Source organism: Copidosoma floridanum, unplaced genomic scaffold (genome assembly GCF_036245765.1).
Source record: "Copidosoma floridanum isolate Cflo_tuat_1 unplaced genomic scaffold, Cflo_Japanese_pri ptg000001l, whole genome shotgun sequence".
Classification (NCBI taxonomy): domain Eukaryota; kingdom Metazoa; phylum Arthropoda; class Insecta; order Hymenoptera; family Encyrtidae; genus Copidosoma; species Copidosoma floridanum.
In genome coordinates, this window is record NW_028321878.1 from 9,088,873 (window position 1) to 9,154,527 (window position 65,655).

At 42.4% G+C, this 65,655-nt stretch overlaps 2 protein-coding genes across 2 annotated transcripts; one reads left to right on the top strand and one right to left on the bottom strand.

The window, feature by feature from the left end:
- The first annotated feature begins 6,888 nt into the window (after window positions 1-6,888).
- Window positions 6,889-9,756, top strand: Kdsr (3-ketodihydrosphingosine reductase). The gene is made up of 4 exons (XM_014353584.2): window positions 6,889-7,263; window positions 8,463-8,892; window positions 8,973-9,214; window positions 9,293-9,756. Exons 1-4 carry the CDS (start codon window positions 7,072-7,074, stop codon window positions 9,503-9,505), a joined length of 1,077 nt encoding a protein of 358 aa, XP_014209070.2. The 5' UTR covers window positions 6,889-7,071; the 3' UTR covers window positions 9,506-9,756.
- A 7,033-nt stretch (window positions 9,757-16,789) lies between these two features.
- On the bottom strand, window positions 16,790-38,289 carry LOC106639797 (zwei Ig domain protein zig-8). The gene is made up of 5 exons (XM_014353568.2): window positions 37,791-38,289; window positions 23,515-23,666; window positions 20,044-20,254; window positions 18,764-19,066; window positions 16,790-17,740 (listed from the first exon to the last, which is right to left on the bottom strand). Exons 1-5 carry the CDS (start codon window positions 37,858-37,860, stop codon window positions 17,541-17,543), a joined length of 936 nt encoding a protein of 311 aa, XP_014209054.2. The 5' UTR covers window positions 37,861-38,289; the 3' UTR covers window positions 16,790-17,540.
- Between the last annotated feature and the right edge of the window lie 27,366 nt (window positions 38,290-65,655).

A 65,655-nucleotide genomic window follows, 5' to 3' on the forward strand; every position in this document is an offset into this window, starting at 1 on the left:
ACCTCACATACTCACGTGCAAAGACGAACCACGTGATTTACTCTATTTACAGAGAGCTTCTTTTATATGAAAAAAAAACTCGCATATAATGATGCACACCGACTTTGCTCAATACGGTATACTCGTGTATAAAGTACTACCACGCTCACGTATAGGTATAGCTCGAGTTGGTGTACGGATGTACCTACGTGCGGATCACAAGGTAAAAAAAGATCGACAAAAGTAGCAGAAGCAACGATGACGATGACGATGGGGTGGTAGCAAGAGGAGATGGAGAGAAGAGACCCGATGCGGTAGTAGTGAACTGAAGGAGGAGGCGGTAAAGAGCCGCGGAGGGGCGGGGAATTGACGGCCTCGTTTCGACGCCTGCTGCATCCAGCTGGGAGCTTCTTATTTTTCCTCGCCCTTTCTTTCTTTTTTTGCGCGCACCGTTTGCCTCCCCTTCCATTTCTTCTTTTTTTTTTTTCTTTTTTTTTTTATTCTTGGCGACGCTCCCGAGTTTTTCCACGTTGCTCGATCTCGTGCAGGAACGAGGTTGGATGAAATCTTGAATGTGGAGGGCGTCTCTCGATCTCTGTAATGACGATGGGCTTAATGAAGTCCCTAATAGAGTCTGTTGGTTTGCACGTGATTTTCGTTGAAGTGGATTTTTTTCTCACACCATTTTCGGTGAATTTTAACTCACGACGCGATACAGTATATATAATCGGGGATCATTATTGGAAGGTCTTATCTTGGACGTACGCGTTGATACATTGATCAGTTTCTCTATAGATTTCAATCGGTTAATTTAAAGAGTTTGAGTTTTTGACAGATTAATTTTTTTCTCATTCACAGGCATGATACAGTCAGAATTTTATTTTTCAATTTTGCAAACATTTACATTTGTAAGCATACAAGTTTCAATTAGAACTTGATTCATCAGCCAATCTGTTTGTAGATAAATCATTTGGAGTTACTGTATCAGCGAGAACTGCCGAATGATCGATAGCTAAAAAAAATGCACCAAACAAAAATTAACAATTTGAAAACGTTCACGGGACGAACTTGACAAAAAATTTCGAGCCACTGCTGTATTTTAGTTCCCGTTTGTGCTAACGTTTATACTTTCTCTTAGGCGCTCGATATCTGTTAAAGTTGTTTCATGTCACACATTTAAGTTCAACATCAGGTTTACCTCTACCGTCTGTCTTTTTTGAGGGTACTCTTGTTGTGTAATGCCATGTGGTGGCTTGCGTGACTGAAACGGCGTATTTATACCGCCGTTGGGAGCTTACGAGGCGTAAGTAGATAAAGCCGCGTATGGTCAGACAGTCGTTGAGCTGGAAAATGAATGGCTCGATGATACTTTTATTTTTCTCATCGGATTGATAAGAAAACATGCGTGATCACGGCAGGGTGTCACCACTCTCGCGTGACCGGTCCCACACACTCACACACTCATGGTAAATGAGAAAAATAAATTACGCCAACGCTACCCTGCTCGGCTCTACGATCCCAACTTACCACTTGGTGTCACATTACAGCAACACGGGCAACAAAAATATACGCTCTGACTGGCGTATTTTCGGTGGACCACAGCCCACGCAGGGAGTGTCTCTTATTTCTATGTTCCTACACACACGCACGCATGTATATGTACTCGAAACATGGCAAATGTGTGTATAACTAGGCTGTTCATCCAGTGGTTGTTGCCGGAGAGAGCAGAGTAGCAGCTGCAGCGATTCTCTCTCGGTTTCCGCGTGTCTCCCGGGCTCCGCGCGTGCACCAGGGGGTTAACGTCCCCAGCTGACCCAGACTCTGAATCGATCTCCATTCGCGTTGCTCTCCGACCACCCCCTTCTCTTCTTAACCCCCTTTACCCTCTCCCGGGCCCCCATCCCCCTCGCATATTCACCTACTCACAGTACAACCGCCGCCGGCAGCAGCACTGCTGCCACCCTCTCTCTCTCTCTCTCTCTTGCGTGCATTTTTCCCTCTCCTTGTAGCACTAAAACACCGCTGCGAGAGAAGAGCAGGGGCTTATCGAGAAAAAGAGGGGAGGAGAACACACCACCCCCCGCGAGGGTGATGGCTGGGCAGTGCCACCGTGTAACCTCAAAAATCCGCGTACGTCATCGTTTGCGTCTTGTTCCACGGGTACTTACTTGTAATAGCTCTCACTGCACACTGTACGCTGTACAAAGTATATATAGATTCGAGCCCTATAGTCGTGATACTTATGCACATGCACCCTCACCAATGTATGTACAAATACGTCGTATATGAACGTCAAGGGAATACGTGGTTGTACGTGGCCTAAAGAAAGTTGAGAGCAAAGGTGCATAGTATACGTTTGGCTCGTTTTATATCGGATACTTTTATGACAGCTATTATGTATTACGATGACATTATAGTTGCTCGAGTTTCTTTGTATGTCGTAGGTGTACTGGAGTGAGGAAAGGAAGTCAGCAAAGTGTTGTTTTTATACAAAAAGTTACTACGTTGTTTTTGCAAGTGGCGCAAAAAACACGCGACCAAATAGATCGACCGAGAAATTTTTTGTACATTGAAAAACTTTCGAGGGATCCGACGATTGGAAAATCAGCGAAGCTATGCACTCCCGCTCTTCCACTCCCTACTTCTAGTTTTATTTACCCCAGGCATCTTGTTTACGCTTTACGAACTCCGAATGACTATTTACGACTCGAGAGGCAAGAAATTCCTTTTCCCTCCCGAGCGTTTTTATTTTTAATACAAAAAAGTGTGCGCTCGGGGAAGGGTTGGAAAACATGACGACAGGGGAGGGTAGCACTGGGCGGGGGTCAAGGGGGTAACGTCCGGGCAGTGCTGCCCTGTACAGCCCCGAAAATCCAAGCGTCATTCGATCCTCTCGTTTCTCCCCTCTTGCCGTTCTCTGTCTTCCGCTTTCTGTCATGAATTTATGTGTTTGTTTTTTTTAGGGCTGGTGAGTCATGCTCATCGAATTTTGAAAATATCTCTGAACATGGAGAAAAAATTTAATTTCACTTCAAACAAACTGTTTAAACTGTACTTTAAACTAATACAAAGTGTATATTGTTATAGTCTTCAAGGGTATTTATACCGTTTGGATATATGTATTTTGAAACGTCAAAATTTATTGGACTCAAATTTTGTGTACATCTTTGTTGGCATTTCACAACCTAACACTTTATAAAAGTACCAGAATTTTAAAATGCTATTTTATGCTAGGAGGAAGAAAAGAACAGTTTATATTTTTTTGTTATTTAAATGGTTTCATATTTAGATACATACCATAAAATTAATTTCGAAATAAAAAATATTATGTTGTGACTGCTTACTTGAGCGTTTACGCATTGCTTGAAATGATTCATATGGTCTCATTTGTCCTTAACACGGACATTTGTTACCCGTGACGCAGTTTCATAAGTATACATATTTGTCAAAAACTTTGGTGGCACTTTCATTCAACTCAGACAAAACTTGCTCAAACCCATGTCTTACCTTAGTCCCACAAGTGCCATATAAGCAATGAAGCATATCAAGTAAAAAAACAGTGAGAAATCGGTGATCCAAAATGTATAATAGTGAATAAGTAATAATCTAGTGTAAAGTTATTTTAAGTAACAATAATGACACTACGAAGTGTTGAAAGCAGATATTGAAAGAACTGCCGTAATCGTGGGATTACGTTTTGTTTTTGTAACGATGAAAATACGATGTTGTATTTTGAAACAGGTGATAATTTAACGGGTTCTAGAGAAAAAACTCTTCATCAACGAACGAGGGCTGAACACCCTTGAACAAATTACCCTTACGGAAAATATAAAAAAAAAAGCATACATCCAAATGATTTTTTTCTGTACAAAACATACACATCTAAATATTGAATGAACCACACGTACCGTTTTCCCTCCCTCTTTCGAGCCCGAAAAAAAATCTAGAACCCCTTTCAAGAAAAAAAGCTGCTATACTTGCGCATGCATGCCGCAACTGCAAGCTCGGCTCAAACAACCCACAGTCCTCGGTATAGGGCGCTTGCGCAACAACGAGGTATGCATACACGTGTATATATATATTATATACATCCGCGTATGCGAGGTACACAACCCGGCAGGAGAGAAAGCAGGGCGTGAGGAACGCGTGCATTCAACCCTCCGAGGTGAGTGAGAGTGGAAGGGGGAGGGGGAAGGGGGTGAACGAGGGGGCTATGGACCCCTGGCGCAGGTGCAGCAGAGAGCGACCTCACCCCGTCGTTGTGTGTGGCACACGCAGCCCCTGTACTCTGTACACGTACACGTATACATGTACAAGCACACCGGCTGCAAAAGGTCACGTACCCATCCGACCCCGAGAGCTGCCGTCGATCGTTCACCTCTTGTCCTGGGATCTTTTGCTCTGCATCCATCGCTCTCTCTCTCTCTCTCTCTCTCTCTCTCTCGTTATCGTGATCACTGGTTTGCTAGCTCTTCAGATAAGTAGTGCTTGGCTCTATCAAACTCATGATGTGCGTTATGCAATAAGATGTAGGTGAGAATGCTCCAATTGATGCACCAACACATTTGCCCCAAGTGACTCTACAAAAATGATTGACCGGTGCCAGGTTTACCATCAAAAAAACATCATGGAAAAAACCTTTACTGATAATAATCATCAATAAATATACAAAATTAAGGAAAAAAAAAAAAAAAAAAAAAAAAAAAAAAAAAAAAAAAAAAAAAAAAAAAAAAACAAAACGCACAGCAGCTCAAAGCGTATAATACATAACGAAGGTGTAGGCACGAAAAGCGATATATGCAGTACAGTTATACGGGGGAGAAGGAGGAAAACGCCCGGATGGAAGCAGAAGCAAGGGAAAAGGAGAATCGATGCGCGACGAAAAGCGAGAGAGATCGAAAGCACCCTCGGCTGTGTCTGCCGCGTATACTGGTTCGCCTTCGCCCCTCTGCTGCTGCGCCTCCCTTTTCCTCTCCACCCTGCCCCTACATCGTGCTTTTATTCCATTCTTCTTCGTTTCGGTCTGTCGGTGTTCGTCTTTTTTAAACTTGTCTCCCGGGGCAACGTTGGGAAATTATTCAACGCCCTCGCGGCTTTTGACGAAAAACTAACTCCACCGTGGGACTGTTTGTGCAGATTTGCACTATCGGCGTGTCTTGTCGAGGAAAAGTGACGTTTCACAGCGTCACCTCCTAATGTACCACTATGCAACGATGGACGCAAAGAAACAACCAGGGTGCAGGTGGCAGGGGAAAAGATTGTAAGTCTGTTTTTCCGCGATCCAAGAGGAATGGACATTATCATATATACGTAAAGTATAATGTAGCTTCTCTTGGTGACGAGGAAAACTTCGAAGATGGCTTTCGCCTCGTGGATACGCCCTTCCGCTGCAGCTTGTTCTGGTAATCTCTCAAGACGCGAATTTCGCAACAGCGAGAGAGGGACGAGGAAAGAATACGCGGGGCGATTCCTCCCCTCGCGCGGAAAACGTCGAGGGTGACAACGACGACGACGACGACGACGGCAAACTTCTCCCGAGAGACGGAGGCTTTCGTTTTGTCTGCAACTCGCCGAGGGGGAAAATGAATGTGTGCGCGCGCGTGTGCTACATGGGGTTGCTGCTTGTACGAGGTCCCAATGCTAATTTAGCCGGCCCGGGAATTTGCATATTATTATTATTTTTCTTATTGGGGTAATTTGAGCTGTGTCTCTTTGGAACGTTGTGCTTCGTTGGTTTTAGGTGGAATGGGGCAAAATGTTTATTCGTGCTTTGTTTTTGGTCTCGGTATTTATACATTTTTTGAGTGGATGAAAATGTTTTTTTTTTTTTTTTTTTTTTTTTTTTTTGTTCAATGGGAAGTCCAAATATAGCATTTCTTGTTCATGTATGTAAGTTGTATACATATTTTAGTGTGTTATGCAGTTGCACTTCGAGATTATATTTTATATTTTTTGAGTTTTTTTTTCAACGCTAGAGGACAAATTAGGTTATCACTTGTTTAACAATTTTATAATCACTGGATAACTTTAAATCATTTACTTTTATTCGCTGCTACTTATGATATTAATAATTTTAGTCTTTTTTATCTTATCACTTGTCGACGGACTTAAATTTTATTTTTATCCTTGAAAAAAATGATTAGACTAAATGAAAAAGCTTTTTCCGTTCAAGCCAATCAAGTTGTCAATGCCCGATAACCAAAAATAAATAACGTCTGAGGTTACGAAAACGTAAATGTAAATTTTATGTTTAATCTAATCACTCATTAGCGGGTCGTAAAAAATTTCATTGACTCATGAATTATTGGACATATCTTATTCAGGGATACAAATATATAATTAATGTTTAACTGAAATTATAAATACTATTAAAAATAAGAAAGTAATTAATAAAGAAATATAGAAAAGAGTAAGTAACAAAGAAAATAATTAACAACAAGAAAGTCATATCTTCTATCTGTCAAAACTTTTAGTTGATTGTTATTGATATAATTAGAAAGTGTGTAAATCTTTATGTCGATCTATAAAATAATTCCTTGTACGCTCATAGTCCTACACAAATAGATTTATTTTTTTTTTTGTTGTTGTTATTTTTAATACTTTTTACTGTAATTATTTTGAGCATAAATAATTTCTTGGTTTTAATTAGAACAAATAACTGAAATTTTAACATGAAAATGTGGACATTTAATTTCGTAGATGTTGGAAATAACTAGGTTTGTAGGTACTTAACAGAGGTCAGCACGAGATGGACTACTAAAGTTGTATCAACAGCTGGCTCGTTAGCAATGTACCTTACCTTTACAATTTTAGGATACTAAATCACCGATAGGAGGCGTTGTTTGCGCTTCATACTTGCAGATCGGCTAGACAAACAACAATGCACAATGCTCGTGAACCACATGTTCACATACAACTGTTCAACTTACTATTTTTCCGGGTAGCATTTTAAGTAGGATCATTAACGTTTAAAATGATACAATTACTGAGAACTGCGTTATTTTAGTGCGTGAATTTTAGTGCAGTGTTAGTAGTGATCGGAATACATTTAAGTTGATTGAAATACGGTGAAACGTAGTATAAGTAATCAAAATGGACTGGAACACAATAAATTATTATTTTTCTTCGCTAGTTATTCTCGTGTATGGTTGGTTGTCATTAATTATCTTGACGTTGAGTATAATTGTGTTTTCGTACGTTTATGAATCAATTCGAAGATACATGAAAAAGAAGATAAATGAAGAGTCACGGCAGAAAGGATTACTTTACAAAAAAAATGTCATTGTAAGCAGAAAAATTAAACAATACTTCATTGCAATAGATTTTTGTACATCTAACATGTTAATAAAAAACATGTTCTCGAAACATTGTAGCTCTTACATTTCTTTATATTTAAAATATAAAGTACAGTTGAGGTTATGTTGTATTCACTTTTTCCACGTTTATTATTTAAATGACGTGTAGTTCATATATTATTCTTTCGATAATTTAAAAAAATAAATTATATTAGATTTATGCCTATCCGATTAAGTACAATAGTAAATTATTTAAGAAAGTATTAATAGTGCAATTTTTCATTTTGTGATCAGAAACCTTAAAAAAATTGTTTTATGCTAGTTGAAAAAAAATCCAGGGATGTTAATTTTTTAGATGTAATTTAAAAATTAAAGCAGTGGGCTGTTATTTTAAGATTAAATTAAAAACTTGCTGGAGTTTAAAATAATTATAATCCCAAGCGAAAATTAAATTAGTAAATACTTGATAATAACTAATAAAAACCGGTAATAAGAAGTCATAAATTCTGTTATTATTATTATTATTATCATCATCATTATTATTATCATTATCATTATTATTATCATTATTATTGTTATTATTTTTTTTTTCTTCATAAGAGGCATGTTCGTAGGTAGGTATAAAAAAATAGAAACTGCTAATAATTATTATAAATTATAATTAACTGGAATTTATAGTTCACAATATGTATTATTTATTATTATTTTTAATTTTTTGAGCACTAATACAAGTTTTTACAAATAATTACTAATTGTTTATAAAAATTATTTATTGCTGTAATTGAATAAGAGAACAAAACTAAATTTTTCGATTCAATTTTTACAAAAAATGAAAAAAAATACAGCCAATAATATTCATTACAATGATAAATATTATTGTAGTATAAAATCAGGACTTTATTATTTGTTATCATAAGTTATTATTTGTTACTTTTCTTAGTAAAAAATTAAATTAATGAGATAATTTTTGCTAGGAAAAATCAAGGAAAAAAGCTACTCGAGATTCTGACAAAAATAAATAAACAAATGCGACATATTCGCCAAACACGGGCTCATTACTAGAGAGAAAAAAAAAAAAAAAAAAAAAAAAAAAAAAAAAAAAAAAAAGAATCCAAGCACATTGGGTCGCACACAATTTTTTCTCTTTGGCATCGCAATTATGTTCACAAGGACGAACTAAAATTCCAGGTGACGGGCGGCTCGAGCGGCATAGGCAAATGCGTGGCGATCCTCGCAGCCCAGGAAGGCGCCAACGTCATAATAATAGCCCGGAACTTGGAAAAACTGACGATGGCCCAATCGGAGATACTCGAGGCTTGCCGAGACAAGAAGACCCAACAGATCGAGGGTATATCTATGGACATCAGTCTCGACTACGGGCGCGTGTTCACAGCTATCGATGAACTGGAGAACAGGCTGGGACCCATTTACATGCTGGTCAACTGCGCGGGGACCGCCGTCTGCGGCAAGATCGAAGATACGACCTCGGATATGTTTAACCTGCTGCTTCAGCTGAACCTCGCAGGCAGCTACTACTGCACGAAAGCCGTGGTGCCGAAAATGAAACAGGCACGCGAGGGTAGGATCGTGCTCGTTGGCTCGCAAGCCTCTCTACTCGGTAACCCAAGCTACAATCTATAGCACTTGAATTTTTATATTTTTCAACTTTGGTGTAATTGTTGAATTTTTTTATTTCAGGAGTATTCGGATACACAGCTTATAGTGCCACCAAGTTTGCGATAAGAGGCTTGGCTGAGGCTCTGGCGATGGAGCTTACGCCTCACAACGTGTTCGTCACTCTGTCCTTGCCTCCGGATACCGATACCCCAGGCTTTGAAGTGGAAGAGGAAACCAAGCCCATGGAGACTAAGCTCATATCCAACGCCTGTGGTCTGATGCAGCCGGAAGACGTTGCCAAGAAATTATTCTACGACGCTTTGGTGAGTCGATATCGAATAAAACGACTTGAAGGAGTCGATCGCTCATTTAACACATACATATTTTTTTGTCCATTTCAGGATGGTAAATTCTTCTCGACCATAGGAATGGAAAGCTATCTGGTGACTACTGTGTGTGCTGGTATGTCGCCGTATAGTTCTCTGAGTGAGCTGGCCCTTCAGGTGCTGCTGATGGGGCCTTTCAGGATTGTCAGTGCCTTTCTCCTGTACTCCTTCCGAAAGATTGTTACCAAGTGCATGAATGACAGGGAGAACCAAAAAAAGTCCGAGTAGTCTTGACAATCGTCCAGCTAGCCGTGCATTTATTTTTACTTACCAAGCTTGGTTTCATCGGAGCATGAAAACCAATTCTCAGGAATTTTTCTACTGTTTTAAATATTATTTTATTTATAAAGATAATGACAAGTATAACTTTGACATTGTGATATTACATAATTTTTAATGATTATTGTGACCAAAAATATTTACGTGTGAATGTATGAGTAACTACTTGTTTGATTATTTTAAATAATAAGCAAAAATAAATAAACCTGTTTGAAACTACATCAATAAATATTTGTGAATAATGATACAATTTTCTTTAATTGATGATTGCACAGAAAATAAAAAAAAGTCACTATTTGAGCATAAGAAGGTATCGACAGTGTTGAATGAATGTTATTATATAGAATGGCAGGAAAAGCGACGCGGGTATGAAAATTACAAAAAAACCAATCAATCAACGGTTTGGTTTACTTTTATTTAGTATCCCGTAAGTTTATAGCATAATGTTCTTCGTCTCGTTATTAAAGCCGTATGATTCTTACACACATAATAGAAACAGGCGCGCTATTTCACGCTCCTTTGCCACAATTTTTTTCCTTTTTTTTTTTAATGTTTTTTTCTTTTTTTTAGTTCATCACACTTTTCTTCTCTTGTACAATACGCAGTAACTCAAAAACGCATTCAAAATACACGCACAACGCAAAACTTATCCTCAGAAAACACCCAATCTCACTTCTTTTTTTTTATTGTTATGTTTAAATAACGTCAATCTTCGCTCACTCGATCATCATTACACCCATGAAAAGCCACTGACGGAAAGTGTACTTAAGCTTTTCTCTTTTTTTTTTCCATTCATTCATTCGTTTTACAAAAATTTCACCATCATCGCGCAGTGAACGAAAATCCAAAGCGACAAATTCATCTCCCATCTCTTCTCCTCGCGAGTCTCGCGAAACATACGCACATGTTTCGCAAGGCCATCGAATTGTTGTTCCTTAAAAAGTGTAAAACCGGCTGGCCAAAAGTATACCCATGTGTAATATGTGTATAAGGAAAGGGGTCGGAGGGAGGAGGGGGACAAGGGTACAATGATTACCTTCTTCTCTCACTCGTGAATTTCAATAATGTACAGTCGACACGAAACCCGCAGAGTTTACCCACGCACTCTTGGAGTATTTATCATGTGTATATGCTAATAACGAAGTGAGTAATTTTTTTTCTACCCCTTCTCGGCCACACATCGCCCGCTCTATTACACCGCACTCATTCGTCATCCGCGTGTACGCAACGCACGCGCGCTCGATCAGTCGACACAATAATATATCAAACACTCGCTCCGTATCGATGCTCTCGTCGCCAAGTTCGCTGATTTTATGTCCGGCATCATCTCGTAGATTCGAAATAGCGGGAATCTACGGGACGAGGTTTCGTGGTACTATGATTTTTTTTTTTTTTTTTCGCACACGCGTGTACTCTTATTATCAGCGTTTGCTCGTTCGTTCGACAAGGATTCCACGTAGTTTTTCCACCCCTCGCTGCTCGGCATTTCGAGCAAAAATCACACCTCGCGCTCTCAAAAAAAAAAAAAAAAAAACCTTGGTGATTTTACACTCGTGGCTCTGTTTCCGATCGGTCCGTCGAACGCTCGAGCTTGCGGTTCGCATGATTTTGTTATCCTTCATCTCGAAAAGCATAATTTTCTTTTTGTTTTTTTTTTTGCGTTTACGCACTCGTCGTTCGCTCGCGTCGAGTCAACACGTCACTGTTTGTACAGCAAATCAAGTGTTCACCCCGTTACATAGTTTCATTGTGATGGTTTAACCAAACCTCCACGCCGAGCAAAAAGTAATGAGAAAACATTTGCAGGCCCTGGGCGTGCATGCGTGTAAAGTAACAGCTACCGGAACGTTGATGAAGAAAGAAATGAGAAAGGGGCGATGGGTGCACGCTCTTCATCCCACGCCACGTCGAACTGCACCGAACCAACTTTCAATTTCTTTTCTTTTCTTTTTTTTTTTTTTTCTACGTATACCCACTCTTTATCTTTACCGTCGCACGCCCCATTTTTTTCCCTCCCTGCAGACTCGAGACTTGCATTAAACACGACGACGTCTCGCCTCCGTCTGTCGCGAGATAGGCAGTGATTATACGCCACGGCTCTCTTGGCTTCGGTCTTTCTTCATCGCAAACGGAACGGCGCGCCGGGACGGACGGAGTTGAAAGCTGAAAAAATCTTTCTCTCGGAGGAAATAAACGACACGCGTCTTCCCGAGAACCTCACCAGCACCTGTTTTACGTGGATGTGTCTCTTTGATTTTTGACCGAGAGCCCCGAATCGCTTGCTTCGAGTTCGCGGGGATCCACTTGGAGTAAAATCATCAACGTAACACTTTGGTTCTCGGGAAAAGGCTGACTCTCGCATTACACCTCCCACGCGTATTACTTACGCGCCAGCAGGTGTAGTGAGTACGTGGTAAAATTTCTACGAGCATGCAAATGTGCGCTGAAAAGAGAAAGGGAAGAAGATGCAATTTTCGTAAGCTCTTCTTTGTCTCGCTTTTCATGCGCGTTATTTTTGTTACTCGCTGGTACAAACAATTTTTCGTAGGATGAGTGTATGAACGATTTGACGTTTCATCGAAGGGACGACGAGGACTAAATCGCGCTTAGAGTATACGGAATAAGAGATGCGGTATTTTTCTCTTTTTTTCTCCATCTGCTGTATAGTTCCAAGTCGTTCCTTCGAGTTTTCATTTCTCAACGCGAGCTCGCAATTTTGGCGCTTTTTACGCACGTTTATGAACAATACTTGCCTTCTCTTCCCCACATATTTAAACGGTGTCATTGAACCAACGCAGCTTACCGCGTCGAGTCAACAAAATCACCGTTTGTCATAACTATACATAGATTCACGTACGTCTGGCGTAAACAATACTTTTTTTTTTTTTTCGCGTTTATTCGAGTATTTGGACTTGGAATGAACGCTAAAATCATACATCTTATACGTATTATATACCCACAAACTCCTATGAACTATATCATCATCGACGCGCGTGTGATCCACCAGTGCTAACTTTGTTACTCATTTCGTGGATGCAAAGTAGTTTTATAATAATTGAAAGACGTCTCGAGTTAGGATTATGTTTTTTTTTTGTGCAGTGACATTTGGCATCTGGTTTTTAATAAATTTCATCTCAATCGGCGTGCAATTTTTTGTTTGTTAGTCTTTTTTATACTCTGACAGAATCTACAATTTAAATGTTTAAAAAGTTGACACAAATACGTCTCAACGAATTTTATAAAAATTGCATAAAAACGTCGACCTAACTAAATTTATCATCTACTGTGTTGGTGAGTCATTTTTTGGCCACTTTTGAGTAAGCATAATGATAATAGACTCGGTAAAAAATTTTTCGTCACGCTGATTACAAAAGGTGCTCGACTGTAAGCGCTACTTATGAAATTCAATAATCAAATTTCGAGTTAGCACAGGCGGTCAGACTGACGTTTTTAGTTAATCAACACATCATCGTTCTCGATTGATCAAAAAGTTACACCATAATATTTTTAGTTTGCTTGATTTTTTTACTTTTTTTTTTAATTTCCATTGAATAATGCAACACGTACGGCTTATTGTTATTGTATGTATAATTAACGCATGTATACTTAGACTATGTATTTACAATCACATGACTCGTAGTTTACTCGTCCCTGTGCTACCGCGAATCTCCATCGATTCATTTAATCGCCTGTTTCTCTCCTCCACCTTATCATTCGTATTCATTTCACATTTTTAAACAGGGCCTTTCTGAGTCTTCATCTAACAAACTACTTCCAAGCTTTTTTTTAGCTTCCTTTCGACTTATTGTTTAGCTCCACGGCCGTCATCAAGCAGAGCTGAAACCCGTTCAATAGATTTTTATTTTTCATCTTTTCTCAAGCAGCACTTTACTTCATGTACAATTCATGCAAAGTACACTCAGCTCTCGTATGTAGACATATAGTATGTAACGATGTAACAATTTGCACAACAAAAGTATATTTTTAAGCCAGCCTCGTCATTTTTGTAAATTATATTCATTTTCGTTTACCCAAGTGTAGCGTGTTGATTAGTAAATTTAACTGACTTGTTTCAATGTTACACGAATAAAACGTCATTTTATTTTGCACGAATTAGTCACTAAAACCGAATGAACTTCTGAATTGACTGTGCAATAATTTCTTGGTCTAAAGTGTAATTGTAAATTGCATCATGTTTGTCAAACCATCGAACGAGTTTCAATTCTCAGGCCAAGGAGCATCGGACGAATTATCACTTCTAATCCCGGTTTCACTTTCGCTTTCCCCTTCATCCCTTACAATCGCAATTATATATTTTTAGTCAATAATATCTACGTAAAATATCTTGCACGACTCAGGTGCACTCAATAAGAATAAATACGTAATTTTTTTCTTTTCCTCATGTCGTTAGAGATCCATCGACCACGATACGACGATTACGACAATCGTATCGCTATCGATGTCCAATTCTGCGAGTCGGAAGTCATTGAGGTGAGCTCGATTTGGATCCTTTTTCTTTTTTCGATAGTAAAATTGATTTCTCCTGAGGATAAATTTCACCGCAAATTTTCATATCCCCAAAACAAGGAATTTTTCAATTATCCCGCGTCACTCGTTAAAACGCTCTGCCCCAAAAATCCACCGAACCAAATCGAATAAAAAAGTCAGGCAGACAAATAACCCTTCACTCGAATCGCGCATCAGCAAAAAAAAAAAAAAAAAAAAAAGAAGAAGGAATCATTCCCTGTCGACCGGAAATTTCCGCATCACGTAGCCGATCGATCGCCTGCCCCCAGCGCTGGATTTCGGATAACACAGTGCTGGTGACACGAGAGAAGAGACATCCCTTTTTTTCTTTTCTCTTCTTCTCTAATTACAAAATCGATTGGCCCCAAGCTCTCCCTTTTTTCCCACCGAAAACAACAACTGTCTCGTCGATCGGCAGGAAACGGTGTTATCTCGATCTCACCTCACGAGGACTCGCTTTTTGCGTTTTTTTTTTTTCATCTTTTTAACTACTATAATTTTCACGACACCTTGATGGTGTAGTGTAATAAGGTAACGCAGGTATACGAGAAATTAAGGGCCTCGATGGCGCAGCAAAAGCTCGACACTTGGGATTGTTTTTTAAGTTGTGCACTTTTGGAAGAAAATGGAATTTTCTATAAATACAATCTATAAATTCTCTCGAAATATAAAAAGCATCGTCAATTGGTGGAGGCAGAAATAATTGAATAAAAAGAAAAGCAAAGTTTCCAAGACACGAGAGTCACGCTGTTTGCCCGAAAAATAGTACTAAAAGCACGTAAACCCATTGCGCTCGTTAACGTTCCGCGAAATCAGCGTGAAAACTAGACAGCATGAAATAGAAGGAGAAAAGCTCTTGGAACTCGATCATCCGTAAATCAACGCTCGTTACCTGGGAGAAATTAAAACAATTTGCCCAAGTATTGAGTCCTCGACCGCTCGTGAAAACGTGCACGCCCGGGCGAGAGCTCAAGTGAAACAAGTCAGCGTTCGGTCAGACGTGCGTTAGCTGGAATGAGGTAAAAAAAGGAGCTCTCCAGACGACCTGATTTTCGCTAGATTTTCACGACCACGCGTCATTGGTTGAATCAGCGAGGGGATTGCCGTCCGCAAACGAGCGCTCAAGCTGGTTCGAGTTTGACGATATTTCTCCTCTAATTGTCGCTGGCGCAAGCAATTAGGATCGAAAATAGACCATCGAACCCACCTGAATTCACACATGCTCGAGTATTCATTGAATTGCTCAAAAATTAATGACAAAGAAAAAAGAAAAAAAAAAGAAAAAAAAAAAAAAAAAAAAAAAGAAATACTCCAACGTAAGGGAACCCGCTGCTGTGCCATCGATAATCACAAGTTTTCGACTAACAACTATATGTACGTAAGTATGTATACGCTAACGGCCGGATCAGACTGTCTCGAGATGAAGACCGCGCTCTCCTCCAACCCAAAGCCCCTCCCTCCTTCTGCATCCCAAAACGCATCACGTACCACCCCCCGGTAAATCGGAAGAGAAAGAGCGAGAGGGTGTTGGAGGTCTCTGGATGCCCCTCTCCTCAAAAGTATCGATCGGACCCGTGAATTCGCGTTTCTCGTCACGGACAAGAGACGCGGGCGTGAAATTCAATTAGAAAGGAGAGAAACTCCGGGAAAAGGCGCCGACAGGAGAGGCAGGAGGAAAATTCACAAAGACGACAGACCCCGGTGATTTTCCCTCCAACCCCTTCCCTTCGACCCTCATCACTTATTTCGAAGCTCTACTGCACCCCCTCGCTCTTCTGGCTCGCAAAGAAAAAAAAAAAAAAAAAAAAAAAGAACAGACAACTTCTTTCTTTCCATCGGAGCTCTTTCTTATTATTCTCTGGCTCCTCTTTTTTTTTCTCAAAGAGCTATAAAAGTCCACCACCGACCAGCCTTTGCTGCTGCGGAAATCACACAGCCCAGGATACACACTCGCGCGCACGTACGCTTTTTTCTTACCACCCGCAGTTCTGAATTTTCGTCCTTTCTTTACTGTGCGTGGTACATCAGCCTTATTCGAGTGTCACGGAAGATTTCGATCTTCCCGAGACACTGCGTCGTTCAACGTTTGCGTGCACCGAAAAAAAAAGACACTGTTCCTTCCCCTTCGGCCCAGCTACGTGTGTGCTGTTGGCGAAATTTGGCTACAACGACCTCGACGACGAGAAAGCACATTGCACTGCCGTCATCTGCTTGGGGACTCTTTTTCTCATGACCGTCGTTGAGATGGATTTGTCCCCGCCTTTTTCTCCCCGCTAGTTACTTAATAAGTCCTCTGCGCGCAAATTTGATTCCAGGCCGCGTTCGTGCTCTGCCAAAATCTGGACCGCCCCGCTCAGAAACTCCGCTACCACGACAACTGGCCGGGAGCCAAAGTGGAACGACTGACTTATATTCGCCCCTCCCATTGCCCCGAGCCATATTTCACCAACATTATTTTTTCTCCTTCCGTGTGTTCGCTTTTTGCTTCTTCTCCTGCTCCTCGTCTCTCTTTCTTCGGCGACGATCTAAATCACTCGACACGTAGTCGAGCGCAAAGTGACTCTAAAAGAGTGAATTCGGTCCGCTTTCTGTCCTTTCTTTTTTTTCCTTTTTTTTTTTTTTTTATTTCCCAAACTTTCTTCGTGCCCCAAAAGAAAATACAACCAAGATTTTTGGGCCAAATAAGCCAGAGTTGGTGGTATTTTCTTCGCGCGCGGAGCGAATCAACACCTTTTATTCTCTCAAAATTCCAGAGTCGTCTCAAGTTGCACTCGCAGACGTGTACAAATACAATCGACACGATTTTTCATTTCAACGATGTATCGCTCGAATATGTATACATATCAAAAAGAAAAATCAGTTTGCCAAACGATAGTTGGAATTAGCTCGATGGTATTCGTATACATCACAAGATTAATCATTGCACGCGTCGACCAACTGCAAGCTCCAATTTAGCGTACTTTTAAATCATCGTGGAGTTCTCAGCGCAGTAATGACAGTCCTCCAGCGACTCCTTGTAAGTGTCATTGCGTGACAAAAATAATTTGCAGTACGCTTTTTTTTTTACTTCAATCGCATACCATGAATCGAGAATTCGTCCGAGCTTAATTCGCAACGATCGTGTGTCGAGAACCTGCGAGCACAGAGACAAGTCATTTTTCATTTTTTTTTATCTTACAAATTTTCTTTTTCGATGCACGCCCGACTTGTAGCCAAGACGACGAGCAAACAAACGACGCGTCATTTATTTCCCTCATCAGCTGCTTCTATCCGCCAAGGATACAGTTGTGGCCTCTTTGCACCCATCCTCATTCTCCATTATGTATATTATGTATAAGTTACGTTATTTCGTAAATAAATTAATTAATTAAAAAAAAAAATAGTAATAATAAATAAAAGGAGGAGGAGGAGGGAGAGGATAAGGGCTAATTGTTTTCACTTCTGTCTTCGTTCCTCTTCATCGGGTCCAGGCGACGCTCGTCGGCGGCAGATACGTCTGGGTGACGGCGACGGCGAAGCCCACGAGCAGCAGACCGCAAAACCGGCCTCGCTCGGACTCGCTTGCCGTGAGGCTTAGGGCACCAGCGAACCAGCACAGGAATCTACAGCAGCCCGGCACCGAGCTTATGCCCCGCTGTATCGCTGCCGGGTGCTCACCTGTACGGAAATGAGAAAAATAAAAAAAACGCGTCTTGGTCAATGTTAATCATATTGTTACTTTCTATTAGAGTATTTTAATTATTTATTTAGTTCAAAATCAATCAATTGAATATTTTAACAAATAAAAAATTTCACCTGCGTAATTAGTTGAGTCAAAATAGGACCAACTACTACAGTCACAATGATAAGTAGTTTCTTTTCGAGTCAGAGAAAATAAATTTTATTAGCTACCGTTTCGGGGAAGAAGTTTTTTTGCTAATTATTTTGTAGGAAATATGTTTTTCTTTCTAATCAAGTAATTATGTAAAATACGTTTAATCGGAAAAAAGGTTATGTCTATAAAAATAGCAGGAAAAAAAAATCTTTTTGACTAATTATCTTCTCAAGATATCACGATGTTGTAACTGCAAAAAGCAACGTATGGATGACGATCTGCATCGACAATATACATGATTCAATTTTCATGTCGACACGTCAATAAAAATCCCAGCTCCTTGTTAAACGCGTATCAAAACGAAATACACTCCTTGGCTTTATCGATTTTCCCAGAACGTGCCAAAAGTGGATACTACCTTTCCTTTCAAACGCGCTCGCACACGTATTATTCAAATATTTGAAAATTTTCAACGTGCTGTATACATTACGTTGGAGCAAAGATCATCTGCCTCTCGCGCGTGTATTTTCGCCGAGCATTATACGTTCTCCCGGAAGAGATATTCTTTTTCTTTTTATTTTCGCGAAATTCCTTTATGGCCGGAGAATCGTATTTTTTATTAAATTCTTATGTACCCAATGCCCCTGGTCTTATTCATACGCGAATATATACCATTAGTCATTATGCCCAAGATTTTCATTGTGCCTCGAATATTTCAAATTTTTAATGAATACAACGAGAAATTTAATTTTCGGATCGTTGCAAGTTTTTCGATGTCTCAGAATGCTTATCGCAAAAAATATAAAAAACATCCCATCGAGCGGAGAAATTTTGTTTTTTATGGTGAAAAAAAAAAAAAAGATTACCATTGAGCACGTGAAGCTGTACGCTCGTGCTGTCGAGATTGCTAGGCCGACAGGTGTAGTTGCCAGAGTCTGAGAGGACGGTGTTCTCGATCGTGAGGTTGCTCGCGGTATTGTTCGTGCCGTCGATTACCTTCGTTTGTATGGTCATGCGGTTGCGACGCTGATCAGGTAGCTGGCGCTCATGATGATACCAGAACACGGTAAAAGGTATCTCGAGCGAGTGCTTGATCACGCACTGCAGCACGACTTTACTGCCTGGATTCACGTGCAAGTCCTTGTCGCCAAGTATTTCGATTTTGGGCACTGGATCATGAAAATCTCATAATTAGTATCGTCTATTATAGGAGTAATTTCAAGGGAATAGGAAAAAAGACACTACGTTTTTGATGATGCTACGACGTAGCAAAACGTTATTGTAGAAATGGCGTCTGACCAAATACGGATGGTACTACTTATAGAGATTGTCAACACAATTAACTTTAAAAATTAAGTATGATGAGAAGTTATGATCGATGAATGAAATTCCGTTACCCGGATTCACATGCAAGCAATCGTCAAGAATTTCGATTTTTATCAGTAGATCATAAGAATCACAAATTTTGTAATTTGGTTGTTGTGGATAAGGCTTTGAAAACATCATCCTGTGTAATAGTAGTAATCAATAAAGTGAAAGGTGTAAAACGTTGGATATTATTGCAATGAAGCGAAAAATCTTTGTAGAACGTATGTCTGACCAAACACTGATTATACTACTGAACTTAAAATGTATGCCCCGTAAATTAATTATAAATTGTAACCATTTGTTATTACACATTTTATGAAAATTTCGCGAGGTTAAAAGCCTCACCATACAATATTGCAAGAAAAATTTCACACGATAGAAAATTTTAAGTAGTGTGAAAATATATTCTAACAGTGATTTTGTATACATCTCTATTTAAGGAAATCAAATACACAAAATTTTTTGCGCTCACGCATTCTACAACTCAATACATTGAATATCAATGTGAGTATATTTATCAGTACAAATCGTCGTATGCAAAAAGATTTTATCACTAAAATTTTATATCATCTCAATGAGTTGGAGTTTACAACATCTGTAAAAAAATTACGATCGAAAACCGAAAATTCATACACCTCTTTATCATGATGATTCTCGTGTATAACCCATAAAATGTGAACTGAAATAAAATCAAGCTACCAAAAAAAAATATGCATGATCGGTAGATAAAAAAATAAAAAGAACAAATTTCAAAAAATAAAATAAAAGTCGTACGCACCAACAACGGTCAGATTAACTGTGTGGCTGAGTTTGGGCTCCGTCGATATCTGGCACTCGTACTCTCCCTCGTCGCGCTCCTGGGCGTACTTGACCACGAGCGCCCACGTACTCGTCGAGTCGATGAAGCGCGACTCGAACCTGTCGTCCGCTATGAACACCGTTCTGTCCACTGCCAGTATGTGTGCGTCTCTCGTCCTCACCCATGACACCTGTACAACAATGGGACACCAAATTAGTGATGCCTTGGAAAAAAAAAAAAAAAACAACCTCGTGATTTGTGACAAAGCCCATTTTTCTCTATTTTTCGTACCATCTGTCGCACCGAGTACTTTCCATACAACAGAAGCCACTGGTGATATGTATTTTCATTACAGCTTTCGGCCATCTAACTCATTTTGAAAATCGTTGAGAACGACAATTTCACGCTTCCAGCGATGGGACATGGGACTTTCATGCTTCAAGTTTTTTATGACTACTCCACAGGAGTGTCTCATATTTTACCAGAAAAAACACAATTTCAAATAAAATCACCAAGTACTTAGTTTTTAAAACGAAGTATAATCCCTGTTCATTCTATGAAGTATCATATACTAAGTGTAAAAATGAATTTTGATGATTTTCGAATCATACAAGCGGTAGCTTTATTTGTATACATAAGCCATTTCAAGTATTTTAGTTTTATGTATCGAAAAAATACGCACGAAAACAAATGCAACGACATAGTTTTTCTTTCCATGGTGTTTCAAGTGCTAACAATTTTCTACCTGTTGAACCAAACGAAAAACACAAAGAAGGGCCAAGAAAGGGGTCCGGAAAGATGCCGACGTTTGAACCAAAGTGAGAGTAACAATGGGAATCACGTCGGCTGGAAGTGGACGGGTTTTATCGTTCAGATGCAAAATAAAAGAGGGCTTTCTAACAAACAAAAAAAAAAAAAAAAAAAAACCGAAGAAGAGAAGGCAAAAAACATGTTTTGGTTCAAACAATGAAAGAGCGAACAAGCGCAGGCAAATCAAGCCCACCGTGGCGTGCGCTACCTGACTTTTAACAAAGTATTTCAATAGCGATGATCGATCGAAAGAGCTTCGCGCGGTAAAAAAGCTTCGACGATGCAAATTTGAAAATATTTTTCCATCCGAGCTTTTCGCAATCAAAGGATCCGCTCGCGCTTGTCAAACTTTCCTTCGTTGCGTTCTTCCGATTTTCGTCGACGAAAAGGGAATTTCATTTAAAGTTCCATCTTTCGCTGTAAAGCTCGAAACAACGCCGGCGCGGAGTCACGAACGAAACTATTACCAAAATCAATACTCGATACGGCAAAGATGCCGTGTATCCCTGATACTCGGGCTCGAAATGAGAAATAACGCACTTTCGGGAAATGTAGAGAGTGGAAAAAGCCTTTGTGCACACCATGGAGCCCAAAGTTTGACGGGTCATGGATAGTTTGCAAGTTTAATTTGCATCAATCGCTTGTAAAGCGAAGGAAAGTTTCCGAGTTTGCCAATTTTATTCGGAAAATCACGATTTTACCTTTTTAAGTAACGAAGCTCTAAATTTATTGACTCCAAATTGTTTTTTTTTTTTTGTTCTCCTCCAAACTCGTGATTCCTCGCGTGTGTACCATCGACCGTTGGAAATTAATTGGACGTGCGGTAACTCTCGGAAATACCGGCCATTAGTTTGATTCCGTAATCCCGCGTCCGCAGCATTATCCACGGTCCATTCGTCACGACAGTTTTCGAAACTCTTGAAACACTTTTCATAATTACGATGCGTCGTCGCGTCCATTACGCGCCACAATTAACGTTCATATTCCGTGCCCATTCGTAAAATTAAATTCCTCATTTGGGTCGTTACGCCCATCAGGAGCGCACCCTCGATTATTCTTTTCCTCGTCGTTATTATTTTCCCCAAAAACCACTGTCCAACCGCAAAAAAACTCGTGTCGCCCAATGCAATAAATATAACTCAAAGGGGCAGGGGCGCGCACAAAGTTGACAAAACTGTGCTCTAATCAGTCTAAAAGCAATGGGAAAGAAAAAAAAAAAAAAAAGAAGAAGCTAGCACGACAGTGTCACACTCAGTAAGTTTCCAGGCAGTGGACGGGTGGAGCAGGTCCTCCTCTCAGCTCCAGAGCCGTGCTAATAAACTCGAGGAGGAAGTGCCGAGGCGCGCCGGAGTCGTTTACGCAAATGAACTGGGAAAAATTCGCTCTCGTTCTGTCTTTAACTTTGCGCTGCATTATGGCGCGCCTCGTAAACTCTGACAACGAATTCGAAGCCCGCGCCAGAAGCGATTCCGCGGAGTTTTATGACGGGCTTTCATAAAAAATAATTTCTGCAAAGTAAAGCAGGCGAGGGAAGTTGTTGGTGCTCGGAAAGGAGTTATTTGATGGCTCGTACTATACTTTTGGATTGGAAGTAGTGGGAACGATTCACGGGAATTTTTTAATGGGAATCAGGACCTCCTGTGAGATTAAGGAAAATATGTGTTTGGTCTTATTTTGGAAAGACGATATGGAAACAATGTTCTATAAAATCATCAAAGAAAAAAATAATACACGATTACTCGTTGACAAGATTTTTGTTGAAAGATAATAAAAATTCGTGGGATGTTTTTACGTGACTCGAGAAAATAGAAAACCAAAATTGTCCTACCTAAAAGATGTTGAGAAAAAAAAAAAAAAAAAAAAATTGTTTGTAAGAGGAAGACAAAAGCGCCTGACAAACAATAACTCTCGGCGTTGTTGTTTCGCGAAGATTGCGCGCCCCTCTACTCGGGATATTATTTTTCGTCATCAAACACGTAAGCTTTTTTTTGCCTCCCTCTTCTGTCTTTTGAAAAGCGCAAAGACATTTCGGGAAGCAAAAACAATACCAAACATGTACGTGACGTGGGATCTCGCGTTTACGGAAGCGTAATCAGATCGAAGTTTTTTCCCTCGTGGTGGACGAGATTTGGGGATTTTCCCTTTTTTCAAGCCCATGACGTTGTTTGTCAAAAATTTCATGCGTTTTTTTTATCTGATCAAATTTTTCCAGTGCTATCGGTGGCTTACGCTCGAAATATTTCATTTCACGCGTCAATATTTTTCTTGGAAATTAGCGACGCGCGGTAAATCGTCAGGAACTTGACAGACACAATCGGCTGAAAGCCATGGAATTCTTTATGAGTTTTCACAAGGACGACTACGACGTTTGTCGAACCGAATTTGAATAATTTTTACATCTGTACGCGAGAAAATAAATGAAAAGTGTCGAGCTACTGAAAAAGGTGATATTGAGCATGTGTTTGCATGATTATAGCAGTAAAATTCAGTATGAGAAAACGTTTTATCGACATTTTTTTTCACACTTATCGGTCCCCGAATCGTAAGAATCTTGTGATGGTAACTATAACACTTGAGGTTGAGTAAAAAAAATTAGGTCAAATCTACTCGAACGAGAGTGTAGCAAAGAGATTAACTTACCGATTTGTTACCGATCTGTCGGACCTTGCAGGGCAAATAGGCGAAAGTGCCGAGCTGGACGGTCACGTTGGTCACGTTTTGGGCGTCGATGTAGGGACCCGTATAGAGGCCGCCGTATCGTTTTACCAGCAAGTGAGATTTCGTGCTTACCCCTGCAACATGGATTAAAAACAAATTTGAACCAACATGAATGATTCACTTTCTATTTTAGTCAAAAATCACTCATTTTAATAAAAGAACACTAAACTTGAAAACAAAAATAATTTTTTTTTTCCATTTTCACGTAAAGCGATGCAGTTTTTCATGTAGGATAATTCGTGACATCAAAAGACAAAAGTACAGAGAGCAACAGGAATAGAGAAATGCGTGATTTCGAGCTTCTCTGGCAAAGCCCGATAGAGCATCCTGCGCGCGTACGAGTAGTCCAACAGGAGCTTTCCCAACGGACAAAGGACACAGGCACGTCGGAAGCCATACCTCACCCTCTTGTCCTCTTTCCTTCTGACATTCCGTCATAGCGTCGTCGTAGTCGTTGGAATTCCAATGCAAAGCAACGCATACGACCCACGGTATGCACCTAACACGACCACACATACGACAAGAAGTGTTTCTAATGCATCCAAGATTGAGAGTCCTTGCACCACGTGTACGCACACATGCTACTGTCCATTCGATAGTCTACACGTAAAATGATTTTCTTGTTCCATTTTCCTGTTTCGATGGGCGAGCTTGAAACAATCGATCGACCTTTCTAGTTCCCAATACATCGCATTGTCCGCAGCAAATCACATAAATCAACAGCTGTTCCTTTGTTCCACTGTGAGAGGGTCGTATACGGAGGTTATTTGCAAAAAGCCCACTCAAAGAGTGCCCGAGCAATGACAACCAACACCAAAGAGGGGAGCTTATAATAAGCATCCCGAGCCCGTTGCGAGTTTATGTACACATACGCACACTCAGCCAATCCATGCACGAGTGATCGCGTGCAGTCTGAAGTGCCCACGAGAATGTACTCGTATACCATGCAGGGAACTCTTTGCGTGCACGCTCTGAATCGCGTCGAGCGGTCGTCTCTCGTGGGCACAATTTGTCCACTGTTGAGTTTTCAAAACACGCTGTTTACGCGGATGGTAAACACACACTTGGCCTCTCTTTTGTAAAGTGGACTGTGAATTTAGCTGCACGGCTGAAAAGGCACACGAACGCGCGATTTTCAAATATGTACAATTAGCTGACATTACGAGGAATTTCAATTAGCTCTGGTTATCGTAGTTCTTATGAACCAAAGGTGTTGGTGCTCCCTCCTCGTATCTACGAGTATAAGTTGTATTTATAAAATTGATGAACAGAGGTAGAGAGAGCCACGTAGTCGAGCATCTAATTAGCTCTTGTTAGCGAGGGATTGGCAAACACGTGTCTGGCGTAGACTTAAATACCACGTGTGTGTACACGAGGTTAAGGAAATAGAGCAATCAGCTCGCGTCTGACTAATCACTGAGCCGTACTACTTGAGGAGAAATACAATTACTCTACTGAAAATTTTTGTTTGTTGGTTTGTTTCCCCTACTTTGCGCTACAAATAATGACACTGTGGGCTGCATTGAAAACAGGGAAACGGGAAAAAGTAGACGATGTGTTAGCAAGCAAAGCAAAAAGTTTTCCCCTGCGAGTGCGGTTATTAAAAGGCGCGGAAATAACAAGTTGGCCCCGCGGAGTAATGACATTTAGATGTTCCATTTCTGATAGAGCAAGTTAACGAGTCCGGCGGAATCCCGAACTACGCGTGGATTCCATTTCAAAAGTCCCACAAAGGAAGAGGGGGATCCAATAAAACAGCTCGGACTCGCGAGCAGTGCGTGAACTCGTCGAGGGGCAAAGAGTCGGCTAATTAAAAAGAGAAACTTATAATTCCCTCAAAGCCACAATAGAAAAGTTGGACGAAACGCCGAGAAAAAGGAGGAGGGGGGGGGGAACAAAATGGTCGTTGAAAGAAAAAGGAAGGCCGAGTTGGTTGCGAGGGGAGAGATAATCTGGCGGAGAAAAAGTTTTCATTGCAGTTTCACAAGATATTATGTTGTACGCGAACGGAGAACGATGAGCCACCGAGATTTTTCAACTCGACGCCGACTTGTACATTAACGCTGGAATAAACCCCCCCCCTTCCATATTTCTGCATTTGATTATTCAGAAAAAAAACCTCGTCTATTTTAAGCACGGAGTGTTGGTAGAGTCCACGCTAGGGGAAAAAAAATTAATGACCTCGCACCCTGTGCTCTCGGGCCCATGACTGCGAAAAAAAAAAAAAAAAAAAAATAAAAACAGAACAACTTGGAGAGAGCCTCGTAAAAAGAGTTGCAAGTACCACTAGAGTCTCTAACTGGTAAACAGAGGTAGCTAAAAACACGGTGAAACCAAATGAAAGAGAAACTCGACAGACAGTCGTTGTTGTTGGAAGAGGTGGGGGGGGGGCGTTAATTGACATTAGCCCGTTCCAAGCACGTAAAATCGCTCTCGTAGCGACGACGAGTTTCCCTACACAAATCCATAGCACCGAGGGAAGGGGATATAATTGCGAGTCTCGGGGGGTAATTGAAGCGCTCAGGCCATTCGAGCCCTCTCGCGCGGGTACGCGTTTTCGTGTTATTAATATCAAAAGGATAAATCAAGCGATGCCGCGTATTTCTTGCGATCTGCCGGGAACACTTGATTTGTACGTACATTCGAGGGTTGACCGACCGATATATGCGCATCTCTCTTTCGCTAATCGAGTGAGAGCTCAATCACGCCTGGCGGTGCCGATTTGTGCACGATTGATCGCCCATTCCTTTGAGTGCGAGGAGATTTCCTGGAAGCGTACGTTGTATTTATCTGTCCACATTTGATGTGTCGGCGACCGATGGCAAACGACTGACTTTCTTGCATTGTTCTCCCCCTTTTGATGATCAATATTTTGTTTCTCACATCCGATTGTTATTACCATCAGTGCCAATACCATTGGGGTGGGATGCGGCGTCGAGTGGCCTTCGGAAGCCTCTCTTTGACCTCAGAGCTGGTCCTAATTAGGCCCTTGAAATCATCGCTCCGATAGCTCGTCGATTGCTCTCAATAGCCATTCTCGAAGAGCATCCGTACACCCGTAGTAGCTCGATCGCGAGGATCACTACGAGCTCTCTAAATTAATGAGTAGCGAGTAAAAAGGGTATCTCTTGCTTTTGCAATTGAGGACACGCACTCGAGCAGACTTTCCTCTCGATCGCTCGACCCCGAGATGATTCGACGACCCCCCAGGGTATGATGTCTTCCGAGATCTAAAGATAGAGAGAACAGCACTCACCCTGTTTTTTACTCCCTCGTTTCGCTACAACGACTACAAGACCAACAACAAAAAAGATAGATAATCCACGCGTCGAGCGACGAGGTTGCAGGTGAGAGCTCGGGAGAAGCGCAAATCCCGAGCTTCCAACCGCCCCTCAAAATTCAAGTGTAAGCTTTGCGCCTGTCGGCATGGCTCAGCCTACATGGCCGGCAGCTGAATTTCACGAAACGGCGCCTCGGTGTGTTATTTATTTGCTTGAGTTTGCTCTTTCGAGGAGGGTGTAGGTGAACGGTTGATATTTCAATGCGCGATGGCTCTTTTGAACCGATTTAAATGAACGGTGGTGTTGGATGGAAAAGTGAGCGGAAAATAATGCAGAGTTTGTTTACATCCGGTAAATCCATTCGTCGCTTCGTATCACTCTCGGGGTTTACGTGCAATTTTCCATCTCTTCGACTCCTCGAGTGTGTGTGCACACGTGCGCGCGAGTGTTTATTTGCACTTACGAGGAAATCGGAGAATACATGAGAAACCGGTTCTTCCGTGGATAGGAAGCGAATCCAGGTTTCTTTTATTTTTTCAATCCCAACCCTCTTGATGGGGGGTTTATTTACATGCAGATGCGTGACGTTCGGCTGGAGGATTGTTTTATCCTCCCTTTCGCGAAGAAAGGAAGTTACCGCGAAAAAGTTTCAGCTAGACGAGAGAGAGAGGAGTGGTACGTGTTGCGAGGGTTCGTTTTACGGGGGCATCAAAAATTTGCTGGTTAAAAAGTTCAGAACGACTTTTATTATGAGAAATCTTATAATACTCACTTGGCAGGTGAATCGGAAGTTTTGCGTTTAAAAGTGCCCGAGTGGAAAAGTTCGCATCATTCGGGCGTTAAAATTTTCGAGTGAAACTCTTGGCCTTGTAAAAAAAATCCCGCTGTCCCTGAAAATTCACGAAAAAAAAAATATATATATATATATTTCCCACGGACATCGAACCAATTAACTTTCTCCCTTTCGAAATTCACTTCGATACCGAGCGACCCATAAAACTCCCCCGCACTTTGACTCCTTCGACCGACTGAACTTGCCGGCGTTTGAGTTGCAAAGTAAGTACACACGCCCCCTAATGAGGCACCGGAAACCCCCGGCGCACACTCGGCTCCGAGTAATGGAAAAACTTTTCGACCTCCGGTGAATTTTGAAAGACCCGATTAATTTATGGCCCTCCACGTTCACGCATCGAGGGTCGGGAAATTTTTTAACCCACCCCGAGCTTATTAAATGTTTTTGGGGCGCCGCTTGGCCTTTCGATGAATTCGATTAGTTTTTCCGGGCTCCCGACTCGTGTACACCAAACTTTCCGGACAGCTGCCAATTAGCCGCCCGAGCGCGCTATTCGAGGACGTGGTTCCCACTTGGCGTTACCAAGAACTTACTTTCTTCTGAAAAAAATTTTAGTGGCTCTCTTTGACACCTCGAGAAAATAAGAGTCCGTCGAGGTGCGTCAGTAGGGAATTACAATGTACGACCGAAAGAAGCTCTCGCATCTTTGATCAGATGCGGGTACGCGGTGGTACGCGATCGCGTGAATGAAAATTCGATCATAGAGCAAAAGTGGCGCTCGTTACCCCAACAGAGAGACAAGCGGGTCAAAGAGTAAGATGGAGGCGATACCAGTGTCGTCGCTCATTTTTAGCGCACGTGCGGGAACCTTATCGGTTAGATGGTCTGGCTCTGATGCCATCGTTTTGTTGACAAGCGAGGGGAGACCTGCCGGCTGTTGGTTTTAGAGGGATATTCCTACACGCCGTGGGTTGTGTTGACTCTGATGTAATTGATTCTGATAAAAAGTGACGCAGCACGAACTTTGAAAAATAAACTCGAAACGCAGTGTAAATCATCACTGAAATTCGGTTTATCATACATGTACTCGGGCTTCGACCCGTTGCTAATTTAAATTAAGTTAATAAATACATAAATATTTTAATTAATTGGAAATTATTACAGTGACCAAAATACTGGCTCGTTTCGTCGCTGCGTTCGTATTAGCAACGAATTTAGCCAAGCGAAGCGAAATTTTGCGCACCTACTTTTTGGTTAACGCATCCCTTGGAAAAAATTATGAACGCGGGCAGATATTAAATAAAAAAGTCAAATGCAACGAGTTAGAGCAAAGTGCGGGATCCCTCGCGAAACCGCGTAATTGGAAATTAATCTAATTCGCGCGGAAAAAAGAAAATTAAGGGCATCCTACGTCCACGGATGTGTACCGTTAATTAAAACCAAATCAATCCTGGGAACTAATTCCGGACGAGCGACCGTGGGAAGAAATCGAAAAAAAAAAATTCCCTTCGCGCGTTCTATTATTAAAATGAAGGGGAGCGGAGCCGTCGATGAGATTAATCTGTGCCACCGCTGGCGTCTCGAGGAAAAAATATTAGAAATCGATCGCGTTCGCTACGGGCACGCGAGCTCGTCTATTTTCCCCGTCAAAAAAACAACAACGTTCCGGCCACTCTTTTATTTCCCCTTTGAGTGAATTTCTCCCTTCGCCTGGAGAGACGACGAGTACTGAAAATAGACTCCATATGCATCGGATGGCCGCTGCGACGGAAGTTTTTCCGCACTGCTCAACTATCGGACGGGCAGTCATTACCGGGACTCTGTTGTTGCTAATAGGAGCTGCGGAGCGTGTACGACCCAGCCGGTATAACACGTTTCGCGAGCCCCGGGGGTGGTGCGTTATTATTTTGTAGTGGAACAAAAGCTGAACTGTGGGGTGCCTTTACAGGAAGGAAATAAAAGGGGGAAAAGAGGTCAAAAAGCCGATCAGCGCTGCCGACGATGGAGGCCCGAATAATCCTATCGGACCCCACGCTCGCCTCTTTTTTTCTACTCGATGCTCTTTGCGCGTACGAATAAACGCTTTTTGTGCAAGTCGATAAGTCCCCCTCTCTGGAGATAGGATGGACCGTGTACACACTCTTTGGTGCCGTTGTTGGTGATATCTCTGTTTTTTTTCCTCCCTTTCTCTCTCTCTCTCATCGAGGCAGGGCTGTTTTGTTCGCGAGGGCTTTGTTTCGCGAGTCGCCGATAGCGCGCGTCTTTATCTCTTCCGTCGGCCGGGGGCTGGGTGTATCTTCGATAAATGCGTTTTTTTTTTCAACCCGCGTCATCCAACGGCTCGGAGTTACTTGGATTTATTTTTTGCTTTTTTCCGTTTTCGCGCTGCGTCACTGATGTGTGTGACAATTTTTTTTTTTTTCTTCCTTTTTTTGCTGCGTCCAATACGAGTGGACGGAAATAGAAATAGCACACAGGGACTCTTTTTTTCTTTTTTCTACTTCCTTTCGCTCGTGGACTCTTGTTCTTCTTTGGAAAAGTAATTTTCAGTTTTTCAGGTTAATGGAAGGAGTTCCGAATTTCACGGCCTTTCTCCCCTCTCGCATCCGAGTTTCGTGTACTTTTGACTTTTTTTTTTTCTTTACTACATATATTTTTTTTTTCCTTTATAAGTAAAGGAGAGAGAAAACTCTGAATGCTGTGATATTTTAATTTTGCTATTTTTGAAAGGAGTGCATGTATCTTATATGTATAGAATATTTGAATGAACTATGCGCATATTAAAACATAATTAATGTATCTTAGACGAAACTTGACACTCTCATGAAATGGCTGACCAAATACTCACGTTTCTACTTGGAAAAAAAGTGAGACATAAGTGAAATATAGAGTGAAAAACTAAGAAAACCGCATCAAATTTGTATGTCTGACCAAACATTGATGTTTCTACTTCCAAAAAAGTACGTAAAATATTGGAGTCCCAAATTTCTTGCGCTCAAGTTTCATGTACTTCATCCTCCATTTTTCAAAATATATCTGAAGCATATTTCATTTTTTATTAGGAGAGCAGAGGGAAAACTCTGAACCATATTATTCTTGATGAAATTGCTTTCGTTTGGTATGAGTAGAGTATTCATACAAACAATTTGTAAATCAAAGAGGAGTTGACATAATTCATATGAAACACTAAAAAACCAACGTTAAATTCGTAAGTCTGACTAAATTTGCACGTTTCTACTTCGAAAAAACTGGCAAATAAGTAAAACATAGCAGGAGTTTCGAATTTCATGATCTTGCGTGTATCCGAGTTTCGTATACTTTATAACTTTTTGAGAAATAAATTTGGGACGTATTTGTTGTATAATTAGAGAAAAGAAGAATGTACGAGTCGGAGCGTAATTGATAGGTTACATGCGAAATACTGAAAAATCCACATGAAATTAGCATGTCTGACCAAACACGTATATTACTACTTGGAAGAAAAATGACTTTCAAACGAAATACGTCCCACTGCGCATTTAATAAGCAATATCGTACCAACTGATCCATCCTAATAGCAAGACTTTTACGACGACGAATGGCGAACAAAATAGTAAAGCAAGGCTCAATAAGATAAGAGCTAAAGGAAAAAAAAAAAAAAAAGTACACGTATTGCGTCGTAAGGAAGCAAAAGTGGCTCGCAATAATACTCGAACAAACGAATTCAAATTAAAATCGCCTTCGAGCCTGCTCCCTTTCTCGACTTCGACATCCCATCTCTCCCTCGCTTTTCTCCCTCTCAACGCCAATACACTGCGCAGGGGAGAGGTCGCGCGGTCCTATCCTTTTCATTCGCTCCATCAAGCCGACTTTCCGGCTCTCCATTATACGACAGCTTGCTTTCTTATTTTTGCTCTTTCGCCTCCTCTTCCGTTGTCTACGTATCTGTACGCGTATACACGAGCCATACAAAAACGAAATGGAGTTAAAAGAGCCGGCAGGCAATACTCGGAACTCGGAGGAAGAAAGCAAGAAATAGAAGATCAAGCCCCGAGCGTCGTAAAACTCCCGGGCCTTTTGTACTCCTCGGTTATGTTATTATTTCTTTCCAGCTGGACTCTACAACACCCGTTTCCTTTTTTTCTTCGCAAAGCCGGGGCTGGATCCAGAGCCACGCAGGGGAAATAAAAACACTGTTTTGAAGTCACCGGAGCTTGCGTGGGCTCTCGTGATTTATGGCGTGATTATGCCCCTGAGAGCCGAGCTGGGGGAGGGGGTGCAATTATTTTCACTCCAGCTGCCCCCCCCCCCTCCTCCTCCAACGGCAGACGATTAAGCTCGCTGGCTATAGGGGGATAAAGAGCGGGAAGGAGATTTCCATTTGAGCTCGAGAAAGTCAAGAAATATTATTATTAAGCTCGCTGCCCCGAGCTTTTTTCGTTTGCGTCACGACGACGCTTTTATGGAACTTTCTTTTGATGCATCGCCTCCTCGCGAACGGGGGGGTCAAATTAGCAGTTTCGAGCAGAACGCCGTTTAGGGAAAAACACGGAGCTTACGCGGGCGCTTTGGACGTGGATAAGGTCGAAGGATTACAAGATCCGGAAAAACAGGTGCGTGGCAACATCAACGAGCTGTTTCGTGGGCACACATGTCGACACTGTACAATGGGCCATTGATGAGAGTGATTTGCATGAAGATCCGGGGTAGGAGGTGCGTTTGAATAGCAGAGATAAACACACGCCTACACACTCTTCCGTTAATCGATTCCAGTGTCCCCCTGACATTAATTACCCAATAAAGTATGCCGCACGTAACTGATCTTTCTCCCTGACGGGGACCTGCGGCTAGCAAACGGCTCGTTCCACGATGGAGTGCTTCTTTTTCTTTTTTTTCTTTTTTTTTTTTTTTTCATCGTTTAACCAAGGAGGGGTGTTCTTTTGCATTCCCTGGCGTAATTAATTGGCGGTGAAAAGTGATGCGAGGTTCGTGGGAGCGCGACAGTGAGGCAATTTATGTTTATGGCGCTATTAAGCGCAGGAGGCTGCTGTGGTGACGGAGTTTCTGTTTCGCTTTCTTCGTGCAACGCGTGGAAGGGGTGTTGATTCAAATGAGGAGCGTAGCGTTCGAGCTGCATCTCGCAGTGGTACACGATTAGCATTTTCTTTTTTTTTTTTAATCTTTGCTTTGTCTCACTTGCAAGTTGATGTTTTGGTAATTGGATTATTTCTCAAGAACTTAATCACGCGGTTGATATGCTTTATTGTAATTTAAAAAAAATGGCTTTAACCAAATTGTTTGAACCCACGTTGATGCACGGTTATGTTAATTTTGTGCTACACGGTACTGAGATTAATTTCGAATCAGCAGGGATCAATGATTATTCGAAGCCCGGATCACTTTGTTAATGACATTCTAATCGCGTTAGGGCGCGATTAGCAATTTGGAGAATGGATCGAAGTCGGAGAGCCCCGGACAAGACAAACACTATCAATTTGTTAAAGCGCACCTCTAAATTATTTCGATCGATCCGTCCTTCTCCATTTTCCCGGCGTCTAGGGTTACTCGCCCTCGCGGATTGGCGCCCATTGATCCTCCCTCTGATTGGTTGCTATCCAAATACCGAGCGAGTGTTCGAGACGTGTCACCACGACTTGCGTGGATCGTTAATTTTTAGCTGCAGTATCGAATTATACGGTAAAAGTCACATGATTATCGGGCTATAGAATATATGGAACGAAATGAAGAACTCAAAAATTGTGAGGAGAGAAATAAAAAAGGTTCACGCTTGCCCCCAAATCCACTTGTCAAAATTGAATCAGCTGCTCGTCCAATTGTATTTTATAAATCAACCATCACACCCGCGTTCCGAACAAATTTATTCCATGTCAGGAGATTTGCATACCAATCAGCCGAATAAATAACAAAACTGCGAGAGCGTCAAAAAACCGAAAAATAAACGAAATCGAAAAACTAAAATGAGAACCTCCTCAAAAAAAAAAAAAAAAAAATCAAAAAAAAAAATAAGACGACCCCGCAAAGCGGAAGAGGGACACTTTTTCGCTTCCCCTTTGTGTTGGAAGACAGAAACAAAACGAAAACTGGGAAAAGAAGGGCACAGCGCAAAAAAAGATATCGCTTTACGGGCGCAGTCACCCGCTAAAAGCCCGCGCGTACGTATACAAAAAACAAAAACAGACGCGACCAACAGCTCCACTGTGTCTCTGCGTGGCGATTTCGCGGTCGGCTGAGCCTCTTATTTTCCTTGCCGGGGCCCGTTGGTCTACCACGCTGTGTCCTTGTTTTTTCACCCCCCAGAGTGCCGATGCCCTTTTTTCCCTTGCCCTCGAACTCCTTTGTCTCCAAGATAATTCTTCTGGCACGCTCTCCCCTGCGTTTGCTTTTACTTTCACGCGGAGCTCCTTCTCTCCTTTGTCATACCCCTGGCTTTTTTTTTGAGAGCGCGTTGTTTGCATCGTACGTACGGCGCAAGCGTGTTTTTCTCCACCGCGAATTATTACACGGGAAATTAAGCTTGCGAGGGAGCGTTGGTTTTTATCACCGCTGCGTCTTTACTTTTAATTTCTCTCCGGGCCACCGTAATCTGTACTCTTGTCTCGTGAAATTAAGTATTGGTGTTAAAGAAAAGATACAGTTAGTTGGAAAAACCCCGGTGCAGAATTCAACGAGGCGTACAAATTTTTAGTTTCGCCCTCGAGAAACAAACCCCACGAAGCGAGCGAATGAAACTCCGGGTCGTGTTTCTTTCCGTGGCTTGTTCTTGCACAAAACAAGTAGGAGAAAGAGACCGATGTCGCCGCGCCTCGAGATCCAGCAGCCACCGATGCTATTCTCATTCGGCGCGGTTTGCAGCAGCCCGACCGGGCCGAAGAAACCAATGAATTTCAAATGAGGAAACAAATCTCGAAGAGCCCTCGTCAAAGGAAACCGACGCGGCCCCCTCGCTCCACTTTCTTCGTTTGATATTTATCGATTCTCGCTTTTAATTGTTTGCTCCCGCGCTCCTTGGGTGCGATTGAAAATTCCATTTCGCGCGAAAGGCGAGAAGAGCGACCATATACCCTTCCTCTCTGAAAAGAACTTGATTACGCACGGTGGGCGTGTATACACCACGAGGGAGCCAATCATCCAGAAAACATCACCAATGGCAGCGACTCAAAAAGCTCGCCACACGGGTTGAATAATAAAGCAGAGACGAAATCTTTGGCACGTCACCTGGACAAAGCAGACTGACTGGAAAGCATCCCAACGATTATTCGACTTCCCGGAAAGTGGGAGTGCAACTGGAGTCCGAGGACATTTAATAGTCAACTCATGTACAAAAATGGCAATTAATTCGGGGTGCGTGAGACAAAGCTCTTTTTTTTCACTTTGAGTTGACACAACAAACGATTCTCTTTTCCTCCGTTCCTCCGAACAACCTCCACACGCCCACGGTCCGAATAATACAGAAAGTCAGCCTATGCACACCCTCATCCGAGGTGAGACGACAAAACGAGTGGGAGTGTACTTAACAATGCGCGCTCCATGCTGTCCATCAGCCCCGGTAAAGTGTTTCGGGCAGGGAGAAAAGAAGCACTCGGTCATCTCGAGTTTAACGCGCTAAACGCCCTACTACCACTCTCAGCTTCTGATCTTCGAATCCCTGCAGGGGGGGGGGGGAGAAAAAAAGGAAAGAAATCAGGATGAGAGGAGAGAATAGAAGCGAGACCAAGAGGATCTCTGGAGTCTCAAGGACGGGGCTCTCAGGTGGGATGTATAGCGTCCGCGCGTACTTGGCTTCGACTACTACCCTCGATCATTCGTATGTATGTATACACCCCCTACCCCGTGTACCCTCAATTTGATCAACGTTTCACCGTGTAATTGGCTGCTTTGGTGCCTCGTACGATACACCCGCGTTCCGATCGGGCGAAAGCTCGACGCTTGTTTTCCTTGTGATTTACCCGCCCTGGATTGCCGCTCGTGTTAAACACACCCAAGCCTCACGGATATTCAAACACGCGGGCCGTGCGGTGGGGGGGGGGGATTGGTAGAGGGAAAAACTTCCGATGCTGTAGCTACGTGGAACCATGGCATACGCCCAAGTGGGTCTTGGGCTCTCCTTCTCCCTCCCCGGGTGCGAGTGGTCCTCTTTTTTTTTTCTCCACCCCGTACGTACATACCCACGTTTATCCGCTTCTTTCGGCGCTTCCACGAGCTTTTTTGTCTATGTACACTCCCTGCCCGAGTTTTTCAGCCGTTCGTACTTTGTTTATCGATTTTTCTTACTCCTACCCCGTCTTACGTACCTCCCCCCTCCCCGTTTTGCGTGATCGAGATGTGTGTTTATACGCGTAGAGCTGTTTGCATGGAGGCGTATTGTACGTGCGTGTATACGTGAGTACGAAAAATCACCAGCGATTACGACGTAACGGCTCGAAAAGAGAGAGAGAGAGAGAGAGGGGGGGGGCGGGGGAAAGTAGTGGTACACCGTGGACTGGGTGTAAGTACGGCAATTTCATGGCGATTGTGTTAACGAGGCCATAACCGCGCTTAAATTATTTCGCGATGGAGCTCCCAGCGTCCGAATGTGCTCTCGTTCTACGGCCCCTCGGATTATTCGTGGCCAGTCGTTTTGTATCGTTTCCTCCTCGCTTTCCCTCCCTCGGAGAGGCCCCTCGCCTCGTTTCATTACCCTCCGAATGGGGGGTTCGAGGGGATATTACTCCGATAGTGTTATTTTATTGCACCTCTTCCAAACGAGACAGCGATCTCGAAACTGTATTACTGTACTGCATCTCGCTCGAGTTAAGATTCACTTACTCCCTCGAATCAAAAACAAAGCCGTGAAACCAAGTTCCCGAACGACATCTCGTTAGTTTATTCGTTCGACGATCGTTCCACGTGGATCTAATCAATTAAAAGTCCATCCATAACTCGCGATGTCACCGGCGTTTCGGTCTAACGAGCTGCGATCATTAAAAATTCAGTAAACGACTTTCAGCGGCTCGCAGCGCGGAGTAATGGCAATCGGCCCGCCAATCAGATAGAGCGTCGGCCATTAAAACAAAAAGTCGGAGGGAGAGAAAGTCAGCCCGTCTGGTACCCTTTTTTTTTTTTTTTTTTTTTTTTTGCTATATTCCTCTGGATAAAAAAAAGGGGGGGTTGTCGTCCCTTCTAGCAGAGACAAATGGATAAAAGGGACTCCCAGAGTATGGTCACGACAGACGGAATGAACTGTACTCCACACGCGTCATCAAACTGGCTGTATGTTTACGCGGAAGATCGATCGTAGCGAGAGATCAGAGGAGGAGAAAAAATGCTCGAGGGGCCAGTTGTCGGTGGCCACGAGAGAGAAACAAACCTCGCAGGGTAAGCAGGTTACACTTGTATAGGTACAGTGGTGGCGGGGATTTGGATTTATCAAGCCCACGGGTTGTATCTGCCGGAGACTACGCCCCGCGTTTACTGTATACTATCCACGTTCCAGGTCCTTCGGTCTTGCCTCTGTATGGATCGGCTCCACATCGAATACACTGCGATGATACACAATCAACTGTTCTCTCGGTGAATCCATCAGATCGATTTAGAATGGAAAGAGAAAACTCACAGAGATCGATTTTTCGAAACATCGCTCCGCCCACCGTAGTCGGTGATTCGTGCATTCATAATCGATGTTTTAATAAAACTCGCGCGCTTTTACATAAAAATCATCGGAGAACCGGGTGGTCGACGTTCCTTTCCTCACCTCGTGAAATTTAAACGATCGGTTCGGGTTTCCCGTCACGTATCGAGTTACGAAAGGATACAAAATGCACGAAAACCAACAACAACACTGCCTGACTTTTAATCTTCGGATGAAAATTGAAGCTGGGAGGCAACCGCCCTACAATCGACTCCAATTTTGGTTTTTTATTCCGAGATGACCAAGTGGCGTGTACCTTGTGTTTTCAACCAGATACATTAAAGTACCAGTATAACGAGCACGGTTTATTTTTAATGTCACTGGTGATGATGATGATCCGGACGTATCATTGCATGCAAATGGAAAAAAAAGAAAAAAAACCGGAGCACTTGAACCTCTCAACGGGGCAAAAACCCAGTGACCGAGTTCGATAGAGGGACAGAAAGAGAGAGCTTACCGGTGATGCCGAGCAGTACCCAGCACACGAGGCAGAGCACGTAGTAGTTGACGCAGGAGGACGTCCTCATGCTGCAGCGAGCGCTGCTGCTGGCATGCCTCGGCCGTCTTTGTTGGGAGCCCTCCTCCTCCTTGTCCTCCTAGTGTCTATTTCCTCGACGATGGCTGTTGCCCACTACTGCCCTTGTCTCCAGCAACTTTTGCACGCCACTTTGGCCATTCGTCACACAATTCGGACCGATTTACTATTTATTCAATCATTTGAGCGTTATCCTTTTTTTTTTTTTTTTTTTTTTTCACACAGATCACTAGCAAAGAGGGCTCGTCAACCGTCACATAAATAATCAACAACAACAGCAGCAGTAACCATATCGTAGAGGCACAAACTGAAGATCAGAGCACCATGATTTTTCTTCTCCTTTCCAAAAGATGGTTGTGAAAAAAAAAAAAAAAAAAGAAATAATAATTGTAATGAAAATAAAGAAAGGGCAATCAGCAGCAGCAGCAGCTCGGTAAATCAAATAAAAGCCAAAAAAGTAACAAACAAACAACCGAGACAAAGGGGGCCCAGCGACGGGTAGGTAGGTAGGCGTTTGCCGCCGCGCACACGCAGACAGAGGAAGAGAGAGAGAGGGAGAACCGAACAGAATTGAAGGCGCCGCAGAGCGAGTGAGAGGACCCTATGTACACTCTCGGGGGGGAAGGGGGAGGGTCCCTCGCGAGGAGCCCCGTGCTGCAGCTTGTTTAAACCCGCGGAGACACGGTAGCAGCAGCAGCAGCGGCGGCGGCGGCGGACCTAGCGATACTGAGCACTCGGCGTCTCCCTCTCTGCTTCGTCCCTTGGAGCCTCCACCACTGGGCACCCACACGCCCGCGACAGAGTACATCAGCGAGCAGAGCAAGAGAATCGCTGGTATCGCGCGTGTGCCGGAGAAAGAGGCCAAATGGGAGGGTAGTCGTTGGCACGACCCGGGCGAAGCAGCAGCTCGGGCTGTACCGAAAAGCCTGCCGGGCTTCAGTGTACCACACGTATGGCAACGGTGGTGGTGGTGGTGGTGGTGGAGGCGCTGCCCGCGCAGACGGTGCAGAGAAAGAGGGAAGACGCGGCCGCCCCCGGGACTCGCGCAAGCGTGCTCACAATCTCGCGCACCCTTTCTCCCGCTCTACTATCTGCTACGGGACTGCACCTACGTGCACCTATATATCTGTACATATTTCCCCCCGCTGACGCTTATTTTCTCTAGGATTATTGCCGGGGGTTGTTGTTATTGTTGCTTTTTTTTTGTTTGCCTCTTCGAGCGGTGGATTTGATTTTACCCCCTGATCCCCAACAATCTCTTTCCCTCGCTCTACCAAGGACCTCTTCGGGGGAGACCTGATCTCTACCAGCCGAGAGCACAAAGTAAATACAGTAGCGGACAGCTCTGGTTCGACGCCCGACCTCGTATTGTACGGTCATTTGTTTGTCAAAAGGGAGGGATGGGAGGGGGAAAAAAAAGGAGCAGATAGACCGGTGAGGGACTCTCGGAGTTAGGGGTTTTCCTCCGTACAGGGCGAAGAAATTGCCGGGAAAAGTCAGTGGACGACAATCGTACGTACACGTGTAACGTCGTGCAGTACTCAAAAGCTGACGAGTCCGTTGCTTCTTCGAGCTGATTCCCGTCGATTCATTACAAGGGGGACATGATGCTAGACGAGATTTGAAGTAGCGGCCGGTTGATCAAGGCTCCGATTGATTTATTGCTCTTATCTCACTTCTGCTCCCCCCGTTTCGATTGATCTGTTTGATTAGAAGCCTCAGTGCTGTTTTTATTTCTCCTTTCGGCTTCTTTTACCGGGGGAAAAGCCGATGATGGGAAATAGGACGATCGTCATTAGAGCGAGCTTGTGATTATTACTTGTCCTCTCGGTGGCTACCGGTATTGGGGAGGGTTTCGGAATTTTTAGATGTATATTTTTTTTGTTTTACCAAAGGTTTTCCCGCAGAGAACGCGGGGAGGAACAAAAAGGAGCACATAATGACCCTCGCTCTGTCAGAGGCAGGCGCACGGAGGAGGGTAATAATCGGGGCTGCCGTTCGCGACGAGCGAAAGTTTGTGTCGGGCGGAGGCAAAGTTTTCTCTTTTTGCGGTGAAAGGCGGGCCAATGCACCGCGAATATTCTCTTCACGGGGTGTACAAGGAGCGAAATGTCTCTCGAGAAAATGCGGGGGGACAAGAGAGAAACGCCAGCTTGAATTCAGATTTCGCGAAAATCTCTGGTCTCTGTGATGCACCGGGGGAAGGAGGAGTAGAGCAACGGAAGGAGGAGCAGCTCTGCTGCGGAAAAAGTCGCGCGAGTGGCGGCAGCGTTCATCGATCCCCCTGATTCTCGTCGCGCGCTCCTGAAAATTTCTCCAAAGAACCGGGCACCCTTGCTCTTTCGTGCATCGCCGCCGGTACAAGTCATCCAGCCCCCCTTATATCGCCCAAGAAGTTTACTTGCGCATCTATTGCCGGGAACGCCCAAGTTTTCGGGCCCAACTTTGGAACTTCAAAACGAGACTTCACCGCGGAAGCTCGAGCAACCCGCTCTGGTTGGGATTTATTAATAGGCGAAACTTCGGGGGTCCGTGTAGTACACTACTCGAGCCGCTTTTTCGGGAATGACGCTTGTAATTGGAATTTCTCAGCGGGGGAGGCTCAGCGTTGATGCGCTACGGAGATCGATTGTCCCCGTGCGGATTAAAAATTTCTCTTTGCAAGTCCGTTTTTGGATTTTTGGGTACGGCTGCCCCAAAAAATTTAACAACTCGACCTTTTTCCCGATGGTACACATTGTAAATAGTCAACTTGTGAGGTTGTATTGAAGAAAAAGGGAACTAGTTCCCCTTTAACTACTCTGATTGTCCACCACTATCGGGTTCTCGTACAAAGACAAAGTTGTTCATCAAATTCGAGCTCAATGGTATGGGAAACTTTATCATTCAAAGTTGATTAAACGCAAAACGTGAAATAGTAGAACCACCCCCGTTGAAGGATCAAATTTTGTTGTGCAACAAATGTAAAGCGTTTGTTTGTAGACAAACTTTGTGCTCTAACGAAAACGTCCTGAGGAATGATTGTGCCGATAAACTATGTTTTAGGTGTAAATTATAATCAGCTGATTCTCCGGAATGGAAGAATAATAAATTTTTGCACCAAGCTTTGGTGAACAGCCACAAATCTCATTTTCCGTTAGCATCGCGATCGAAGTATTCGCAACTCGCGAGCACACAAAAGTAAGTATCCGTTGCAGCACTTTCATCAGTTGCAAGTTGATAAATGAAGGTCCCGGAGAGAAAGGTATGCAAATCGGTCAGCAAAATAGTTAGCAGCGCTAGCGATACTTCAGAGCGGCGGCCTAGCTCCGCGCGGTTTGATCGCTCGCCGGAATAATCGATCGAGCCGAGAGAGACAGCGGTGAAAAGGTTGCAAAGTGTCACTCGAGCGCCAGAGAAAAGAGAGGAGAGGCAAGCGACGAGGATTAATGGATTTATCGGTGGGTGTGTACGCGCCCTCTCTGCGGTCCGTAGGATATCCCTCTGCGCACAAAAGGTGAAAGCCCGCGTTTTCTCCTGCCAGTGTGTGTCTGTGTGTGGGTAGCGTGTCAATGATCCCCCCCCCCCTTTTTTTTTTCAATCCAACGACTGTTGGCCTTTTGTGTCTCTGCATGTACTCGCTCGCCTCTTTTCAGCCAACACCACTCGGCAGTGAATCGTTAAATTAATCGACGAGCTTGGAAGACCGCAGCTCGTGCCTCGAAATAAAGGTTATACGCGTATGTTCACCTATAGGTGAAAAAAAAAAAAAAAAAAAAAAAAAAAAATGAAAGAAAGAAAAGAAAATCTGCTCAATTCTCACGAGTGCTGCAGGACATTATTGCGGAGAAATCGTTGCGCGCGGCCCTTTGATCCGAAAGATTTTGTAGCAAGGGGTGGAGGAATTTTATTTCATGGCTATTGTTTTCGTCGAGCGAGAAGCGGGAAGATATTCCTTTGACGCTTTTTACGTGACTACAAGCGAGGGATTGAATTTTGCGGATAATGCTTTTTTCCTCTATCGCAATAGTTCACCAGTGTTACGATGTTTCACGTTTAAAAGGCGCGTATTTTTTATTTTTCAATCCATTCTTGGCGCAGTTTTTTTGAGAGATCGTTGGTGTTAATCGTTGAATAGCATTCATTGTTTTCAAATTATCTAATTAAATTGTTGTAAGTATACTCACTTTGTCTTTCATGTAGCACCAATGATCGTAAACTTTGGCCATCTTTGGTATGGGTTGTATATAAATATTTTACAGTATACGGGAGTTGCAATTGAATCAACGAATCAGATACTGAACGAAAGAAGAAGAAGCCACAAATTTGGAGTAGATTCTTCTTGTAAAGAAACTGTACCTTTAGATGTATTAATTTGAAACTTTAAACTGTACTCGGAGGAGATATACAACTTTCAAGATTCCCTAATTGGGTACTCCTCACTTGTTAACTACGTGATACTCACCGACCTGAATGTTTCTTTTACAATTTTAATTAACTCGTGTAATTTCGAATTTCGAGTCTTTACCCATGATTAATTTTCAATCATCCATTGATTGACCTAATTAGTGTTTCAGTTTATTAAAATTACACATTATTAGTGCGCTCAAATACTTTGCCAACCATGTGATGCGATTGTTTTGAGTATTTTCAAGGAATTTACGAAATTTAAGTGATCAAATGAAAAATTAATCATGACGATGGTAAAACTGTCCTGGACTATGGACATCAACGTAAACATTGCTTTTATTCATAATCTCGTGGAATTAATTTAATGTTGCTACAAGGTACGCATCCTTCATACTACCCAATTATCCACATCAAACAATTTGATACGAAATATTTTTGATGAAATACTCCAAAATCACGTGACATCCCGTCATTGGTGATTCACGTGGATGTAATTATTTCGCTTTGAGTGCAAAATACACTGTTGGAGCAACTTTAATTCAAACTACGTCAATTTCCCCTGACACCTGTAACAAACGAAATTTATGCAGGCGCTATCTTCTCCTCTTTTGACCCATTTAGATGCTTTGAACACAGCAGTATATTATACATAAATGAATAAGCTAAACGCAGAAAATTACGATTAAATTTAAAAACGAAGCTCGAACTCATCTACAAAAAATACGTATTTAATTTATCCGTCAAAGTGATGTTTTCAATGAACAATGAGGTGAAGTTATCTGCAAGCCTGATTGATCTATTAAACAAACGCTGGGACAATCCCTTCCGATTTCAAGCCCTAGAAATCCAATAGCGATTGAGCTTCGTACCCATGCAAGCGCGTCTCTCGCTCGACTGCGTATCTGGGGAAATTCAAAGGGACACTCGAGCGCTCGAGATTTTATCGCCCCACTCACGCTCGAAATATCCTTTCGGTCCCGCGCGCTACAAACACGCGGACAAACAAATACATACGCGCACGCTGATTTTCGAGGGCGTTTACTCTCACGGCTTCGGTGTGGTTGCTCGAAACTCGCTTCTCTCTTTCCACGGCTGTCCGAGTGTGTGTCTGTACGGATAAACTTGGCAACGGATCCCGTTCGCTGAGAGAGAAAGAGAGCGGAGTAAAAGTCTTCGTTGCAATTTATCTTTCACACGGAAGAGATAGAAATTAGCACCCTTGCTGAGCAAAGATTTTAATAGCGGGGTATTTGCGATAGAACTCCAAGTTGAGGTTTACGGTTTGTTAGGTATACATATATATCCCTCTTTTTCCAGGTCTCCGTGACTTTTGAGTATCTCGAGACCTGAGCGTCCGTATGAATTTTCATACTTTGAGATCGAGATTATTTATCCCCGCAATAGATGAAGTATATACTCTCGTGCAATGGTCGGAATTGATTTTACCCAATGCCCTGTGACGGGCGCGTCATATCTTTCGTGGCAAGATTCTAGGATGATGTCGTATACCGGTAGATGAAAAATAATAGAATAGAATCGAGAATCTCGATATTTATTGCCTTAGTTTTACGACGCAAGTGCCGAGCATCTCTCACACGCGTACCAAGAGCGAGTCAATTTCAAAGCGAGCAAAGACTCTGCTGGCGTAGATGGATAAGCAGAGGGTACTATTTTTTTTTCAATTGGCTCTTGAATCCGAACTGAAAAAAAGCGTTTGTGTTTCGATGAAAAAGCATGGATTTTTTTTTTTAAGCTGGAAGGAGAAGCTCTGTAGATAATACTTTTATAATCCACCCATTTGAATTCACGTTTGATGTACGGCGCATCAGATACGCCAGAGTTTTGCGTTACGAGACGATGTAGTATCGTGTGGTGCGCCCAGCCATACGAGGAGGGATTTGGAACGTAATGAGGGCTTAGCGAGTGATTTAGTTCGTCCATTAAATTCTGATGTTTCGCGTGAGTGGTTGAAATATAAATAGGTACACGTGTTTACGGGACGTAATCATGGAAATTGAGCGCTTGCATATTTTATATCTGAGTGGAAGCTACCGTACGTATTAAGTTGGAAACTGGAGTATCCGGTTATTGGTTTTTTTTTCGTATCTTAAGCCCAACCTACCAACACCCACCTTTTGACAAAGTGTCACTGGAATCACTTCCCTGGTAGATTGGTCTCTTTCGGGATGAAGAGGACTACGATAAGCTTTGATCGACTAAAATCTTGTACGTGATTAAAAGTAATGATGATTGAAACTTTTTTTCTCTGATGGCTCAGAGGCGCTCCAAAAATGTACGAGGAATTGAGCTTATGATAGAGCCACAACAACAATTTTTCAAACGGCAGCCTACTTCATTAATCGTACATACCTTTTTTTAATGATAAATCGAGCCCAAGATTATAAGAAGTAGTCAGGCACGAAGAATTGAAAAAAAATCTAAATGATTATTTTCATGTTATTAAAAAAAAAAAAAAAAAAAAAAGGAAATTACGCCGATATAAATAAAATGGGTAGTAAAGAGACAATCATTAATAATGTATATTCTCTCCTTTCCACTTTCCACAGAGACAATCATTAAATCTTAAGTAGTACTGACCTACGTTTGGTCAGCCATGAACAGTTCTAATTTATTTTGGATTTGAAACGATTATCTCGAGAAGTTGACCAAGTCTAACATTTTTTCCAAAAATTTCAACTTCTTTTATCTGTATAAGGTGAATAATAGAGTTACAGTCTTTGAATTCAAATGCCACAAGTAGTAGTAGCTTACGTTTTGGTCAGCCACTGCCATGGCCTATCTTGAAGCCTCGGACTCAAGTCCTGTTTTCTAACGCGTCACATGGATATTATTTGGTCAGAAAGGCAAAAAAGTATTACATTTGGCAGAAAATAAATGTCTTAACAAATAAAGAAAAAAAAAAAAAAATTGCGAATCTCCAATCCCTCACTCTGACATATATAAACACGAAATTCAGCTTTATTCATTCCATGTTATAAGCGTTTGCTCGGGCAGTGTAACATTTTCCAATATAATCAGAATACGAACATCGTATGGCGAAAAAGCTTTCTCACCCCTCGCCAAACTCTCGTAAATTAACAGTAGGTACATACTAGCCACGCGCGTCCGACACATTATTCGCTCGAGTCGTGGAGTAGCAAATAAACTAGCTCACGCCCGTACACGTATCGGAAGAGCCACGAGCTCACGCGTGCACGGTATTATACAGCTTTTATACAGTTGTACAGGGAACGTATAACTCTTACACGCGCGAGGTAGCATATGCACGGTCATGCACGTGCGTTAATATCACCCGTCCCCTTTTGCCCTTGAAAATAAATAACTTTGTAGGGAACTACAAGTAGCCTTTCAATCGCTCGCTAAACCCATGCGTTGCCCGTACACGTCCCTAAAACCGATGTATAAGCCTAATTTCACATTCCAGCCCAACAATGGTCGAGCGTGTTTATAGGGCTCTCGATTTTATGTACTGAAAAACATATTCCGAGGAGAATTTAACGGCAGTTCTCCCAGTACGCTGGAATTACGCACGTGTTTATGTGCCGATGCGTGGTAAAGAGCGCCCCACGCGAGTTTATGCATTAATCGAGGCGTGTATTGTTGGCTGGAATGAAGTGGTGTTATTTTGAGCTCGTGCGTTTTGGAAATTCGCTCCAGCCGAACGAGGAAACGATAATATAATTGGACAAGCTGTGCGACGTAGCAAAAATTTTGCTGAAACAAAATTGTTTTGTTTATTTACGTTTACGAGTTTTATTTATAAATAGTATTAAATTTTTGCACTTTATTAAGTTATACGTGCGTCTTGGTTGATATGCCTTTTTGTTTCAACTTTATTAAAGGGGTTTAATAATATTTCAGATGTCTTCTCATACAGTGTCTGTTACTACTTAAAAAAACAATGATGCACTGTTTATCAGCTCATTCGAATATATGTCGTCCGTTTAATTGATATTGACAATGAACTCTTTTCTTTAGTATATAATAAGAATATCGTGTAAAAAATCAACGACACTATACTTTTGCACAACTTTCACGTAGATGGCTCGGTTATGCGAATGAATAATATTGCTTCCCGGAGCAATACTGACAAAACTGAAACTTTACAGTACAGCAGTGCACTGCCTATAGTCTCTCTGGGTACGGACTATGCTTATCAAACAATTTTCGTGATTCCCACAGGCTGACTTTGCAGTCACTTCACAGGTGAAGCTAAGACAACTCGATTTTTTGTTCCTTTCAATAAAAAATGGCACCTACATAGTAAAACACTCTTTTATCCATCCTTTTAAATCTCAGCTCCCCATCGCAATTTCGGAACCAACTAAACTTTGTGCTTGATGAGATTCGCGGGCGTAGCGTCAGCATCAGCCTCGCAGATCGCGGCCTCCCTTTTTACACACCCACCCTGTAGTCTGCACACACCCCGAAACTATAGACCAGCCCTTTGCTGTACACAGCGTTTGGTACAACCTCAGCTCGTTACAGCCCCGACAGACTGCTGTAGGCAAGGGAAACAGTTTTGCATACACGCGCTGGTTGGCCACAACGCGTGCACACGCCTTTATATTACCACGGCAGTGCTCGTACCTATGCAACCTGCACGAATGTACCCACGAGGCAGTGGGAGCCCGGGATTGAGCCACCAGCTTCCCGAAACTTACTTGCCCGCCACTTTGCGCTCCGCCTGCTCCGTTGCCACCGTTTACTGGCTCTACCACCTGCATTTGCATTTTATCATAGCCAAGGGCCAGGGAGCGAGTGAAGCTTCTATGGCCATGCTCGGTTGTTCATCCTTGACAAGTGAAGCTGTAAACGCGCGTAAAGCTCAGAGATGAGTTTTACGGTGATGTCGTTGTACCGTGAATAGAGGGATTGTTGACCTGCAGCCTGTCGGGGAGGGAGTTATCGATGGGATCGAGAAATAAGTGTACGTAAAGAAATCGGGGCTAGGCAGAGCTCCGTGGTAGGTGTATACATCGGATTATCGAGCAGATTCGAGGGTTTGCTTGGCCACACGCGGAAAAAAATGGGTACCGGAGGAGCATTCGCAAGTTGAATATCGCGCCCTCCGGAGCTCCTGTTTATTTCTTGACTCCTCTTCTCTCCTATAGCCTCCATTTCCTCCTCTGAGACTTTTTTCCATCGCGTGTGGGAGTGTTACCTTTTTTTTTTTTTTTTTCTTCTTCCCTCCCTTTATAACTACGCGTCGGTGATGTGACCTCTTTCGCCTCGGGGTGATTTTTTTTCGCACTTCAACGTCGTCGTCGTAATATCTGATGAAAAGAGTCTTTTTTAGCGCTCACGCGGTACTCCGTAGTTTAACGAGTTATCGATAAATCACGTTCGGTGGCTGAAAAGGTTTTTTTTTTTTTTTTTTTTTTTTATTTATTTTATCGGTACGTGTTATCGTTCACTTTACTCTTATTCGTCGAGTCGATGATGATGATAATGTGTGAGGGTGTGTTTTTTTTTAAACTTTTACGGCTCTGTTAGTAATTTTTTTTTTTTTTTTTTTAATTTTCAATTAGTGATGCATTTTGTTTCTATGGATATAAATTTTATCTTGATGATGCTAATGAATTTTCGGGCTGGTTTCAACGAACGAGGTCCCGATGAAATTTTAATTTCACCATCGGGTGCGAGCTGATTGCCGAGCAATGAACCTTTGTTTTTTATTTCGACGCAATTTTGACGGGGACAGCACGCGCACGGATGTGATTCAGTGTATGATTCAAACTTAAATTTTCGTGCGATAACAATCAGTCCCGACGCAATCGATATGCTAATTGAGTTTTCGTCAATCGATACTTTGAAAACACGCACGCACGCGTGAATATTCATGCGTTCGTTTTGCGAGTGAAACTCATTACGTGTAAAAATGAATCATTTCAAAAAACAAAATTTGAGTATCGATCGCACACCCGCATCATCGGCATTGTACTGCAAAACGCGGATATGAAAGTTCCTACAGAATTTCAATCGACGCGCGACGGCCGCGTAAAAAAGTCCTAACTAAAAGCACCTTTCCTCGATCGAAGCTGCTCGTAAACGACGTTAACATTGCGGCTGGATGGAAAACACACCAGAGGCTCCATCGATCGAAATTCCAGCCACCTCAGCTTATCGCAGCCACACTTTCTCGTGCGAGCGCATTACAACTACATCGGTATACACCGTTTTCCCGGTACCTTCGTCACCGGCAAAGCTCCGCTAATTGTGTTTCACGCCAGCTTTCGGGTGGACCGCACCGTTACCGTGGGATTATTATTCGGCCTTACTTCGTACTCCTCTTTCGGTGGAACCTCTGCACATCGAGTTTTCGGACCGGCTGGCCAGCTCGGGGCCTCGTTATGACCGGAGACGGCTTTTAATGCTGGCTCGGCTTCGTTAGGGTTTCCTGTAGGTGCCTAGGCACAAGCATAATAATCACTTTGAGGTACCGGTTTTTTTAGCGAAACAGCAATACGCAGAGGAGGTGCCCGTTTGACATTCATTCGGGGAGTCAAATACTAGGGGATGCTGTTATACTGGTGGGGAAGAGCTACTGTCGGGATTGTGTGCACAAGTGAATTGCTCGTAAGTAGAATTGCTGTTACAGGCACGATCTGAAATTGACAGTGGCAGGGTGGAGTCTTGGGGAGGAAGCGAGTGGGAAGGGGGTCGAGGAGATCTCAATGGACAAACTTATAAGCTGCCTGTGATGCAACAGCAGCACCCTTTGGAATTCAAATTTACCGAGTACGCGAGCTCGTGAGCTGTAAGTTTAACACGAGGAGGCCGCACAAAGGGCCAGAGAGTGCATTATGCAAAGTGCGCGCTCTGATTCTCCGCGTTGCGCATCTCGCGTACGAGCATTGATTATTATTATTATTTTTTTTTTCTTCTTCCTCTGTATACTCGCGTGTAAATTTTACTCGCTACAGCATAATCGTGACCCTCGCAGAGCGTCGTTACACGTACACGCGGCCGTAAATGTTGCGTCAAAGTTTTATCGGTACTCCGGCGGGCGAGTATTAATAAAATCAAAACCTCCTCTGCCCATCGGTCACACGAGCGGTGAAGAATCACGGTGGCTCTCGAAGTTTCGTTCTTTTTTGGGCGAGCGCTATTACGGGCTCCGTTAGCTCGACGACCCACGAAGATAGTGCATTAACGTTTCCCGCACCTTCCTGATAGGTACTTACGCGCGGAGATGCAGAGAGAGAGAGAGAGACAACATAACAGGTGTGTGTCTTTTCTTGCCCCCTTTGGACACCCCGAAATGCTCTCCCGCACAGGAGCAGGACACCACAACCCCCGTAACTCTACCCCTTTATATTCGCCCACGAGGAAGTATAATGCCATACACGGGAGCGCAAGAGCCGTTTGCAGGGCTACGCGTAATCGCGTTTCGCTCTTTCGGCGTACCGCCGACGCTACCACCGTACGACCGGCGTGCTCTCTATCTCTTTCTGGCCTACAGCTAGTGGCAGCAGTCCGGGTAAATGGCCGGGACCGCGAGGCTATACGATGCGCTCGAGAGGGCTGGCTTGCTTTTATGCCTCGTGTGCGTGGCGTCGAGCTTTCGGGGTGCATAGATTGTGTATGTAAATTTGCAGTTCGTTTGTGGTTTTTGATTTTCTTTTTTTTTTCCTTTTGTTTTTTTTTTTTTTCATCAGAGAAAATAAGCTGCTCTACGAGGTACTGTTGAGTGACTCATAGGGTTTCATGTTATTGGGATGAACTAGTGATAAGCTTTGGTTGGGAAGGAGAAAATGTGAATAGATTCATACATTTGTTTGAAAGTAAAAAGTTCCATCAGAAATTTTTAGCGTTCATTTTTTATAACTGAAATGATTTTTGTAACACCAACTTACGACAGTTGTACAGATTTTATGTTAAAATTTCCATCAGAGCTTTAGGCTCATTGGTTTGGTTACTACTAGTTGAGCTTTTTAAAGTTTTTTTTGTGTATACGAAATAACGATGGTAAACAACATTCACTGGGCCAATGTCAATCTCTGTGAATATACGCAATAGAAAAAAAAGGGAAATCAAGAAAAAATATTGAAACTCATTAGGTAGAGGCAACAGTAGAGGCGTGATAAGCCAAATCTATGTATTTACAAAGTAATTGTGTTCTATGTAACAGTGCGAGACCGAACGAGCGCACGAGTTTTCGAAATCCAATTACTCTCGACGAAATTGCGCGAGTGGCCGTCGTATAAACGCGCTTACGTACGTATATAATGCGAGGAGAAAGAGTCGGAAGCAGCTCAAGGGGGACGAAAAACACTAGAGAAAATTAAATGCGCCGCGAAAGGGGCTCGCTCGCGCGGCTTATTGCGTTTGCACGACTCTTCCTGTACAGCCGTGCCCTGGCGCTAGTTGATATTTCACTCTCGTTCGCGTCTCTCTCGCCCTTTCTCCCTGCGTTATCTGAGAAATTGGATTCATTTATCATTCGCGCTTTCGTCATTGCTCGCGCGCCAACGTTCTGTTGCCGCACAATACAGCTCGGAAAATCAACATTTCAATGAGCCACTCCTCTAATAGCGAGAGAATCACGGCATATTAACGGGGAGAATTTGAAGTTGGGGTGCCTTCATGATGGGATGACAGTAGCATTCGGAGAAAATGACGGAGGACACGAGGTTTAAATTCCAAAATGAAATGGAGGAAATTTGGTAATTTTGTTGGTTTCTTAGGAAAGAGGAGATCACTACGCTGCGTGTTTCGTCACACTTTAGTTAATTATAATTGATTTATTCACATGTGTGGATACAAAATTTACCAACTTTAATTCAAATGACATTAATAAACAGTGATTAATAACGTTAAAAAATTATGCAAAACATTACTGTACCACTAATTAAACTCAAACTCAACTGAATCTCATGAAAAGTTAATTTTTTTTTAATGAGATTAAAAAATGAGTAACATTGTTGAGAGAGACGAGACAAACTGAAATTACACATTTTTTTTAAAATATTGTAAACGGAATTGAAAAACGAATAAATTTCTCGTTTGCTCCTAATTTACCTTTCCCAAATTTTTCACTCGAATGCTACGAATTTTCACAACCTTGTGCATCCCCGTGCACGTCAACTCGGATCCCTTGACAACGCACTTTCTTCCAAACACGGTACCAAGCCCGTGCCTCGGAGAAAAACGTCAGAGCCGCTTAGACAAATACCGAAAAAATCCGCGAAACCAGGTGCCTGTCACAGCTCGGATTATTAATAATCCCTTGGCTGATGCAGATTCGGGTGCACATCCAACTTTTCCCGTCATCCGTTTCTCCTCTGTACAACCAACTCGCACGTAACACCCTAATATCGGGAGCGGCAGTCACATCTTGGGCATACAAGGTGATTCCGAAAATTCAATGAATCAAACCACGGTATGCAACACGGAGACCGTACAAATGACGTGAAATCAAATTCACTCATGGAGGTAAGACGAAAGGAGTTACGTTGAGAAGACAGATAGGGAACAGAGCTAACGTGGGATAATTCGATGATACGGCGAATGGGGAAACGACAAGCTGGGAGAGACAGAGAGAGAGAGCCTCTCCCACAGGCAGGAAAGATGGTCGGAAATACGTTTCAGAAGAGGAAGAGCAACAGCCAGAGACGGAAACAAAGTGGCCTTGGGAGAAAACGAGGCCGAGTAGGAGATATTGTGTATAGCACGTGGGGGGTGGTGTGCCCGTCGACTGCAGCGCGTTTGATGTGTTTCTCGGGCTGCTGGCGCGCCATCCATTTTCTCCCGTGCGCTAAAGCTAATTTACAAAAGTTGCTCGTAGCCCACGTACGCGCGCGCGCAAGGCTTAGGCTGGCTCGTGCGTTCTTTCACGCTCCGGGGCGCTCGTCGACTCTTCTTTACGTGTACACGTGCCCATTTGTAAGTGCATGTACGTATAAGCAAAAAGGGGAGAGAGGCAAAGGTGAGGAAGGCATTTTTTTTCGAGGAGGAGCAAGTTGTTGGGTGCAACGCGGAAGCTTTCAGATGCTCGAGTTGTATGTGCGTCTAGAGGCCATCAAAATTTTACCGCCCCAACGCGAGAGGTGTTTTTTTGTCTCCCTCTCCCCTTCAGTTGGTTTTCAAGAAAACTGCAATCTTCGGGGGGATTTTTTCCTTCAGAATTTATGCATTAAAAAGCCTGAGACTTTCGGTTTGCTTACGAGCTGAGTGAATTGGCGGTTTTTTTGTTTATGTTACCACACGAATGATCGTTTCACGTTTTATGATGTAAAAAAAGCGACAAACTGTTACTTACCGTGACAACAGCTATTTTTTTGGGTTCATTATACGACACAAACAGAGTGTCTGACTGTTCACTGATACCAACTACTTGATGGCCACTCCTATTTAGGTAAAATTAGGTACATTATATTAATTGCAGAATACGATGTGTAAGTCTGACTCATGTTAATCGATACTAATTGCTTCAATACCAACTACTCAACTCCCACATGTATTATTAGTAAATTTTCTGTTTTTCGTTCATTTAATTGTACAAAAAAATTGTTTCATGATCTAAAAAAAAAACCTGTTTTGCATTATTATTTTTTAATGTGCTATTTATTAATTTTTTGCTTATGCGAAAAAAGAGCTCGAGGTTAACTCTCAAACGAACGTATGTTAACTCAACTCAAATATTTATACACTTCAAAAACGACCAAGAAAAAATACTGAAAAAATTCAAGGTGATTCAAGATACTCTCCACAAGAGATTTTCAAAGTTTTTCAGAGAATTTTGCATTTTTTCAACTCTCAACCATCCTCAATAATACAGTACAAACAACGTGTCTGACCATTAATCGATACTAACTACTTAAAATAAGGTTTTGTTTGCGCCGAATTACATTAACTGGGTCTACTTTGGTACGTCTGACCATTGATTGACACGCACTACTTAATATTCAGATATCCTTATTTTAAATCTAATAAAATGTATTCGTACAATCAATCAATATGTCTGATTACCAACTGACTTACTAGTTACTTTTTGTTTATGTTTCCGTCAATTGATTACTATCAATCACTAAAATAGAATAAACAACCTCACGATGTATCAACATTTCGTGATTCATCGGGCAGTGGAGATCAATTACCGATATGATATGAAAACGCATACTGTATAGCCAACTCGAACAGGATGATTACAATAACACTGGCATTATTCATATCGATGTTACAACAAACAGGCGTTAAAAGTGAACAAGATAAACGAACTCCCACGCAAGTATACGCGAGGAGGAGCGCCATCGTGCACCCTAAATTACAGACATTTATCATTCTCTCGCTGTGTAGATGGCGAGGAGGGAAATGCCATGGCTCCCTGAAATTCGAAATACACCCTCTAACTCGGTGCACACAAGTTCATCTTAATTTTTGTCATAAGAGTAATCTGCTCGTGTATACGCGCTATGTGCACTGTGGGGGGTGGATCGAAAGTTAATCCACAAGACTCGTACCTACGCGTACTTTCGAGTTGTATTTTTTTAAAAAAAGAACAAAAAAAATGGGTAGTGCTGGTGAGAGAGAAAAAAAAAAAACGAAGGCAAAGCACCGCAACTGCTGTAAATTATCCAACAATTTCGCAATCTCGAGGACGTGAACGTACACACACAGGCGCGCGCACGTGCAAGGAGCCCCACAAAGTAATCTCGGCCTCGTCATCGGTATCCCAGGAAATCCCAGCAGTAGCACCCGAGAGGCAAACTATATGCACGTGAGAGAGAAGCGCCGCTGCAGAGGCAGTGTGTAAACAACACGCCTAGGGTAAACTTGGCACCTGGGCCGTATACGTATTACCTACGCAGCGCGCATGTACGTGACACTGGTCCCTTGCCACCGCCGCTCGTATAATACGCAGTGTTCGCGTGACGCACGCTATAAATATGCAGATGGCCCAGCTCCCCCTGTCTTTCTTGACCCCACCTCCCGGTAATTGTTCGCGATGGATGATAAATCGGAACCACTTGCAAATTGCTCGCCGCAAAGTACCACCGACCCTTAGCGCCCGGACGGCTCAACGCGGGCGTCTTATCGTCCTCGGGCGATCGTATGAACTTAGCACCGAGTGTGTAATAAGCTGTGAGTCTCGTGCATAAAACACTTGGGCTGGCTACTACGAGGCTCGAGATGGTGTGGAGCGATCGCAGGGCCTGCTGATGGCTGCCACTTTGTTCTCGTGTCTCGCTCGTTTGAGCTGCTGTTTTCCGTTTATTCTCTCCTCCTCCGTTTGAGTGGTTATAATTGCAGATCCAATGCATAACGAAACACTTTACGCTACTGAGACGAGTTGGGTAAATTTGCGTTTTTTTTTTTTTTTTTTTTTTTTTTTTCAAGGGTGCGGTAAATTTAATAAGCGAAGCGACGCGACGTTTCGGGCGGGGGGTGTCCGGAAAAACGGCGGCAATTTACATGACAACGACAACAGGGACGAACGAGGTTGGAAGCAAAGGAGGAAAAAATGGAGAAACTTTGGGGAAATTCTTTCGCGACACTTTGCGCTAACTCGCGTAACTGCGTTGGCTATGCTAATCGGCGCTGAATAATAATTACAGCAGCTTGATTCTCGTTTAGTATTTAGCCGACTTGGGGAGCTTCTGTTCGGAAATGAAATTCTTGTGTGTTCCAACGAAAAGTTTGAGTATTTTATCTGATTGAGAAAAAAAAATTGCCGTTTTGACGCGAAACACGTCTTGATCCTCAAAAATCGCAATGTTCGCCTTCTCGTAAACATCCACTCGCTTTTACTAGAAAAAGCAGAAAAATAGAAGGGCTTTGGCCTCTGTAATTTAGAGGCGCGCTCGCGTGGACCTCGGAACAATAAGCTTCGAAATTCGTGACACTCGGGCTGTTTCCCTTTCTCCTGCAGTTCTTTTTTTTTTCCGTCATCCGTCTCGTAAATTTAAACGTTGCAACGAGAAATAGTAGGAACAAAAGTTTCGGGGAAGGGAGCGGATTCCCAGAAGCGCACAATCAGGGAAATGCGATAAAATGCGCTACCAGCGACGCCACCAAAGTTCGTGGAATTGGGCCAGATGTTAATTAAGACGTGGCTCCTGCCGCCACTGCTCTATAGGAGGTGGGGGGGGGAAGGGGGAGGAGGATGTGAGTTGTGTGGCGGGCGTTTTGAGACTCGAGTTTTGACATTAGCGGATGCCGTTTGGCGTGAGTTGTTGGAACGTTCTTCTTTTCTTATCGCTATTCCATTACAAGATGCGCCACAGAATGGGCTAGCTTCGTTCTGACGCAACGGGAAAAATTAATGGCCGAGTTGTGTCGCTACTGTTGTTGTTGTTGTTGTTGTGGTTTTTGTTTTTGTTGTTTACTTGATGCTCCGGATGTTTCGAGCTTATCTGCACGTGCATACGTACGTAATACCATTAGCGAGTTGAAAATTAAATCCCAGCTTTTCATTTGCCCTCGACGAGCTTAGCCACCCTCTTTCAGGGTGTATTTTTAGCTTGACATTTTTTTTTTTTTTTTTTCCTACTATTTCAAGTCAAATTTTATTCACATAAATTTCACGAGTACGATATTGTTAATACAATAAAGAATGTCTCTCGTCGTCACTCGGAAAATTTAGGCATGTCCAGGAAATTGAAAAGAAAAAAAAATAATTTTTTTATTATTCTGCACCACCACGTGCAATAAAATACTTGAGTAATAATATTATTATAAAAATACGGACGTGCAATACCTCGTTTTTTTCCATCCTCTTTTTTTTTTTTTTTTCATTTTACCGCAAAACACGGAGCACACGTTAGCCAGAATAGCAAACACTCGGCTTTGTTCTATAACTCTCTGATATTTCAATAACACATCCAGCCACCACTAGCACGCGATGACAGACATACGTAAGCCAATCGATTCACAATAGCTGCAGCACACGTTCTCTCAGCCATCAAACCGAACAGAGTTAACTTTGCTAAATACCATTGGATTCGTGAAAAGAGCCGACACCCAACAGAAATCACTTTACCGTACTATAAGTCGAATAAAAATGTAAAATCCGACGTAGCTCTCAATTTTTTTGCATACACCCAGAAACAACCATAATCAGCCTATATACTTCCCGCCGAGCGACCACATACATATACACGCGCTCTCTCGGCTGCAATGCATCATGTCGTAATCACCAGTCTGCGCTAACTTTATCTCCGACCGGCTGGCTGGCTGGGAACGCACAATGTATCGCGCAGTAGGGGGGGGGGGGAGGGTATTCTCGAGGGAGTCGGCAATTACAGTCGGCCGCATACACAACGAGCCACCGTCTCCTCCTGGGGTGCACTTGTGTACACGTATACGTGCGCGCGAGTTTAAGATACTGGAGAACAGTGTACCTATATGTCGCGTAGTGGCAGTTATACGGTCTCTACCTCGTAAATCTTGGATCGGGAGGGGCGCGGGTGTGCGACACTCATTGTGTGCCGCGGGGAGGAGTGATCGATTCGGCGAAGGGGAGAGGTGTGGATTTTTGGCGCGCGTGTGTTTGTTTTACTGTCACCGTCGTTGTCGTTCGGGGATATATCAGTGGGTGTGAATCGCAGAGAATATTCAGAGGGTAAGCACGGGATGGGTATGTGTGGCGGCGGACAGAGACACGATGACGTTACGACCGGACAAGGGAGGGTTGATGGATTCGAGTGTTGATACTCGAGACACTTGCTCGTGTTTTTTGGGAGCTTACACGACTCTCGCCCATTTGATCGGTCACTTTGCATTTTAATTGCTTGCCCCACGCACTTTTCATGGATGTTTATTTTTAGCTTTACACAGATTTTGGATCGTAATAGATTATAAATTAAGTAATTAATGGTTGCGGTAGTAATTTATTATTCATAATATAATACACAGACATATAATATATATACACACACGTTGATCGGTAACATACGGAGATTATTGAAACTTCACATCGAAACGTAGATGATATTGTTATTAGATCATTTTATTTCACTCTTTTTTGAATGTAGAAATTCAAGCGTGACAGCACTGCTTAACCAACATCACGAAGCGTTTATCTTCTCACGAAAAAAATTCTGCAGCATCTCTATTGATATTGTTTTTGATGGTGAACCAACAATTCTATTACGAAAGCAACCATCGCCATGACAAATCCAACAAAGGTGATTATCGAATAATTCATGATATCGATGTCAATGTAAGCTGGGCTGATGTCATCCATGTGATTTTTGTTGTCTGTCTTGAAGTAGGTGTGAAACATGGAGTACGGCTCTACGGTCCAAATACCTGACTCGAAAACAGATCTCAATGTCACAGTTATTTTCTCTTCGTAGGGATATCCAGGCTCAAACAGAAGCGCATACTTCAGACGCGAAAAAATCGGCTTGGTTATCTGAAAATCGTTCGTGATCCAATTTGTCGTCTACTTTATCGGAAACCAAAATTTTTCCCATCGCAGTGGACATCAAAAGGTGGACTAGCCAAATTTTGAAAAAAAAATGTAGCGTATTGCTTTTACCGCGCAAACTCATGGTCGAACTCGTCAAACTTTGTCGAAATACTAGTCGGAATTGAAGTTATTTCCACGGATGGATGTACACATTGAATGAGGCTTGAACAACATTGCAATGGAAGAAAAAAAGAAACTGCGAAGCAAACGGGAAAACAAATTTTTTTCCTGGTAAATACTAAATAATTTTTCGAAGCTTTTTCTACAGTACCTCGCATCATCAAACGCCAAACCAGCAAGTGTTGAAAAAAAAAAAAAAAAAAAAAAGTACCTAATACAAGACAAATTCATCGAACGCTTATTTCAGTACAACATCCATCCTTTCTCACCGGCAAACTGACAGATAACAATTTACGTTTTCCGCAAAGCCAACACGTACCCGGTTTATTTCCGCTCAGGAGCAACATTTTTCCAGAGCTCTTATTTTACGAGGCACGCCACGCGCGTACTTCACTATTTTTTTTTTTTTTTTTTTTTTTTTTCCTTTTTTTTATTGCCCCGTTTTTTTCACGCCTGTCGCTCACACGCTTATTCTTTTTGTACCTTTCATGTTCATATTCATTACGCGTTGAAATGGCGAACGAAGGCAGGGAAAAAAAATTGCCTCGTCAAGGTTACGCTCTCCGTTTTCAGCTGCAATTACGCGACAGTTGATTACATTTTTACGAAAAGAAAATGATCACGCGAACCGATGCACATTGACAAAAAAAAACAGAAACGCTTCTGTTGGGCATCCTCTCGAGCTGGTTAGTTTTTGCCCCAAGTGTACCAGCACCTCTCGGAACTTTCTCAATTTGCCATAATTAAGCCCAAGCGGTCGAAAATCGAGAGCGATTCCTCAGACCCGGGGACAACCCTTCCCGGGAACTCTCTCCCGAGCAAGTTGGCTAAGCCAGCGCGCGCGCTTCGCGCAAACAGCTTACGTGCACGCACATACTACTCCCCTCCTCGACCACGTGTACACACGTCTTGAGCGGATATCGACCTTCGCCCACAACCTACCACCAACCGCGTAGGTGTACAAACGTGGCCGGAGGAGGGAGGCTGCAGTTTCGAGCCGAGCTAGACGGCTAATTGAACTCGTGCCCGGAACGAACGTCTGTTTTCGTGGTATGCATTTGTGTACATGCAGGAAGGTAGAGGGATGGGGGGAGGAAGATAACGCACACCTGCGGCTCCGACTTGTCCAAGCCGATTAGCGGTTTTCCTGTGCATCGAGACGAGAGTTGGACAAGAGGAAAGGGATTTACAGTAAACGGGGGGGGGGGGTTACGGCACATCAGAACCGAACCAGTAAGCCGATCGGAATTTCTGTTTTGAAGGAAACGCTGTATTCTTTTTTCTTCTACTCTTTGGGGCTCTTGGGGTTATCTTGCCTCCACGAGCGCATGAATCATAATCCAGAAGTGGAAGAGGAGGAGGAGAAAATTCCGAGGATAAATTAAGCGAGCTGGGACTGATATGATTTTGAATTATTACAGCGAGTCAAAGGAGGAGGAGGAGGAGGGGAAATGGTTCTCCTTGGCGTACATGCCCACTTCACTTTCGCTCTGCTCGCAATTTCCTCTCCTCCTTGTTCTACGTGTATCTGAGTGAGTGGTTTTTTTTTTTTTTTTATGAAGCTAAAGAGGTAGCTACATTTATAGGTACTCTTGCTCAGCTAATTTGATAAGCCCTTCGTTTGAGAGCCAACGATACGGACCTCGGGTCGTAACATTAGAGGCGAGATGAAACGGCTCATTGGGAGCTCGAACGCAGCGCTCGTGGTGGTTAATTGTCTTTTTACTCCTCGACCCGCCTCGCTTTGGTTATTTTAGAGAATGCATTTATGAAAAGTAAAAAAGGGGATGAAAGAAATGAAAATCTCAATGATAATCACTCCAGCCTTTGAGCATGAAAAATTCAAATGAGACATTATGATCCAAAATGACGTGAATTTCAATCAAATGGCTCGTCAGTACTTTGGAATTCATTTCGATGAGTCGTATCCAATAATCAAACATATGTTTGCAATGATGAATTAAAAGTAATATTAAAATTTTTTCCGACAATCACTGCAACGGTTCGTATGATTTTTATGCTGAAACGTCATAACAAAATATTTAATCAGAAAGAAAAAAAAAAATAATAGGAAAAGAAAGAAAACACACATCGGCGTATCTCATCGGTATTCAAGAGCGGGAGCGAAATTAATTCAAACAAATTGTACGCGGACCGACGGCAAAGCCACCATAATGCCCTATAGTTACTATCGAAACTTTCCGCGCTCGAGACAGGCAGGCAGTCGAGCAATGTACGCTAATAGCACTCTCCACCGTCTGTACTCCAATATCCGATATAATCGATGCAACGCGATTCTGCACGCCACTTCTTCCTTACTCGTATAAATATACATAAAATCAAATGGTAGTATTGGTAAGCACTCGAGGCTAGAAAATAAAAATAAAAAAATAAATAAAAAATCAAGCCGCAAAAAGTCAACCGAAGAACGCCAATAAAGGGAGATACGACAGTACGAGACATCCCGTTGCCGAGCGAAAATCGAATTTCCTGTACGTATCCGCTTTACTGACCAGCCGTCCGAGCGTTGAATCCTGTACCACGACGGCGTTTCACTTTTTTTTTCTTTTTTTTTTCGAGCGAGTGTGTGGGTAAGTTTGTGTACGAGCGATTCCACGGAAAAATTGAAATAAATCATTTTGTGCTCAAAAGCTGATCAAAAATCTAAAATAGGCACGATAAAATGCTTGCAAAGTATCATCCAGATCAAGTTTTTTCTTCCACTTAGCCTCTTTTGAACAAAATAGTATATTTTACAAAAATATAATTTTGCCTATAAGTTTTAATGAAAAAGTAGATAACTGAAGAAAAACATTATTTCTGTCGGTTGATGCTTAGTTTAGAAATACTTGGAATAAAGCACAACAAATTTACAACTTAACTATCTATTAAATTTTTAAATAGGACTGGCAGAGAATAAATTTTTGTAGAATTGCTCATGTATTGATGACTTTCACGGGTCCCTGATTCAGCTCGAGACTTTTCCCCTTTACTTACTGTCGTTTTTATTTCCTTTTGTCACGATCGTATGGTGGTTTTTTTTTTTTGTACTTTTCGTCGTGAGTCAAGACTTTTTTCACCACAGAGACTAACTTTGTCTTCTAGTTTTTTCTTTCACTGTAATAAGATGACATGTATTTACACGAACCAGTGGTAAGAAACTTGTTCGTTTTGATGTTTATTTTTGGTTGATTTGCTGATATATGTATTTTTTTCTACGCACCACGATCTTACAACAGTCGAAACTCAAAAATTAAGTAGTAAAATCAGCGTATTGTCAGAAATGCCTTTTATTATGACACCAAGCAGATTCATTTTCACTCTACTACGTTGTTATTTAGAAAAAAAGAGCAATAACCATCGTTTTACAACAATAAGATCAATTAAAAAAAGCACTAATAACGTGAATTCGAGTAGTATAAGCCAAAATGGTCAGACGATAAAAAATGTAATATTTTATTTTACTTAATCAAAGTTTCACTGCAGTTAAATGCTAAAATTTTGATTGATATATGAAAATACTACAGCTTCGAACGTTTACGTTGTACCACGCGAACAAAACCATCGTACAATATTCCAGAATTAAAATTAGCCAATAAAAAACGCAATCAAAGCTAAAAACAAATGAAAATTTGTGACGCGTGTTTCATACGAAACCATGTACAAACTACACTCATTCCCTTGATACGATCGCCAAACAAGGCTTTCATTTGACTAGCAGTTATTTAAATTCGTTGTTTTGCAGTAAAAACACTTTCCTGTCAGAAACGAAAAAATTCTGACCACCTTTAGATTTTTAATTTTCACTCGCACGACGTAGACACATACAGTCGAGCTCGTCGTATTTGCATTTTCCTGTGTTTTGCGCTTCGTTCCTCTATCCCCGGGCAATTGCGAATTAAAAACGTAACGATATTCAAGAAAGCCCTCCAAACGTTAAAATGTAAATCATAATAACGTTCATTACTTCTCCGACGAATTAAATGTTAGAAATATTTTTTTCAAAAAAAAAAAAAAAAAACTTGGTTGTTTCGTAGAAGGAAATGTAATCTACATTGCAAATTACAACTGAAATAATCACCCGGAGGTTACAGCTTAAAAACCCACACACTTTTTTTTCCGCATCTCTCGAGGTGGGGCAAAAAGAGTACAGCGCGCGAGGGGGAAAATGAAGCTGGCCCTCTAATTCGAGCAGCGAGCAATTCAAAAAGCCCTTTGCTGGGCAAAATTCTCCGGAATGATCCAAAAACCACACCCAAGAACCGCCAGATAGCAAACGAGAAGGGGACTCATGTCGTAGCTGTACGAGCACTGGGAGGATCTCTTTTACCGCATCAAACCTCTGCTCTTCTCCTCCTCTATTTTCTCGCAACGCTTCATTTTAAAAGGGAGAGGACGAGAGAGAGCTGTAGTTGTGAGTACGTACACCCTCGAAAACGGTTCTCGTTCAACTTTACCTTTGCACTTTAGCGGCGCAATTACGCGACTTCGCTCCTCCGACTGTACATACGGACCGTACGAGGAGTATGTGTGGAAAAATCGTCGCCACGACGACGACTACGTCCTCCCACTTGAACTTTATTTCTCTCTTTTTCCCCTTATTTTTCCTCCTTCTCTGTCGTATTTTTCCAGGTGGACTTGTTAAAAAAAAAGTATGCCCTTTTTTTCATTATTTTTCTCTTCGAAAGGAGAGTCCGTGTATTTATGGTTCATTTCAAAGTGCGACAATGAAATAATGATAAAAATACATGTATTGGTTACTTCTGGTTTTGTGTACGACCTATAGAGCATCACAAGCTCGAGCTTTTCGATTCAAGTATGCGAGGCGTCATTAGAAACAAATTTTGAAGAAAAAACACAGCTGCTTGTAGCCAAAAGATTTGCGTTTTGACGCGAGCGCAAAAGAGGTTTACTTTTGAGCAATTTAGGCACGCCCCTCGGACGCCGAATTAATCCAAAGAGAAAAGCCGAAAGGGCCATAAAAGCAGAGCTTGGTGTAAAAAAGCTCGTTGAGCCAGAGCTTGGGAGGGTTAAATACGCCTCGGGTACGTGCATACACACGCGCGCGCACGTACACGTGGTACATGCTGAAAGAAAAAAAAGGTAAACGCTGTTCTAAAAATGGAGTGCAAGGAAAATGAAAGCCGTCCGAGATGGCGCGAAATTAAGAGACAGAAAGACACTTTCATCCACTACGGGGGGAGGGGGGTGTCGATGAGCAGGGTTATACAAAAAAAGGAAAAATGAACGCCACGACCTGCATAAAGAAAAAGGAGGCTAGGCTGCAGCTGCTCTTACAGAGAAGTGTTGAGGCCGGCACTTTTCTATTAACGACCTCTCTAAAACGCTGTGTCCAACGCTGGTTCCTGACACGCGTTTTTGCTTCGCTGTACGTATAGCTGTGAGAGCGGGAGTGCAACTTCTCACTCACTTGGTTGTGTGTACGCTTTAGTCACTGCTACCGCTAAAAGATGCGATACACGGCGTAAGTAAAGAGAAAAAGATGCTTATTCACAGGTAGGTGAAGACATACTGTTATTTTCTATTTTTTATCCTTATTCTTTCTCTCCTTTACTCTTCTAAAAAGATTTTTTTATTATTTTCATACGATAAAAAATCCAAAACTTATTATTTTTTTCGTATTAGTTAATTCATACGAGCAGCGTTGAATACCTGAGATAAAATAGTAGTAAAAAAAAAAAAATGATAAGAAGACAGACATCGAATTCAGTAAATGAAAATCTAATGCAGACTAGGCAAAAAATTACAGACGCAGCCCGTAAGCTCCGAACAATTAAAAGCTCCAAGCTACTGGCTCTCGAATCACAGTTTCGGTTCTCCCTTTGCAGCGAGCTTGTACGTGTACAAAGCGAGGACGCGAAACACCAGTCCCAGAACATCGGCAACAATTTTCGTTCCCGAATCACAGGAATTAGGTGGATCGAGCTTGCAAGCTTGTGCTCATGTTTTTTTAAACCAAGATTTTCAGACACGAGGATTTATGCCCTCTTTTGTTCGTTTTTGTCGAAAGTTAACAAAAAAAATTTTCTATATGTAAAAAAAATAATTGACTAAAATCAAACGCTAAAACTATGTTATACATAAGGACATGTAACGTATTTTTGGGAGTATAAGATATCGAATTAAGGTTATCGATAAATTAACGTTTGTCAAAGAAGTGTTAGGTTCGACTGCTGTGTTCTAATAAAAAATTCCTGATGTCTCAATTGAAGGTACGCCTGACCATACTCGAATGTTACTACTTATTTTTGCGTTGGACAATTTTTAGCCAGTGAAAAATATTTTTTTTTACACAAAGTCCTTTTGTAAAATTACTTTTTTATAGCATACTAAAAACAAGCACCTATGACGTCATCCATGTCTCTAATATTATTGCCCGTAAAAATCAAAGAAAAATGTGCCAATAGTGACGTCTGACCATACACTGATGTTTCTACTTGTTTCCGTGTTAAAAAAGTAGTAAGATCATCGAAAATATTCTGAGCAAAAAAACCTCCTTCGTACATAAAAATTTTCATGAGACACCGAAACGGGTGTCCGTGACATCACTCTGTTAAAATGAACGTGAAAGTGGAGAAAACAAGAAGCAGATGCTTGTTAAAAAAGTCCAACTTTGTTGGCCTTTTTACTTACAGACGAAGGTACTTACTAGCATCTTGCTGAAGTGCTAGTTCCTCTTTTACCAAGGTAAAATATGTACTAATTTTTTTTTTTTAAATAAATAGTTGGAAACAGTACAGGAAAACTATAAGTATCTGTAAATCAATTACGAGTAAATATCGAAACGAACAAGTTATTGAACATCGGTCCAAGTGAGTAGACATGCCAGCTCAGAACAGAAGGGGATTAACGGCTAGACAAAAGTTGTTGACATCTGGTATTGACAGCTGATAATCAAGACTGAATGCAAGGCACGTCTGAACAGATGCTGATGTCACTACTTACTTTCGTGTTTAGGAAGTTGAGCTTGTCCAAAATGTTGCGCACGGACGTTCCTCTTCTGACTATTGTATTAGATAATCAAACATATTTATACTCTCGCATTGTTTACTTTCACCTCAGAACTTTTGATTTTTAAATTTCAGTTCGTGATCACACTGTTATACCAGCTATTCACTTTTCAGAAATCAACAATGGAAAAAGTATTTCTCCTCCTCCCTCGCCCATTGAAACTGAGGGGTAAGTTAAAAAGAGGAAAATTCTCATAAATTGGACGCGTTTCTTTGTTGCAATAAAAGTTCATAGCTAGAAACTTTTGTCCCAAACCTCCGTTTTCCGTTCTCTGATTTATGCACCCTCGCATGGATTCGATATTAGAAAGTTTTTTGACAACTCGCAAAAGTATACCAACGCCTAATGCCGCACCGTCGTGCATTTTGTGTGGAACGTGCCGGATTTTCTCTCACTTTCAACCTTGTATAACAGAAGGGGGGGAAAAAAAACCGAGTTCTTTCCGATCGGAGAGGAGCTGTAAATTTACAGGCACGTCGCGCCGAGGAAAAATGAGCCTGGGTCGCTCGGTGTAATTACAGGCGATCGCTCGAAGGGGTAGGGGGAGGAGGGTGTATAGCGCCCAAAGCGGCTCACCACCAATTTCCGCAAAGTCAATCGTAGCTGGACAATTATTTGCTAAGCATTCAATTTGAAGCCGAACCGAGTAAAAGAAGAGCAAGGGGATGGGGGTTGAAAAGTTTCCAAAGGGAAGAGAAATATCCTCGCTCTCCGGAGTCTTTTTAATCGACGCCGGACAGAAAAAGCGAGAGGATCGGAGGGGGAACGACCTACCTCGACTACTCTAAATATTTGACCTGCGCCACG

What these genes read in the sequence shown, in the direction of transcription:
- LOC106639797 (XM_014353568.2), bottom strand. Translation starts at nt 37,860, where the DNA reads ATGAGGACGTCCTCCTGCGTCAACTACTACGTGCTCTGCCTCGTGTGC. An exon ending in GGTACTGCTCGGCATCACCG is followed by an intron (nt 23,667 to 37,790) that starts GTAAGCTCTCTC and finishes TCCATGTTGCAG; the next exon opens with GGGTAAGCACGAAATCTCAC. An exon ending in AGTTAATCTGACCGTTGTTG is followed by an intron (nt 19,067 to 20,043) that starts GTGCGTACGACT and finishes TTCATGATCCAG; the next exon opens with TGCCCAAAATCGAAATACTT.
- Kdsr (XM_014353584.2), top strand. Translation starts at nt 7,072, where the DNA reads ATGGACTGGAACACAATAAATTATTATTTTTCTTCGCTAGTTATTCTC. An exon ending in TTTACAAAAAAAATGTCATT is followed by an intron (nt 7,264 to 8,462) that starts GTAAGCAGAAAA and finishes CTAAAATTCCAG; the next exon opens with GTGACGGGCGGCTCGAGCGG. An exon ending in AATTATTCTACGACGCTTTG is followed by an intron (nt 9,215 to 9,292) that starts GTGAGTCGATAT and finishes TGTCCATTTCAG; the next exon opens with GATGGTAAATTCTTCTCGAC.